This window comes from Oncorhynchus mykiss, chromosome 10 (assembly GCF_057628025.1).
Source record: "Oncorhynchus mykiss isolate SJ-2025 chromosome 10, ASM5762802v1, whole genome shotgun sequence".
Lineage (NCBI taxonomy): Eukaryota > Metazoa > Chordata > Actinopteri > Salmoniformes > Salmonidae > Oncorhynchus > Oncorhynchus mykiss.
This window is the reverse complement of record NC_143031.1, coordinates 20,897,516-20,952,469: the sequence shown is the minus strand read 5'-3', so window position 1 is coordinate 20,952,469 and position 54,954 is coordinate 20,897,516. Positions and strand designations below refer to the sequence as shown.

The 54,954-nt window shown below is 41.9% G+C and overlaps 1 protein-coding gene across 3 annotated transcripts; it reads left to right on the top strand.

The window, feature by feature from the left end:
- The first annotated feature begins 271 nt into the window (after window positions 1–271).
- On the top strand, window positions 272–52,475 carry LOC110533479 (protein FAM168A). Of its 3 annotated transcripts, XM_090186116.1 has the most exons (9): window positions 488–676; window positions 20,631–20,722; window positions 35,049–35,126; window positions 39,767–39,892; window positions 41,557–41,601; window positions 46,057–46,199; window positions 46,429–46,606; window positions 47,224–47,367; window positions 47,659–52,475. In XM_090186116.1, the coding sequence occupies exons 2-8, from the start codon at window positions 20,653–20,655 to the stop codon at window positions 47,340–47,342; spliced, it is 759 nt and encodes a 252-aa protein (XP_090042242.1). In that variant the 5' UTR covers window positions 488–676; window positions 20,631–20,652; the 3' UTR covers window positions 47,343–47,367; window positions 47,659–52,475. The 3 variants fall into 3 exon arrangements, with proteins under 3 accessions (XP_021473407.2, XP_021473406.2, XP_090042242.1); XM_021617731.3 differs by lacking the exon at window positions 41,557–41,601 and having other exon boundaries at window positions 428–676; XM_021617732.3 differs by lacking the exons at window positions 39,767–39,892; window positions 41,557–41,601 and having other exon boundaries at window positions 272–676.
- The last annotated feature ends 2,479 nt before the right edge of the window (window positions 52,476–54,954 follow it).

Genomic DNA, 54,954 nt, shown 5'->3' with positions numbered 1-54,954 from the left:
CTATTATATACATACATCATGATTGACATGGCAATAGCAAAAACACAACAGAAATAAGAAGGCAGGGAAGCCTAGTACGTTTTACAAAGCAAAACTGTTCTATTCTATTCTGTCATTTGCCATAAATCTCCCATTTGATTTTCATTTTTTCTTATATGAAAACCTCCCTGCTGTCATGATAATTCTATAAGGGATTCAAGCGGTCCTCTGTGAAAATGTATATTTTCCACTGCTGCACACACATTTAAACAGGACCAATATACAGAGATGTGAGAACACTGAAATCAGAAAGTTTAATCAAGGATCATGTCATCATTTTTCTTAATAAATGTAGCCTATATTTCCAACTCCAGTGCACTTGATGATAGATGGATCGATGCGTGAGGTCGTGAGACTTCTGAATTGGTCCCTGTTTGACAGTCACGCAGGAGAAAAAGGTCCTCCCCTTGTGTTTGCAAGGTTTTACTGCCCCCCTCCGTTACCCCTCGTTCACTCTCGATATTCCCATCCCCCCACTTTGTGTGGATGTCGATGTTACCAACGCCGCTTATGAGAAACCACCGAAGCAAACCTTGGAGAAAACCGCCAGCATTGAACAAGGGAAATCAGTGACTCCGGACTCAGCATATAATTAAAGACGAGGTGCTCCACGATAATAAATTCCCTTGGACATTTGGTGAGTCTGATATCATAACGTGTTCATAGTCTTGGAGACAGACGTGTCCTGCCTGATAATGTAAATATATATATATATATATATTTGCTATGCATATATAAAAAATGTAATGGACATGAATGTTGTAAAATATTACAAATGGGTAAGACTAGGCTACACGTTCCAAGCCATAGGTCGCTGTGGTCCATTGGCAAATAAAACCAGACATAAGTGTGTAACAATGTAATCGCCGGAGCAACGGCCTTGGATCTCAAGGATGCATTATAAAATGTGACATGGGCTGAGAGCGAGTGCAGAGGAAACGCAGTCGACCCCTTGTCCTGGCTATACATTTTTTCTACTCATGTAGCAGCAGATCGGATTTTGGTAAAGATATGTGCGGCTCAAAATGGTGTCGGGAGTTTGACTGTGTGACCATTTTAAAAGGCCAAGTGAATTTCTGAGCGCAGCAATTATTTCAGGAGTCCACACGATAGAGAGGGCACATAGGGAAAACTATTCATTTTTACTTTTTCATATCAGCTGGACGCAAGCATTTTTTTCAGTGTGATATAGAACAAGACCTGACAGTATTGTATGCGTACAATAGCTGCTGGGAAATGTTTTTGTTATGACTCACAATTGGCGGTGGTTATGATGCGTTTGGGAAGTAGGCTGATACGATGGCAATAGCCAGAAGCTATGAAGTTACAATAGGAGGTGGACTAATTGCGCAAGGTAACAAATATGGTCACATCTAAGCTGTTTAATAATATAAGCATGCACAATACAAATTATACTGTAAACACTACAATATAACAAAAATAATAAGAACGCTTCATCATGAAAATATTGTACCTGTTTTTCATTTCATTTTGAAGGAACCGATCACTAGCCAATCGCCTATTGCATGTCCAAACATTTTACATTTTGGAAAATGTAGTTGACAATTGCTGCTGCTTTAGAAAGTATGGACGTTCAATAGGCAAAACGTTGTGGAACCTTGCAGATAGAAATGTCATGAATATATAAAGCTGACATGATTCCAGGTAAACACTGGACTGTGATGTCGGGGCGCCGAATCTGCTGCTCACCATCTGTGTGAGTGTCGCTATGTGCTCTGCTGGGCTCCAGGGGGCAGTGAGACAAAACACACCCCAGAGATGTGGAGGCGCTCCATTATCTGTGGAGATGCACTTGTTCCAGTGTTAATGTTTTAATGTGTCTAAATGGGTAATTTCTTTGTTATTGATACATTGTCTCTCATGGGGCGGCAGGTAGCCTAGTGATTAGAGCGTTGGGCCAGGAACAGAAAGGTTACTAGATCGAATCCCCAAGCTGACAAGGTAAAAAATCTGTCTTCCTGCCCCCACTGTTCCTAGGTCGTCATTGTAAATAATAATTTGTTCTTAACTGACTTGCCTAGTTAAATAAATAAATGATTTAAATGACTAGCTAGGCCGTGTTTAAACTCAGAATGTTGTTTCTTTATCGGATGTTGTTTCTTTATTCTTTATCACCAGTGGTGGTCAGTGCAGTTTAACATCAATAGGTTTAGGCTACTACATGATACAAAAATGTTCCCTATACACATCATGAGGTTGCTACAACCTAGCCTATGAATTCAACGTAGGTGCACACAGGTCGAGAGAATCATTTTAGGTCACAGACAGTGACATTTCGACAGACAGTGACACATTCAATATCGCCTTGCACACTCCTGCCTGCATCTCGCTGACCTAGGGTGTAATTATTAGTCCAACAGTTGCAAACAACTGTTTCTTTTCGACAAATTCAGATATGTTTATCCCCGTTTCGTTCAGCTTGCTTCCGTTTAAGAAACGTTTTTCAACAGAATCGGCGGAATGAATGCACCTCTGATGACACGCAAGCAGTTCGATTTCATAGCCACATACAAACAGCTTGTTGTATTCCTTCTCGCATCTACGCGCCCTCTTCTCACCTTTTCCCTTTGTTTATGGACATCAATGTACAACACCAGCTGTCTGTGATCAAGCAGAAAAACCTTTCCAAGCCAAACCTTCATATCATCCCCACAGCTAGCTCACCATATTAGCGAAAGTAAAGTCAACGTCACCCGCTACAGTCATGCAGTACAGTGTAGTAAGCAGTTTAGCAGTTATACCGGCAGTTCCCAGTGGCAATAAATGAGTAAAACCAAAAGCTTACCTTGACTCGGAAGAGTTCCAGTGTTGGATAGTCATAGCCAGCTAGCTAATATAGCATCCCTCTGTTTGAGCAGGCTAAACTAGCTAGCTGCATTTGCTAGCTAAGTAAGTGAAAGTGAAAAATGTTTACAAAATATCTCTCTCGCTCTCTCTGTTTTACTACTACTTTGAGTCAACTACTCACCACATTTTATGCACTGCAGTGTTTGCTAGTTGTAGCTTATGCTTTCAGTAATAGATTCAATCTCTGATCTTTTGATTGGGCGGACAACATGTCAGTTCATGCTGCAAGAGCTCTGATATGTTGGAGGATGTCCTCCGGAAGTTGTCATGATTGCTGTGTAAGTCTATGGAAGGGGTGAGAACCATGAGTTTCCTATATCTTGTTTTGAAGTCAATGTACCTAGAGGAAGAAAGAAGTTAGCTGTCCTCCGGCGACACAATGGTGCTACCCTACAGATTGCTGTTGAGGCTACTGTAGACCTTGATTGCAAAAAAGTGAGTTTTAATCAATTGTTTGGTGAGGTGAATATATTCTGTATAATTTTATCTAAAAAGGATAACTTTTTACATGTTTTACTATTTTTATGAAATTCACTGAGGAGGATGGTCCTCCACTTCCTTCTCTGAGGTGCCTCCACTGATACGTACAAAGTATAGTGTAATGGACAATTTGGGATGGGATGGACAATTTTGCATATTTTTTTTTAACTGAACGTTTTTGTTGTTTTTCTGTTAAACGATTCACAATGCAGAATAATGGTCCAGTTATGTATGTATGACTGCTAGGGCCTGGCAATGAAATTAGTGGCTTGCGAAAGTATTCACCCCCTTGGCATTTTTCCTATTTTGTTTCCTTACAACCTGGAATTAAAATAGATTTTTTTTGGGGGGGTTGTATCATTTCATTTACACAATATGCCCACTGCTTTGAAGATGCAAAATCTTGTTTATTGTGAAACAAACAAGAAATAAGCCCCAAAAAACAGAACTTGAGCACGCATAACTATTCACACCCCCCCCCCCCCCCCCCCCCCAAAGTCAATACTTTGTAGAGTCACCTTTTGCAGCAATTACAGCTGCAAGTCTCTTGGGGTACGTCTCTATAAGCTTGGCACATCTAGCCACTGGGAATTTTGCCCATTCTTCAAGGCAAAACTACTCCAGCTCCTTCAAGTTGGATGGGTTCCTGCTGGTGTACAGCAATCTTTAAGTCATACCACAGATTCTCAATTGGATTGAGGTCTGGGCTTTGACTAGGCCATTCCAAGACATGTAAATGTTTCCCCTTAAACCGCTCGAGTGTTGCTTTAGCAGTATGCTTAAAGCTCCTTCAGGGTTATCTTTGGTCTCTGTTGCCTCTGATTAATGCCCTCTTTGCCTGGCCTGTGAGTTTTTGTGGGCGGCCCTCTCTTGGCAGGTTTGTTGTGGTGCCATATTCTTTCCATTTTTTAATAATGGATTTAAATGGTGCTCTGTGGGATGTTCAAAGTTTCAGATATTTTTTTATAACCCAACTCTGATCTGTACTTCTCCACAATTTTGTCCCTGACCTGTTTGCAGAGCTCCTTGGTCTTCATGGTACCCCTTGATTAGTGGTGTTGCAGACTCTGGGGCCTTTCAGAACAGGTGTATATATACTGAGATCATGTGACAGATCATGTGACACTTAGATTGCACACAGGTGGACTTTATTTAACTAATTATGTGACTTATGAAGGTAGTTGGTTGCACCAGATCGTATTTAGGGAATTCATAGCAAAGAGGCTGAATACATATGCACGTACCATTTTTCCTTTTTATAATTGTTTTTGTTGTTGACATTTTTGAAACAAGTTATTTCACTTAACCAATTTGGACTATTTTGTGTATGTCCATTACAAGAAATCCAAATAAAAATCAATTTAAATGACAGGTTGAAATGCATTAAAATAGGAAAATCGCCAAGGGGGGTGAATTCAAGACACTGTATATCTACCGCAGTCATATACCCTTGAAAGCGCCTCAGCTACGGCATGTTTGTTTAATGCTGACACAAAGCCTTGTCTGGAGATAGTTTCGAAGAGCAACAAATGGGTATTTGACTTGTCTGTAAAGGAATGCTGCTTCTGAAGCTGGACTAACGTCCATCACTAGGTGACCAGAACTGTCAATCAAATAATATCGAGCTGCTGTGCGCAGCCTGCCTGCTGCCTGCGCGCAGACCACTCTCTCCAAAAAAGTACACTAAAGTTAAATACTGTGACTTACCAGGACATTTAGTAGAAAGAAAATACATCTTCCACTACGAATCGACTTCTACGATTCACCATTTTTTTACAGATGAGACTGATTAGTGTCCATACTTCCGTGAACACAACCACTTGCATCTTTCATAGCGAGCGAGGGACGGAGAGGGAAGAGGGGAACAGTATAGGCAGGTCAACAACCTGGCAGACGGAGTCAGAACCGTGCACTAGGCCATCTATCGGCAATCAAAAGCTGACTGTAGTACTGCTGTATTTCACACACTGAAGACTGAACATACACTCGCATCATTAGCGAAGAGAAAAAGCAGGTGAGCCAGCTGCACTGTGATTTTAGTTTTGTGGGAAAAACAAACAAACACTTTTTCCGTTAGGGATTTTTCTTAACGTTAAGGATCCCAATTTCGTTTAAACGTTCACGCCCATAGTTTGTAGTGAAAGCCGCAGTGCTGTGAAGTTGTATCCACTAATGATTAAGGTCAGTATTGGGAGAGGAGAAGATCCTAGATCTGTAACTAGGGGAAACTTGTGTGAAGGGGAGGTGTCAGGTCAGTGGGAGGATCGGACCAAGATGTAGGAAGCTGATTGGCGCGTTGCTCTGTCCTTATGGGCAGTCATGTCTGATGGAATCTGAACTGGCCCTGGACCGCCCTCATTCTCTCGGTCAGAGGCAGGCGATGCTACAACAAATCTCTACACACATATACTGGCGAACACGCACATCCCAAACACACTTGCAGTAACAACTCATTCCCACATTCCCTCTGACACACTTTCTCTCTCACACACACACATATAACAGGGTTTTTGATACAAAAATGTGGCGTCGGACATTTGACCGGTAGCATTTAAAATTTACCTGACATTTGAGAAATTTACTGGACGCATATGCTTTGGTTGTGTAAAGGTGTCCACTCACAGTGCTCAGAATGACAGACATCACATTTAGATTATGGTCATTCATTTTAACAGAACATGCAACGGGGTGCGTCCTTTCGGAATTCCGATGCACACTTTGAAGATGTTAGAATAACTGTCCACATTTGCTTTTCCTCAGCCAACAAAACGAGTAACGGACAGAAAAATCACTAGTCTATGTCAATCTATTATACCCCATAATAGTAAAGTTGACCTATACTATTGGTCAGCGTGTCATTCTGTGCAAAAAAATAAATAGCCTATTCCAAACTAACTTTTGGAGAGTTGTGGGATGATAGATCCCAAATTCATACAACCAGTACATCAAAATAACTTTAAAAGGCATTGAGGTTGATGCAACAGATCAAAATGTTTAGCTTAAAATGTTGATAAACTATTGTTTCTTCACATTATAAGGGCAGCAATGTACACACGATAGTAGGCTACGCGCGAATGTTTGTGGAAAAATACCTTGATGAAAATATCAGTTAGAAATGTTTAACAACTAGCATGGGTTGCTAATATGACTAGGATTGTGCCTTTGGCTACTGGACAATGAAAGAAAGTTCATTTGAAAACCAATAGAACATGAGAGAAATGGGCTACTTGTTTCAATGGCATATAGTCTTTATAAAATATTTGCCTCCATGTTTATAGAAACTGATTTTGGCTCGGCTACTTTGAAGCAAGGTAAAATGTTCAGGTTTCACACAATTAAGTTTATGTTTTCAAAATGCATACTAGCTCCAATTCACATTGCAAAGTGGTTTGTCACTGAAGCCTGCCTACCATTGCCTAAGCACTTGAATGGCGAATGGGAAGCATGCTTCAATTACCAGTTGAAAAATACAAATAGTAGCTCTTTTTAATCATGACCATCAAAACTGTTTTTAACACACGATTGCATTTAGAATTGTTGTACAATGATTGAGCTTATAAAAGCGCATGTTTGACTCCACTCAAACTAGGCTCTGTATCTGTAAGAAGAATTAGGCAAATTAACCTATAGACCAATAAGCATGACCTGTGAAATGTATTTGCATTGGCTGGTATTTCCATCAATGAATAGGCAAAAAAGCATTATTTTGCAATGGGATTTTTTTCTTCTCCTGGACAATTGGCCGGTGAAAATTGTTTTTACCGACTTAAAAAATAAATGCGTCCAAAAGCCGGCTATTACCTAACAGAAACCCTGACACACACACACACACACACACCCAGTGAGGCATGCAGGCTCACAGTGAAAATAGTGGTCATTTAATCTCTTGGCTGACTGCTGGCTGACAAATAATGTTCTATCTCAGGGAGGAGAGGAGTGCGATCTTGAAATGGTTTCTGTTCTCAAAATTGAGGAGAGAGAGAGAGAGAAAAGTCCTTGGCGGGCTCTATGCAAGCTCTAGTCAAAAGTAGTGCACTATGTAGTCTAAAGTAGTGCACTATATAGTCAAAAGTAGTGCACTAAATAGTCAAAAGTAGTGCACTAAATAGGGAATAGGATGCCATTTTGGATGCATCCCATCTCATTCTCCAGTCCTGCAGCTTCTGTAACTGCTCTGTTTTGCTGTAGTAAAGGAGGCACAAAAAACTCATCCCTCCTTTCTCTACCTCCTCTGACGTCATAGGTTCATTCCTTTCCTCTCTTCCTCTAACCTCCATATGTTCTCTTGAGCCCTTCCCTCCCCTTCATTTGTGGGATTTGATGAAGAGCTGAGTAGCTGACAGACACAGGGTTTTTCTATGGGTTAGCTCAGGGCTGGAATGTGTGTACAAAATTATCTTCTGCCATTCCATAGGCCTCCTCTATGTACTGTGGAATGATGGAATGTCGGAGTTGTTTTTTTGGAACATTGTACCTCTGAACCCTCAGAGTGTTTGAGTCTACAATGACTCGTAACAACCTTAGGATGCCTATCGGCTCTTAACCTGTAGGGTCATAGCTTTGTCTCACTTTATCTCAATAGGTACAGCCGGGTATGTAAAAAAAAAAAAAAATACAACAAATCTCCACTCCAGTCCTTTCTCATCGCTTATAGTTGAGGATGAGGATTCAGCACTGGACTTGAAAAAGGAGATCTATGGAATAAGCTTCAAAGATGTTGTTTGCTTTGACTCGATCATAAGTCACTCTCTCTCGTGCTGACATTTTGTTTTCCTTGATCCGAGTGCCTGCGTCTGAGAAGACTATAATAGCCGCCGTGTCATGCCGCCCGTGGGTGGCAAGAATGTAAACACTTGTTTGCCGTCGGGGAGCAAAATGCTAAAAAATGTATCTCCTTCTTGGAGACACTCGGTTCTCGATATACGGGGCCTGGCAACAGACAGCCCTCCACAATCAGGAGTGGTGTAGTCCTGGATGCAATGCATTCCAATGACGCGTGGCTAAGCCACAATGCTCCTGCGAAGCTCCTGAAAAGTTCTGGAGCTTGGCGAGCCAAAGCGTTGTACTATCTAGTCAACTCTCCTCCCTATCTATCAGAGAGTAGCCTGCAGTGGTATGTGCTACTATATAGCTCTTTAACTCTGTATCAGCAGGTTTTTCATTTGAAAAAGGAAGGATAAAATAGGAAGGAAGAGAAAAGGAGAAACGAGGTGATTAAAGGCAATAGATGGTGCTGGGTGATAGGATAAGGAATTAGTGATTCCGGGAAGTTCTTTTGAAGGTAGCCTATCAGAGGTGTGCAAGTCATCACATTGACCTTCTAACCTGGCTGTGCTAAATATCAAGGCAATATCATGGATCAGATCTACAGATGTCAGATCTTAACTTGCAGAGAATTTTCCTGATGCGTCAGGAAAATGAACTTTGTGATTGGCTAAAAATTAGCCGTTCTCTTTCTTTCCACTCGGGGGCAGTCGAGTCATTGGGATCAGGACTCAGTATCTTAAAATAATGTTCTCTCTATAGGCTTCGGTCCTATTACTGCAACATTGAAATGTACACATACACATCAACAATCATTCTTTTATATAGCTTAATAACACAAGATAGTTATTGGTCTCCACTAGGCTATGACATACAAGTGTCTAGTGTGGGGCCTCCCGAGTGGTGCAGCGGTCTAAGGCTTAAGGTGTCACTACAGGCCCGGGTTCAATCCCAGACTGTGCCACAGCCAGCCTTGACCGGGAGACCCATGAGGCGGCGCACAATTGACCCAGCGTCGTCCGGGTCAGGGGAAGATTTGGCCGGCTGGGATGTCCTTGTCCCATCGCACTCATACTGTCTTCAGTTGCCAGCTGGATGGTGTTCCCTCCGACACATTGGGGTGGCTGGCTTCTGGGTTAAATGAGCAGTGTGTCAAGAAGCAGTGCGGCTTGGTAGGGTTGTGGTTCAGAGGACACATGGCTCTCGACCGAGTCTGGACGGGAGTTTCAGTGATGGGACAAGACTGTAACTACCAATTGGGGAGAAAAAGGGGTGAAGATAAAACAATGTATATTTTTTTATAATAAGAAGAATCTAGTTTATCTGAAGGTTACGAATTTCTTTTTCCTGGTAAGAAATGACCAGACCAGACACTTTTGGATAACATAAATAGTAAACAAATAAAATAACAGTACACCAACATTAATTTCCATTCATAAAAAGTGTTGGGTAAATTGCCACAGTCGATTGCCATGGAAAATTAGGAAATACTTTATTTCTAATGTACAGAATGCTTGTCAAATAGATAAATCGCCCTTAGTCTGCTCAAAAAGGACTAAATTGTTCCGATGACAATACCAACCAGAGGGCAAACATATCTTTGGTAATTTTTGCACCTTATGGTAAACTGTGACAACAAACCAAAAAGACAACAATTGATTTGACATTAATTTATTGTTAAAGCCTGTCAGCACCATCTTGTAAATGTCCACCAGCACAGGTATTCTTCAAAGAAGACTGACGTCAAACAAAGTCCGTAGGCTGTACAGTTTCAATTTCGGTCATTCAACGTTGATTGAATATCTAACAATATGCACAATTTTATAAAAAGGTATATGGAACTCGAGACATTGGAATAATTTTACAATTTCAATAGCATTAATAAAAATGTATTTTACATTATCGTTTCAATTACATGTGATGGTGAATGCATACAAAAACTATTTACACCAAGTGTGATGTTTAATTTTTCACTCAGAATGAGCAGGTAAGTGTTACAATGGTCAAACAATCAATACCGAAATGTCAATATCAATCATGTTACTAGTATGCAAATCAGATACATTTCACCATGGAATTAAATTGACGTAAAAAGTTTTTTGTTGTTGCATTTTAGCTAACCCTATCCCTTTTCCTAACCATAACCTACTCCTAGCCTGCTATGAAAAGTACATTTTTGACAAACGCTGTAACCCATCTAGACAAAACCGGATTTACACTACATCCTCTTCCGAACCTCTCCTTTCCACATTGAAGGGTATTTTCTTTTTTGGCTGGTCCATTCTCCTCCCCCCTCAGTTGTGCTGCTACAAGCGGTAAATAAAATGACACACACAAAACAATCTTGATTTATACAGTGCCTTGCGAAAGTATTCGGCCCCCTTGAACTTTGCGACCTTTTGCCACATTTCAGGCTTCAAACATAAAGATATAAAACTGTATTTTTTTGTGAAGAATCAACAACAAGTGGGACACAATCATGAAGTGGAACGACATTTATTGGATATTTCAAACTTTTTTAACAAATCAAAAACTGAAAAATTGGGCGTGCAAAATTATTCAGCCCCTTTACTTTCAGTGCAGCAAACTCTCTCCAGAAGTTCAGTGAGGATCTCTGAATGATCCAATGTTGACCTAAATGACTAATGATGATAAATACAATCCACCTGTGTGTAATCAAGTCTCCGTATAAATGCACCTGCACTGTGATAGTCTCAGAGGTCCGTTAAAAGCGCAGAGAGCATCATGAAGAACAAGGAACACACCAGGCAGGTCCGAGATACTGTTGTGAAGAAGTTTAAAGCCGGATTTGGATACAAAAAGACTTCCCAAGCTTTAAACATCCCAAGGAGCACTGTGCAAGCGATAATATTGAAATGGAAGGAGTATCAGACCACTGCAAATCTACCAAGACCTGGCCGTCCCTCTAAACTTTCAGCTCATACAAGGAGAAGACTGATCAGAGATGCAGCCAAGAGGCCCATGATCACTCTGGATGAACTGCAGAGATCTACAGCTGAGGTGGGAGACTCTGTCCATAGGACAACAATCAGTCGTATATTGCACAAATCTGGCCTTCATGGAAGAGTGGCAAGAAGAAAGCCATTTCTTAAAGATATCCATAAAAAGTGTCGTTTAAAGTTTGCCACAAGCCACCTGGGAGACACACCAAACATGTGGAAGAAGGTGCTCTGGTCAGATGAAACCAAAATTGAACTTTTTGGCAACAATGCAAAACGTAATGTTTGGCGTAAAAGCAACACAGCTGAACACACCATCCCCACTGTCAAACATGGTGGTGGCAGTATCAGGGCCTGCTTTTCTTCAGCAGGGACAGGGAAGATGGTTAAAATTGATGGGAAGATGGATGGAGCCAAATACAGGACCATTCTGGAAGAAAACCTGATGGAGTCTGCAAAAGACCTGAGACTGGGACGGAGATTTGTCTTCCAACAAGACAATGATCCAAAACATAAAGCAAAATCTACAATGGAATGGTTCAAAAATAAACATATCCAGGTGTTAGAATGGCCAAGTCAAAGTCCAGACCTGAATCCAATCGAGAATCTGTGGAAAGAACTGAAAACTGCTGTTCACAAATGCTCTCCATCCAACCTCACTGAGCTCGAGCTGTTTTGCAAGGAGGAATGGGAAAAAATTTCAGTCTCTCGATGTGCAAAACTGATAGAGACATACCCCAAGCGACTTACAGCTGTAATCGCAGCAAAAGGTGGCGCTACAAAGTATTAACTTAAGGGGGCTGAATAATTTTGCACGCCCAATATTTCAGTTTTTGATTTGTTAAAAAAGTTTGAAATATCCAATAAATGTCGTTCCACTTCATGATTGTGTCCCACTTGTTGTTGATTCTTCACAAAAAAATACAGTTTTATATCTTTATGTTTTAAGCCTGAAATGTGGCAAAAGGTCGCAAAGTTCAAGGGGGCCGAATACTTTCGCAAGGCACTGTATATGGCACAAAAATCTTACTGGGATGATACACTGGCTGTATTACAGAGGTGCTTATAAGCCTTGTCATAAAAACAGAATGACATTTAGACATACACACAGAGAGAGCAATGTGTGGGAGGATGCTGTGGGGAACTGACCTGTAGATCTAGCTAATGTTAGCTAGCTACATGGTTGACACTGCAGCTAGCTAGCTAGCTTAGACAGTTTATTTAGCTGTAACCTAATGTGATAGCTAGTTAGCTATTGCCACACACATCTAATTCATCTAGTCACTCTTTATACCAATGACAAGGTGGCTAGTTAGGCAACCAAAAAGAGATCATATGGGGAGCTTAAAACAGGAGATTAAACTTTTTCTGTCAGATTCTGGGATAGCCAAAGCTAGCTAACTAGATAGCTAGTTAGCTAGCTACACCATATATACAAAAGTATGTGGACATCCCTTCAAATTAGTGGATTTGGCTATTTCAGCCACACTCGTTGCTGACAGGTGTATAAAATCGAGCACACAGCCATGCAATCTCCATAGACAAACAGTGGCAGTAGAATGGCCTTACTGAAGAGCTCATTGACTTTTAACATGGCACCGTCATAGGATGCCATCTTTCCAGCAAGTCAGTTTTCTGCCCTGCTAGAGCTGCCCCGTTCAACTCTAAGTGCTGTTATTGTGAAGTGGAAACGTCTAGGAGCAAGAATGGCTCAGTCCCGAAGATCACCATGTGCAATGCCAAGCGTTGGCTGAAGTGGTGTAAAGCCGCCATTGGAATCTGGAGCAGTGGAAACATGTTCTCTGGAGTAATGAATCGCACATCACCATCTGGTAGTCTAACGAACAAATCTGGGTTTGGAGGATGCCAGGAGAACGCTACCTGCCCGAATGCATAGGGGAAACTGTAAAGTTTGGTGGAGGAGGAATAATGGTCCGGGTCTGTTTTTCATGGGTCGTGCTAGTCGTGGGTCGTGCAAGATTTCCCATAGTTCCAGTGAAGGAGAAGGCCCTTTCCTGTTTCAGCATGACAATGCCCCCATGTAGAAAGCGAGGTCCATACAGAAATGCTTTGTCGAGAACTGATTGGCTCAAACATTAAGAATGAAAGAAATTCCACAAATGAACTTTTAACAAGGCACACCTGTTAATTGAAATGCATTCCTTGTGACTACCTCGTGAATCTGGTTGCCAAGAGTGTGCAAAGCTGTCATCAAGGCATAGGGTGGCTACTATGAATCTCAAAAATAATCTAAATAATAAAATAAAATATATTTTGATGTGTTTAACACTTTTTGGGTTACTAAATGATTTTCATATGTGTTACTTCATAGTTTTGATGTCTTTGTTATTATTCAACAATGTAGAAAATAGTAAAAAATAAAGAAAAACCCTGGAATGAGTAGGGTCCAAACGTTTGACTGGTACTGTATATCTTAGAAATACTTATCTTACTCCAGAAATACCTCTTACCGCATCTGACTAAGAACCCAAGAACAAAAATAAGAAGAAGTGCGCTTCACTGCAAGTGCCGTGGTGGAGGTAATACTGGGTTTGACGGACAACTTTGAGAGCCAATAAACTTAACCCTTTGACACTTGTGAACATACGGGTGTTGTCATTCTACAGCGGACCCTGCAGCGTGCACTCAAACCGGTGTGATTAGAACACTTATTTAGAACGTCAAGTTACGATTGACGCAACAGTCAGCATTTGAGCTGGCCACAGTTTTTTCACAAACATTTTGCACAAACACAGTTTTATCGTGTTACACCTAAGATAAGATGTTACAAGATGAGTTGGGTCTGTTTGCAGTATGCATGCTGAAGGGGGTGTGTCGTCTACTATCATTCACTTCTGGAAGTACTGGAAAGACGAGTGAACCATCCCATCACCTCATTTTGATATAACATCTTTGGTCTGACAGACGTTTACTTTACAACCAGAATGCATTGTATGATGTCAACAAACATGGTGCAAAATGTAGCTGATAATTAGCTTAGCATTAGCTCATCATAATCAGTACAACCTTCAAAAAAGTATTTTACAGACATCATATGAAAGAATCGGGAATGCGTGATTTGTCATTATTTTACATGAAAAAGCATGACCCTCCTCAATTTTCCTCCTGGTAACAATTGTGTACATTTTGACCACTCCCTAACAGAACGCTGAGATGGAAATAGATTGTGTAGAATAGGGAATCGTGTCGGTGGTATCCATTACATTTATATCTGCAACATTCTGACATTTTTCACCTCACTGAATAGGCTACACAGGTGTGAGGTTGAGGTTCATGTCTTGCCAACCTCTAAACATGTCACCAAATGAATGTGATGAATGCAAAATTATGCAAAGTGGATACAACACCGTAAGGCCTTACCAGTATTTATATAATACAGTGTACTAGCTTGATATAATTCAACATTTTACCTTTTTTTCTCTGCAGTATATGCAAAAAGGAGTTGGTACTGAGAAAACTGGATAAATTGTTGTTTTATTTCTGCACTTTCCATGTCACAGGTTTGGGTGGAATGCGGAGGTCTTGACTTGTTCTCTATTTGTGTACTTTTTCCCTATGATATTATTGTCTTTCCCAACCTTTATGCACAATATATTGCTTTATGTGTTGTCTCCACTCTATACTATTACTATATTACAGTGAATGCTTGCGTCGTAAACATTTGTAGGGTTGAATGAGAGGTTTGTGTTGGTGCCTCAGACAGGCCGTGTTAACACCTACTGAAGGATCCATGATTAGCCAGACAGTGACAGGAGTGCTTCAATCTATCCACTAAAGCACAGAAAGGGAGAGGAGGATTTGCTTACTCACTGTCCTCCTACTCCACTCTCTCCTCTCTGCATTTTACCGTGTCTACCAGTCCGTGGTTTACAATCCCCTCCCATATCTGCTGCTCAGTGACAGTCATATCAGAGTATAGGCCTTGTGTTAAAGGCTAAATTATAAAACCCTACTTGGACATATCAAACATGTGTTTTGGGTGAAAACATACGATTGATTTCAAATGTACACTCTCCTCTATATCTCTAACTGCTACAGAGTATAGGCCTTATGTTATACAGTGAATTATAATACTATATATGTAGAAAGCATACAGGGTTGAGGAGTAACTGATTACATGGAATATGAGTTTAAAAAAATGAACTGTAATCAGTTACGTTACCAACTACAATATTGTGATCAGATTACAGATACTTTTGAAAAAATAGGTGATTGCTTTTGGATTACTTTTAAATTCAGAAAGGATGTTTGCAAAAAAATACATTATGACACCTTTCTGTTTTTTCAATGACATTCAATTCATCATTAAAAAAAGGGCACAAGTTTAAGTTTGTTCCACCTGAGTGAGTCTGACCACATATCAGAGACCACTATTACGTTACTGATTTACAATTTTGGACAGGTAACTAGTAACTGTAACCGATTACATTTAGAATGTAACCTACCCAACCCTGAAAGCATACATGTTTTGCATGAAAACATACAAGTGATTTCAAGTGTCTCAGTGCTATTTTTTGTGTGTATATTTAGACAGCCCTTCGCTGGCATTCTGCTGTCATGAATCCTCTGAGCCCACAGAGTCTTGATGCTTTGTTTGTAGCAGAGCAGCAGGTTTTTCTCCCAACAACCCACCAGTTTATTTTGGGAAGGCTGAGGTAGGTAGGTAGGTACCGGTCTTACTGCAGTGAGTGGGTAGCAGCTCGGAAACCCTGCAGTCCTGTACTTACTTGGGTAGCGAGGTGTATGCTAAATGTACAGTATAAGGACAATTTATGTGTAGTACACTGTATATGGCACATATATGTGCAACACAGCCAATATGTTTGTAGAATATAGCCAATATATGTGTGGTATATGGCCAATATATTTGTAATTGGCCAATATATATGTGCAGTATTGTATATGGCCAATGTAGTATATACACTGAGTGTACAAATCATTAAGAACATGATTTGACAGACTGACCAGGTGAAAGCTATGATCCCTTATTGATGTCACATAAATCAGTATAGATGAAGGGGAGGAGACTGGAAAAGAAACATTTTTAAGCCTTGAGACAATTGAGACATGAATTGTGTATGTGTGCCACAAAATATTTATGTGTCTTTATGTGTGTATGGTGGTGCTAAAAGCACTGGTGTTTCCCGTGTGTGTCAAGAATGGTCGACCACCCAATGGACATCTATTTTATTTTATTTAACTAGGCAAGTCAGTTAAGAACAAATTCTTATTTACAATGATGGCCTACCAGGGAACAGTGGGTTAACTGCCATGTTCAGGGGCAGAACAACATATTTTTACCTTGTCAGCTCGGGGAATTGATCCAGCAACCTTTCGGTTACTGGTCCAACGCTCTAACCACTAGGCTACCTGCCGCCATCATGTGATCGTGTCTTTTTATTCTGTCGTTTGTCAGTCATCTTCTTGTATCTGACGCTCTCTTCGTTTATTTTTTGTTTATCACTCTTATACTCCACACACACACAACCCATCCATCTGTCCATTCCTTGTACTCTTCTTTTCTTTAAGCTCTATCTCTCCATCTGCAGGCTATTCCAGTGTTCCCTCAATCACATTTCTGGAGTCTAATATATCTACAGCAGAACAACAATTATCAAATGCCTTAATGCACTCGCCATACTTCTGATCACTTTCTTGCCTCATCAGTCAATACAAAATTCACTGTGAACTGTTTTGTTCCCAGAATATTAAAACATTGTTTTCATCAGAAGAGAAATGTGTGCAAATGTGTGTACTGTCTCCAGCAATCAATCAATAAATGAATACATAGAGTAATATATAATAAATAAATAAGTAAATACAAGTGCACAAAATTCGAAATCACTCCATCACCGCAAATGTATGTACAATATAAGGAAAGGTCTAGGTGATGGGGACTGTCTAATATTTATGATTTCTCACAACATTGCATGCACAGATGCAGACAATGAAGTTGGGTTACTTCTAAGTAAGTTCGGGTTACTCCTAAGTTGTCATCTCCAACATTGTGACCTTCCATTTTAGAGGTTTGCTTTGGTGTGGATTCAGGCCTATCCATTCAAATCAGTTGTGTTCCTCCATTGTATTCACCTTTCTGTATTTCTATTGTGCATTGTTTTTCTGTTTGGTGATGGAAAATCTACAAACGTGTCAGCAAACCAGCCTATGTAATAAACTCAGCAAAAAAAGAAACGTCTCTCACTGTCAACTGCTTTTAATTTCAGCAAATTTTACATGTGTAAATATTTGTATGAACATAACAAGGTTCAACAACTGAGACATAAACTGAACAAGTTCCACAGACATGTGACTAACAGAAATGGAATAATGTGTCCCTGAACAAAGGGGGGGGGGGGGGGGGGTCAAAATCAAAAGTCAGTATCTGGTGTGACCACCACCTGCATTAAGTACCGCAGTGCATCTCCTCCTCCTCATGGACTGCACCATATTTGCCAGTTCTTGCTGTGAGATGTTACCCCACTCTTCCACCAAGGCACCTGCAATTCCCGGACATTTCTAGGGGGAATGGCCCTAGCCCTCACTCTCCGATCCAACAGGTCCCAGACGTGAGACCCTTCGCTGGCTATGGCAGAACACTGACATTCCTGTCTTGCAGGAAATCATGCACAGAATGAGTGGCATTGTGATGCTGGAGGGTCATGTCAGGATGAGCCTACAGGAAGGTTACCACATAAGAGAGGAGGATGTCTTCCCTGTAATGCATAGCGTTGAGATTGCCTGCAATGACAACAAGCTCAGTCCGATGATGCTGTGACACACCGCCCCAGACCATGACGGATCCTCCACCTCCAAATCGCTCCAGAGTACAGTCCTCGGTGTAACGCTCATTCCTTCGATGATAAACGCGAATTCGGCCATCACCCCTGGTGAGACAAAACCGCGACTTGTCAGTGAAGAGCACTTTTTGCCAGTCCTGTCTGGTCCAGCGACGGTGGGTTTGTGCCCATAGGCGACGTTGTTGCCGGTGATGTCTGGTGAGGACCTGCCTTTGCGGACGGTCTGAGCACTGATGGAGAGATTGTGCGTCCCTGGTGTAAGTTGGGCAGTTGTCATCCTGTATCTGTCCCACAGGTGTGATGTTCGGATGTACCAATCCTGTGCAGGTGTTGATACACGTGGTCTGCCACTGCGAGGATGATCAGCTGTCTGTCCTGTCTCCCTGTAGCGCTGTCTTAAGCGTCTCACATTATGGACATTATAATTTATTGGCCACATCTGCAGGCACGTTCACGCAGATGAGCAGGGACCCTGGGCATCTTTCTTTTGGTTTTTTTCAGAGTCAGTAGACAGGTGCATGCTCATTAATTGTTTATGGTTCATTGAACAAGCATGGGAAACAGTGTTTTATTTATTATTATTTTTTATTTTTCTTCTTCTGTCTTGCCACTCTACCATAAAGGCCTGATTGGTGTAGTGCTGCAGAGATGGTTGTCCTTCTGGAAAGTTCTCACATCTCCACATAGGAACTCTGGAGCTCTGTCAGAGTGACCATCGGGTTCTTGGTCACCTCCCTGCCCAAGGCCCTTCTCCCCCTATTGCTCGGTTTGGCTGGGCGGCCAGCTCGAGGAAGAGTTTTGGTGGTTCCAAACTTCTTCCATTTAAGAATGATGGAGGCCACTGTGTTCTTGGGGTCCTTCAATGCTGCAGACATGTTTTGGTACCCATCCCCAGATCTGTGCTTCGACACAATCCTACAGAGAATACTTTTAACCTCAGGCTTGGTTTTTGCTCTGACATGCATTGTCAACTGTGGGACCGTTATATAGCCAGGTGTGTGCCTTTTAGCTACAGGGGCACTATTGAGTAGCTTGGATGAAAGGTGCCCGAAGTAAATGGCCTGCTCCTCAGTCTCATTTGCTAATATATGCGTATCATTATTAGTATTGGATAGAAAACACTGAAGTTTCTGAAACTGTTTGAATGATGTCTGTGAGTATAACATAACTCATATGGCAGGCAAGAACCTGAGAAGAAATCCAAACAGCAAGTGAGAAATCTGAGGTTGGTATATTTTCAAACCATTCCCTATTGAAATCCCATTGCGATATGAAGATTCACTTCCTACTGCTTCCACTAGATGTCAACCGTCTATAGAAGGCAACTACGTTTGAAAAATGCATTTACTGTTTTGCAAAAGGTCTCAGTCCTGTGTCTTGTGTGTACTGTTTCGAAAATCGACAACATTGTTTGAAAATGTTTTGTATGTCATAAACTGTAATACACCCTGCTGATATGTCCTCCGGTTGGCTACTCCTCCTTCTCCTCTCTTTTTTTCAATTCAAAACCTCTGTTTTAATGTATCATTTTGACCACTGAGCTGAAAGGACTGGATAGGCGGGCAACATGGCGGGAAACGCCTGTGTGTATGTTTTCATCTAGTTTAGTTTATTATTATAACCCCTTTCCCCCCCCAATTTTGTGATATCCATGGTAGTTACGATCTTGTCTCATCACTGCAACTCCCTATGGGACCCCCGGTCACGGCTGGTTGGATCAAACCCCAGACTTTAGTGGCACCGTGATGCAGTGTCTAAGACCGCTGTGCCACTCGAGAGGCCACTTTCATCTAGTTTGACTGATCAATGGTCACACAGCTGATGAGGAAACCAGGCTCGTGTTATGGTTCATTAGGGAAAATAGACTGAAACAGGGAGGGCCTGTCTGATCTTGTCCAATATGAAACGTGCATTTTTGTGAAAGAGATTGGTGGTGGAAACAGTTTGATAAAAAGGTAGAGGTGGAGAGAAGTTGTGGATAGGAGAAAAAAGGATGGAGAACAAAAGTGCTCAGGCCGAAGAATTTCCTTGTATGTCACGTTTGTACTTTGTGTGTTCTTACTGTTTACCCATGTTCCAAAGAGTCAAAACTACCGTAATGCTCATCATACCATAAACCTTTTATTTTCTGATTTTTGGGAGTAAATATTTGTATTGTGTGCTTGGCATTTTCTCATGGATGACTTTTAACCAGTGAAAATAAATTGCTGCCTTCTCACAGACATTGGAAAAAACGTATTACAAGATCATACCTGCTACAATGTTATGAGTTACTGTAGTTTTTGTGGAGTACAGTTTAGTTTTGCAGACGTCAAATGTCTTCAAGCTGGCTCTGGAACACTTTCAAGATGGGGACCTCTGAGCTAATGCATATCCTCAATTAATAACTATTGAAAGCCATGTTTTTCATTTCACTTTGTGTTCATGTCTCTCTCTCTTTTGCTCTCTCTCACTCACTCTCTCTCTCAATTCTTTTCAATTCAATTTGCTTTATTGGCATGACGTAACTGGTCTGTGAACTCAGCCCCATGACCATCTGGATGAGGGACTCTTTTCTTTGCTCAGTTCTTGGCATTGCAGGGCTTGGTAATGATATGAGAGGGGGTCACTGTATTGTAGATGTTTCCCAAACTTAATTGCGAATTAATTTTTATTTTTGTCTCTCTGTCTCTTTCTCTCTGTATGTCTGTTCTCCCTGCAGTAAGAGTAGACTGTCTTCTGACATGAATCCTGTGTATAGTCCTGTCCAGCCCGGGACACCGTACGGGAACCCCAAGAACATGGCATACGCAGGTGAGTGCCAAGACAACAACAACAAAAGCAACCAGCAATACAGTGGTCAGGTACTCCCTTAACATTTCTTGGCCCATTCGGCAAGGCCTATGTATAGCTTTAGATGCATTCTATCATGTTCTTACACTGATTAGTCATAGAGATATGTAATTTACTAGAGGGGATGATGCTCTATTTAATTAAATGCGTTAGATCACCTACATATTTCCTCCACATCCTTTCCCTGCTCTCCTTGTCTCACATCTGCAATAAACTGAAATGACTTGGCAATAAACGGAAATGACTTGGCAATAACTAAAATTACTTTGATTCTCTTTTGTGCTTTAGTTCATTTCAGTTGCTTTGCAGTTTCATTTCTGTCATCATTTCTGACTGTGTTTATGATGGAGATGAATTATTTTGTTTGTTTTACAAGGGCAGTGCAGCATTTGAGGTGTCCCCGCTGAAATAAACCATTTTTTTCACAAAAGTAGTGCACTGGGCCTTAACTAGTATTAGCGGACAATATAAAAGCTGGTCATCTAGGTTTGTATCTGTAGACTTACCATCACCATGAAGAAAACCATGCAAAATACAGTAATTGAGTACATTGAAACTAAAGGTTGACCGATTAATCGGAATGGCCGATTAATTAGGGCCGATTTCAAGTTTTCATAACAATCGGAAATCTGTATTTTTGGACACCGATTTGTCCGATAAAAAAATAATTTAAAATAAATAAATAAATATATATATATATTTTTATACCTTTATTTAACTAGGCAAGTCAGTTAAAGAACACATTTCAATGACGGCCTAGGAACAGTTGGTTAACTGCCTTGTTCAGGGGCAGAACGACAGATTTTTACCTCTGTCAGCTCGGGGATTCAATCTTGCAACCTTATAGTTAACTAGTCCAACGCTCTAACCACCTGCCTTTCATTTCACTCCACGAGGAGCCTGCCTGTTACGCGAATGTGGTAAGAAGCCACGGTAAGTTGCTAGCTAGCATTAAACTTATCTTATAAAAAACAATCAATCAATGAATCATAATCACTAGTTAACTGCACATGCTTGATGATATTATTAGTTTATCTTCTTACGCCTGCAATCCCGTTAACGGGAGCGATATGGCAACAGCCAGTCAAAGTGTAAGGTGCCAATATCAAAACATCAAAAATCTCATAATTAAAATTCCTCAATTGTCTCATACAATTTTAAAGCTATGCTCGTTGTTAATCCCACCACAGTGTCCGATTTCAAATATGCTTCACAGCAAAAGCACCACAAACGATGGTTAGGTCACCACATAGCCACAGAAAAACACAGCCATTTTTCTTCCAGCCAAAGAGAGGAGTTTCAAAAAGCACAAAGCACAAATAGAGATAAAATGTATCACTAACCTTTGATCTTCATCAGATGACACTAATAGGACTTCATGTTACACAATATATGTATGTTTTGTTTGATAAAGTTCATATTTATCCAAATATGAGTTTACATTGGCGCATTACATTCACTAGTTCCAAAAACATCCAGTGATTTTGCATAGCCACATCATTCAACAGAAATACTCATCATAAATGTAGATGATAATACACATAGAATTATAGATATACCTCTCCTTAATGCAACCGCTGTGTCTGATTTCAAAAAAACTTTACGGAAAAAGAAACCCATGCAATAATCTGAGACGGCGCTCAGAAGTAAAAAATCACAATAGCTGCAACGATGGCGTCAACATAAACAAGAAATTACATGATAAATATTCCCTTACCTTTGATGATCTACATCAGAAAGCACTCCAGGAATCCCAGGTCCACAATAAATGTTTGTTTTGTTCGATAATATCCGTTATTTATGTCCAAATACCTTCTTTTGTTAGCGCGTTTGGTACACATATCCAAACGCTCATTCTGGTCAGCGTTACATCGGACAAAAACTTCAAAAAGTTATATTACAGGTTGAAGAAACATTTCAAACTAAGTACATAATCAATCATTAGGATGTTTTTAACATATAGCTTCAATAAAGTTCCAACCGGAGTAATCCTTGTCTTCATGAGCAATGGAATGCAAGTGGGTACCATGAGGAATAAGCGTGATCAGAAATTGGCTGCTTGATGGACACCTGATACATTCTGCTCTCATTCACTCCCACAACACCATAGAAGTCTCATTCAAATGTCTATTATTGGTTGACATCTAGTGGAACCCCTAGGCAGTGCAACATCATTAATATCTCAAGGGGATTTCATTGGGGACTCTGGTGAATATATACAAAGCTCAGATTTCTCACTTCCTGTTTTGATTTCAACTCAGGATTTTGCCTGCCATATGAGTTATGTTATACACAGACATCATTCAAACAGTTTTAGAAAGGTTAGAGTGTTTTCTATCCAATACTAATAATAATATGCATATATTACTAACTAAGACGGAGGAGCAGGCCGTATACTTTGGCAACTTATTCATCCAAGCTACTCAATACTGCCCCCCAGCCATAAGAAGTTATCTAGCGTGTCCTGCGTTGCATAATCGATGTGGTGCGCATTTGCAAAAAAGGACTGTCGTTGCTGTGTACCTAACCGTAAACATCAATGCCTTTCTTAAAATCAATACACGAGTATATATTTTTAAACCTGCATATTTAGTTAATATTGCCTGCTAACATGAATTTATTTTAACTAGGTAAGTTATGTCACTTCTCTTGCAACAGAGTCAGGGTATATGCAGCAGTTTGGGCCGCCTGGCTCGTTGCGAACTGTGTGAAGACTCTTTCTTCCTAACAAAGACAGCCAACTTCACCAAACGGGGGATGATTTAACAAAAGCGCATTAGCGAAAAAAGCACAATTGTTGCACGACTACCTAACCATAAACACCAATGCCTTTCTTAAAATCAATACACAGAAGTATATATTTTTAAACCTGCATATTTAGCTAAAAGAAATCCAGGTTAGCAGGCAATATTAACCAGGTGAAATTGTGTCACTTCTCTTGCGTTCATTGCATGCATGCAGAGTCAGGGTATATGCAACAGTTTGGGCCACCTGGCTCGTTGCGAACTAATTTGCCAGAATTTTACGTAATTATGACATAACATTGAAGGTTGTGCAATGTAACAGGAGTATTTAGACTTAGGGATGCCACCCGATAGATAAAATACAGAACAGTTCCGTATTTCACTGAAATAATTAACGTTTTGTTTTCGAAAGGATAGTTTCCGGATTCGACCATATTAATGACCAAAGTCTCGTATTTCTGTGTGTTGTTATGTTATAATTAAGTCTATGATTTGATATTTGATATAGCAGTCTGACTGAGCGGTGGTAGGCACCAGCAGGCTCGTAAGCATTCATTCAAACAGCACTTTCATGCGTTTTGCCAGCAGCTCTTCGCTGTGCTTCAAGCATTGAGCTGTTTATGACTTCAAGCCTATTAACTCCCGAGATTAGGCTGGTGTAACCGATGTGAAATGGCTAGCTAGTAAGCGGGGTGCGCGCTAATAGCGTTTCAAACATCACTTGCTCTGAGACATGGAGTAGTTGTTCCCCTTACTCTGCAAGGGCTGCGGATTTTGTGGCGCGATGGGTAACGATGCTTCGAGGGTGGCTGTTGTCAATGTGTTCCTGGTTCGAGCCCAGATAGGGGCGAGGAGAGGGACGGAAGCTATACTGTTACACTGGCAATACTAAAGTGCCTATAAGAACATCCAATTGTCAAAGGTATATGAAATACAAATGGTATAGAGGGAAATAGTCCTATAATAACTACAACCTAAAACTTATTACCTGGGAATATTGAAGACTCATGTTAAAAGGAACCACCAGCTTTCATATGTTCTCATGTTCTGAGCAAGGAACTTAAATGTTAGCTTTTTTACATGGCACATATTGCACTTTGTTTTTGCATTATTTAAACCAAATTGAACATGTTTCATTATTTTTGGAGGCTAAGTTGATTTTTATCGATGTATTATATTAAGTTAAAATAAGTGTTCATTCAGTATTGTTGTAATTGTCATTATTACAAAAAAATATATATATTGTCCGATTTAATCAGTATCGGCTTTTTTGGTCCCCCAATAATCTGTATCGGTATCGGCGGTGAAAAATCATAATCAGTCTACCTCTAATTGAGATGTCAAGTGGTTTGTGCTGATGTGGTGTGATGATGTGGTTCATTTGGTGGAGCATGGCACTTGTAATGCTAGGGTTGTGGGTTTGATTCCCACAGGGGACAAGTATGAAAATGTATACACTCACTACGGTAAGATGCTCTGGATAAAATGGAAAAGGAATGAATAGATTATTTCAGCTTTCACATAGAAATAAGTTGCATTTGCCAAGTATTTCAAGAAACTAGAAAACATATTGTATACCAAGCAAGTATTTTTATATTCCACAAGTATTATCAGATGAACTGTTGTACAGATAATTATCAGACTCAAATGCTGGTAAACACTCAAATACATTTTGTTTACATTTTTTTCCCAAAAGTAGTGCACTGGGCCTTTACTAGTCCTGTATTAGGGGACCAATATAGATGATACACCCCCACCCCCAACCTACTTCCCGCGGCTATGAGTGCAGTCATCGCTGGATGAGTCTATGCATTGAATGATCTGTCTGTGTGAAAATGGAGTATTCACATGGCGTGTACAAAGACAGGTGGAAAAAAAAGAAATGCAGGAAGACAAGAAAAGGGAAGAGAGTGTGGAAATAGAAATGTGATTACACTGGTGGTGCTTTCCTCCACTGGCTCGAGGGGGCAGGGCCCGTTACTGCCACTCGGCTAGTGATTCATTGGCCAAGCTGTTACAACAGCGCCGGCTTTGATAACAGGGAGTTTATTTTAAAGGTGCTCTCAGCTCTCAATGGTCTCTCTCTTTCTCTCTTGTCGCTTCTTTGTACCCATAATGCATTGCTGTTCAACCTTAGGCTGCAGCTGATCAGCGAGTTAAGAGAAAGGACAGACACCTGCAGTGGTTGCAGTAGCCTTTTGTGATGGAGTCTGTGTGGCGGGAGGCCGGGGGAAACACACGCAGGAGCATACACACACACATCCTGGGGACAGCTGACCAAGGGAGTGTGGTTGGGGCCCCCTCCATGTCATCTCAGATACTGATAATTAAAAGAGGACTATCGCGCTCTCCCAAAATGTTGTTTGTGGCGTAAAACCTATACATTTAAATAAGCAAAAAAGTGGGATGGGTCCGCACTCCAAAAGATGTTGCATAAAGCTTTGTTTAATTAAAAAATATTTTTTCACTGCATCAGGGATGGCTTACACAGATGTTTCGGCTTTGCAGCTTTCTTCAGTGTGTTGGTACAAATATTTTTAATTTTAAACAGCATTTCTAGGGAACACACGTGAGCTACCGGTGAGCAGCAGGTGCATCTCAGATACTGCTGACAGTAGGAATCCCTCTCTCTGATCCTCCTTCCCTCCTGTCCTCCCTCCTGTCCTCCCTCCGTCTGTTCCTCCCTCCGTCTGTTCCTCCCTCCGTCTCTCCCTCCATTCCTCTGTCCCTCCATCCTCCGTCCACTCTGTTCCTCCCCTCCCTCCGTTCTTCCCTCTGTTATACCCTCCTTTCCTCCATCCCTCCATTCCTCCCTCCGTTCCTCATTCCCTCCATTCCTTTTCCCCTCTATTCCTCCCTCCCTTCGTCCCTCCCTCCATTCCCCCCTTCCTCTGTTCCTCCCTCCATCCCTCCCTCCCTCCCTACATTCTTCCTTCCCTCTGTTCCTCTGTTTTTCCCTCCCTCTTCTCTCTCCCTAATTGTCTCAGGCTGCTTCTCTTTTGCTCACATTTAGTCCACAGTCACACTGTTCCATAAATAGAGGCTAATTAGTAAGGTGTGTGTGTGTGTGTGTGTGTGTGTGTGTGTGTGTGTGGTCGGTCGATCGGTGAGTATGTGTGGTCGGTCGGTCGGCCAGATCTGGCTGTGTGGGTGGTGTGTAGCCTCAGGAAGGAGACACACACACACAATGGCTGCTCTTGCGTGCTTTGTTATTTCCAATAATAGGCTACTTTGTTTTAGTGTGATTGCTATGTGATCAGTACAATTCATTTTTTCTCCTTTAAATGGAATACCAATACCACCTGACTTTAGAGCATAGATAACGCATACATTTATAATATATACAGTAGGCATATCCTAACTGTCACGTTCTGACCTTAGTTCCTTTGTTATGTCTTTGTTTTAGTTTGGTCAGGGCGTGAGTTGGGGTGGGTAGTCTATGTTGTGTTTATGTGTTTGGCCTGGTATGGTTCTCAATCAGAGGTAGGTGTTGTTCGTTGTCTCTGATTGAGAATCATACTTAGGTAGCCTTTTCCCACCTGTGTTTTGTGGGTGATTATTTTTCCGTGTCAGTGTTTGTTCCACACGGGACTGTGTCGGTTTTCATTTATTTCTCTTGTTCCTTTTGTTTTCTGTGTCCAGTGATATTTCATAAAAATATATAATGAACACAAACCACGCTGCGCTTTGGTCCTCCACTCCTTCCACCTACGAAACCCGTTACACTAACCTTCAGTAAATATTTTCTCATTCGCTACATCTTCCCAACCCCTTATTTTCCATTTAGGCTGCCTAACATAAAGTAAATGTTTCTCTTCTATATTATTTTAAGGTGCAATATAAAGAAATTGCTTAGCCATTTCCTGGGTGCTAAAAAAAAAAGTCCTCTCAATGTCAACTGCTTTTACAGTGGGGCAAAAAAGTATTTAGTCAGCCACCAATTGTGCAAGTTCTCCCACTTAAAAAGATGAGAGAGAACTGTAATTTTCATCATAGGTACACTTCAACTATGACAGATAAAATGAGAAAAAAAATCCAGAAAATCACATTGTAGGATTTATAATGAATTTATTTGCAAATTATGGTGGAAAATAAGTTTTTGGTCAGCTACAAACAAGCAAGATTTCTGGCTCTCACAGACCTGTAACTTATTCTATAAGAGGCTCCTCTGTCCTCCACTCGTTACCTGTATTAATGGTACCTGTTTGAACTTGTTATCAGTATAAAAGACACCTGTCCACAACCTCAAACAGTCACACTCCAAACTCCACTATGGCCAAGACCAAAGAGCTGTCAAGGGACACCAGAAACAAAATTGTAGACCTGCACCAGGCTGGTAAGACTGAATCTGCAGTAGGTAAGCAGCTTGGTTTGAAGAAATCAACTGTGGGAGCAATTATTAGGAAATGGAAGACATACAGTGCCTTGCGAAAGTATTCGGCCCCCTTGAACTTTGCGACCTTTTGCCACATTTCAGGCTTCAAACATAAAGATATAAAACTTTATTTTTTTGTGAAGAATCAACAACAAGTGGGACACAATCATGAATTGGAACGACATTTATTGGACATTTCAAACTTTTTTAACAAATCAAAAACTGAAAAATTGGACGTGCAAAATTATTCAGCCCCTTTACTTTCAGTGCAGCAAACTCTCTCCAGAAGTTCAGTGAGGATCTCTGAATGATCCAATGTTGACCTAAATGACTAATGATGATAAATACAATCCACCTGTGTGTAATCAAGTCTCCGTATAAATGCACCTGCACTGTGATAGTCTCAGAGGTCCGTTAAAAGCGCAGAGAGCATCATGAAGAACAAGGAACACACCAGGCAGGTCCGAGATACTGTTGTGAAGAAGTTTAAAGCTGGATTTGGATACAAAAAGATTTCCCAAGCTTTAAACATCCCAAGGAGCACTGTGCAAGCGATAATATTGAAATGAAAGGAGTATCAGACCACTGCAAATCTACCAAGACCTGGCCGTCCCTCTAAACTTTCAGCTCATACAAGGAGAAGACTGATCAGAGATGCAGCCAAGAGGCCCATGATCACTCTGGATGAACTGCAGAGATCTACAGCTGGGGTGGGAGACTCTGTCCATAGGACAACAATCTATATTGTATATTGCACAAATCTGGCCTTTATGGAAGAGTGGCAAGAAGAAAGCCATTTCTTAAAGATATCCATAAAAAGTGTTGTTTAAAGTTTGCCACAAGCCACCTGGGAGACACACCAAACATGTGGAAGAAGGTGCTCTGGTCAGATGAAACCAAAATTGAACTTTTTGGCAACAATGCAAAACGTTATGTTTGGCGTAAAAGCAACACAGCTGAACACACCATCCCCACTGTCAAACATGGTGGTGGCAGCATCATGGTTTGGGCCTGTTTTTCTTCAGCAGGGACAGGGAAGATGGTTAAAATTGATGGGGAGATGGATGGAGCCAAATACAGGACCATTCTGGAAGAAAACCTGATGGAGTCTGCAAAAGACCTGAGACTGGGACGGAGATTTGTCTTCCAACAAGACAATGATCCAAAACATAAAGCAAAATCTACAATGGAATGGTTCAAAAATAAACATATCCAGGTGTTAGAATGGCCAAGTCAAAGTCCAGACCTGAATCCAATCGAGAATCTGTGGAAAGAACTGAAAACTGCTATTCACAAATGCTCTCCATCCAACCTCACTGAGCTCGAGCTGTTTTGCAAGGAGGAATGGGAAAAGATTTCAGTCTCTCGATGTGCAAAACTGATAGAGACATACGCCAAGCGACTTACAGCTGTAATCGCAGCAAAAGGTGGCGCTACAAAGTATTAACTTAAGGGGGCTGAATAATTTTGCACGCCCAATTTTTCCGTTTTTGATTTGTTAAAAAAGTTTGAAATATCCAATAAATGTCGTTCCACTTCTTGATTGTGTCCCACTTGTTGTTGATTCTTCACAAAAAAATACAGTTTTATATCTTTATGTTTGAAGCCTGAAATGTGGCAAAAGGTCGCAAAGTTCAAGGGGGCCGAATACTTTCGCAAGGCACTGTACAAGACCACTGATAATCTCCCTCGATCTGGGGCTCCACGCAAGATCTCACCCCGTGGGGTCAAATTGATCACAAGAACGGTGAGCAAAAATCCCAGAACCACACGGGGGGACCTAGTGAATGACCTGCAGAAAGCTGGGACCAAACTAACAAAGCCTACCATCAGTAACACACTACGCCGCCAGGGACTCAAATCCTGCAATGCCAAATGTGTCCCCCTTCTTAAGCCAGTACATGTCCAGACCCGTCTGAAGTTTGCTAGAGAGCATTTGGATGATCCAGAAGAAGATTGGGAGAATGTCATATGGTCAGATGAAACCAAAATATAACTTTTTGGTAAAAACTCAACTCGTCGTGTTTGGAGGACAAAGAATGCTGAGTTGCATCCAAAGAACACCATACCTACTGTGAAGCATGGGGGTGGAAACATCATGCTTTGGAGCTGTTTTTCTGCAAAGGGACCAGGACGACTGATCCGTGTAAAGGAAAGAATGAATGGGGCCATGTATCGTGAGATTTCGAGTGAAAACCTCCTTCCATCAGCAAGGGCATTGAAGATGAAACGTGGCTGGGCCTTTCAGCATGACAATGATCCGAAACACACCACCCGGGTAACGAAGGAGTGGCTTCGCAAGAAGCATTTCAAGGTCCTGGAGTGGCCTAGCCAGTCTCCAGATCTCAACCCCATAGAAAATCTTTGGAGGGAGTTGAAAGTCCGTGTTTCCCAGCAACAGCCCCAAAACATCACTGTTCTAGAGGAGATCTGCATAGAGGAATGAGCCAAAATACCAGCAACAGTGTGTGAAAACCTTGTGAAGACTTACAGAAAACGTTTGACCTCTGTCATTGCCAACAAAGGGTATATAACAAAGTATTGAGAAACTTTTGTTATTGGCCAAATACTTATTTTTCACCATAATTTGCAAATAGATTCATTAAAAATCCTACAATGTGATTTTCGGGATTTTTTTTCCTCATTTTGTCTGTCCTAGTTGAAGTGTACCTATGATGAACATTACAGGCCTCTCTCATCTTTTTAAGTGGGAGAACTTGCACAATTGGTGGCTGACTAAATACTTTTTTGCCCCACTGTATTTTCAGCAAACTTAACATGTGTAAATATTTGTATGAACATAACAAGATTCAACAACTGAGACATAAACTGAACAAGTTCCACAGACTAACAGAAATGGAAGAATGTGTCCCTGAACACATCAAAATCAAAAGTAACAGTCAGTCTGGTGTGGCCACCACCTGCATTAAGTACTGCAGTGCATCTCCTCCTCATGGACTGCACCAGATTGGCCAGATCTTGCTGTGAGATGTTACCCCACTCTTCCACCAAGGCACCTGCAAAGCCACAGTAGCCTTCAGAAAGTGACTCTCTGGTTACACAGACTGTTGGCCTCCCATCCTATTCTAACCACCTCTCACCAGCTTTGTATTCATGTTACCTGATGAAATTGCTCTACAGTAGGATCTTGTTGCCATCTAATGCACATTCAAATGTCATAAATCAGCACTGCAGAGCTCTGTTGAAGAAGCCTGTCCTCTGCCATGCCCTGATTGTATTACTGCTGATGATATCTGGAAATGTGCATGTACACCCTGATGGCTACTGTTGCTAGCCCCAATTCTGACTTGTGCTCTGATATGTGCTTCACTGATTTCTGCTCTCGTAAAAGCCTGGGTTTTCTGCATGTTAATATCTAGAAGTTTATTACCTAAAATGGATAAATTGAAAGTGTAGATTCACAGCTCCAATCCAGATGTGTTGGTCATTACTGAGACGTGGTTAAGGAAGAGTGTTTTTTCGGCAAGACAGGTCTTTCAAAGGTGCGGGAGTGGCAATCTTTACCAAGGATCACCTTCAGTGTGGGGTTGTCTCCAGCAAGTCTGTCCCTAAACAATTTGATTTGCTGGTTTTATGCACTAAACTTTCAAATAGCTCTTTGTTGACTGTTGCTGTGTGCTATCGTCCTCCATCAGCACCGGCCTGTACCCTACCTGCCCTAAGCTTTCTCCTGGCCCCTTACACTAAGTCTGAATTTGTCCTGCTAGGTGGCCTAAACGGGGACGTACTTAAACCACCTGACCAAGTCCAAAAGCAATGGGACTCCCTAAATCTTTCTCCGATTATTACCAATCCCACAAGGTATGACTCCAAACATCCAGAAAAGGCTACTCTCCTCTGTTATCCTCACAAATAATCCTGATGGATATCAGTCTGGTGTTTTCTGTAATAACCTTGGTGATCACTGTTTCACAGCCTGTGTTCGTAATGGCTGCTCAGTGAAACAACCTTTCCTGATTTGTCATAGACGCTTGCAAAAAAACTTCAATGATCAAGACTTCCTTCATGAACTGACCTCTGTAAAATAGTATAGAATCAGCTTGAGCCCCTCTGTTGAAGAAGCTTGGACCTTCTTTTTTATATTTTCAATGGTATTGTTAACAAACACACCCCCATAAAGAAATGTTGAATTAAAAACAGGTTCAGCCCCTGGTTCGACCGTGATCATGCAGAGTTACTCCACCTCAAGAATTTAATTTGGCGAAAGGCTCAGCACACTCATACTCAGGCTGACTGGGTCTCGTTCAGGCAAATGAGAAATAAGTGTGCTAAGGCTATCCGGAAGGCCAAAGTTAGTTACTTTAAGGAGCAGTTCTCTCTCTGTGGGTCTAACCCCAAGAAGTTCTGGAAAACGGTTAAAGATCTGGAGAATAAACCCTCCTCCTCACAGCTGCCTATGCCCCTTAATGTTGATGATGTGGTTGTTACTGACAAGAAGCACATGGCTAAGCTCTTTAGTCACCACTTCATGAAGTCAGGAATCCTATTTGACTCAGCCATGCCTCCTTGCCCGTCCAATATTTCCTCATCTCCTACTGTTGTAACTTTAATGTGTTACAGAGTTAATGTTTAAGTTTATTCATTGAGCTGTATCTAAAGATATTTCTTTACAGTTATTTGCATATGTAATTGTATTGGGTTGTGTTGAATTATGCTTTTTGACTGCAAGTTCCAGAATGCCTTGCGAGAGGAATGAGAGAGATAACGCGCCAATTATGTGCAGGTGCAGTGATTGTGGCTGACTTTCCGATAGCATCTTACCTGCATTGCTCTGTACCAAAACAAAGTTGTTAAATGTAACGTGAACAAGTATTATTACTAAAAAAGAAGCTTTCGTATCAAACCCGACGTCCAAGTCATTACTTTGAAGTTAGTTAATCTAAAACCTACCGCTTCTAATGCGACTAGCCCCGACGCTTCTCCCTTTTTTCCCCTGCCCCGCTACAAAGTTTCTCCCTGCAGGCGGTCACTGAATCCGAGGTGCTAAAGGAGCTCCTGAAACTTGACCCCAAAAAAACATCTGGGTAATATGGTTTAGACCCTTTCTTCTTCAAGGTTGTTTCCCCTATCGTCACCAAGCCTATCTCTGACCTTTTTTAACCTGTCTCTCCTTTCTGGGGAGGTTCCCATTGCTTGGAAGGCAGCCACGGTTCATCCTTTAATTAAAGGGGAGATCAAGCTGATCCCGTTATAGGCCTACTTGTATTTTGCCCTGTTTATCAAAAGTGTTGGAAAATAATGTAAATAATCAACTGACTGTCTTTCTTGATGTCTTCAGTATTCTCTCTGGTATGGAATCTGGTTTCCACTCAGGTTATGGATGTGTCACTGCGTCCTTAAAGGTCCTCAATGATGTCCCCATTGCCCTTGATTCTAAGCAATGTTGTGCATCTATTTTTATTGACTTGGCCAAAGCTTTTGATATGGTAGACCATTCCATTCTTGTGGGCTGGCTAAGGAGTATTGGTGTCTCCAAGGGGTCTTTGGCCTGGTTTGCTAACTACCTCTCTCAAAGAGTGCAGTGTTTAAATTCAGAACATCTGCTGTCTCAGCCACTACCTGTCACCAAGGGAGTACCCCAAGGCTTGATCCTAGGCCCCACGCTCTTTTCAATTTATATCAACAACATAGCTCAGGCAGTAGGAAGTTCTCTCATCCATTTATATGCAGATGATAGCCTTATACTCAGCTTATACTTCCTCGGATTTTGTGTTAAACACTCTACAACAAAGCTTTCTTAGTGTCCAACAAGATTTCTCTACCCTTAACCTTGTTCTGAACACCTCCAAAACAAAGGTCATGTGGTTTGGTAAGAATAATGCCCCTCTCCCCGCAGGTGTGATTACTACCTCTGAGGATTTAGAGTTTGAGGTAGTCACCTCATGCAAGTATTTGGGAGTATGGTTAGACGGTACACTGTCCTTCTCAGCACATATCAAAACTGCAGGCTAAAGTTAAATCTAGACTTGGTTTCCTCTATTGTAATCACTCCTCTTTTACCCCAGCTGCCAAACTAACCCTGATTCAGATGACCATTTTACCCATGCTAGATTAAGGAGATGTAATTTATAGATCGGCAGGTAAGGGTGCTCTCGAGCGGCTAGATGTTATTTACCATTCGGCCATCAGATTTGCCACCAATGCTCCTTATAGGACACATCACTGCGCTCTATACTCCTCTTTAAACTGGTCATCTCTATATACCCGTCGCAAGACCCACTGGTTGATGCTTATTTATAAAACCCTCTTAGGCCTCACTCCCCCTATCTGAGATATCTACTGCAGCCCTCATCCTCCACATACAACACCCGTTCTGCCAGTCACATTCTGTTAAAGGTTCCAAAGCGCACACATCACTGGGTCGCTCGTCTTTTCAGTTCGCTGCAGCTAGCGACTGGAACGAGCTGCAGCAAACACTCAAAGTGGACAGTTTTATCTCAATCTCTTCATAGCACCTGTATTATTGAGAGATAATAGCTTAAAAGATTATAGTTACCGTTCCTGGATGGCACGTTTCCTCTTCTAAAGCACTTCCTTCCTATTTCCTTTGATATAAGATCACCTATGAGTCACCAAGTACCTCAATACGTCCCATTGAAACTGAACCAGTGTCATTAATTAAGACAAAATTAAATGTTTTGCAACGTAAAACGAAAGCAAGCATTTCTTATATTTAACAAGTTCAGGTAGTCGCTCCCTGTTTCAGTCTGTTGTCTTTCAGTCGGTACCCTAATGAATACAACCCAGGAGACTTCAACCTTATCTTGTCTGAACTGTCAGCAACTCCACGCAATCACTGACATCCAACCTATATGGATGGGCTGCATCCACTGCAGTGTCCTGGCCAATTATTTTATGAATCAGGTGCAGGAGGGTGGGGCTGCGCTGTAAATCACTGACGGGGATGTGGGGAGATGGAGGCTCCATAGAGTAATAACATGTGATTATCCCATCCACACAGGCACTCTGGACCAACACTGTCTCTGTGCTGTCCTACCTTTGACCTTTCATCTTACAACACATACACATCCACTCATATGTTAACTTGCATGTACTTACACACACACACACACAGCCATGCTGCACACACACACACACACACCCCCAGGCGATGATGTTCTGAAAGGCCTCTGTTCTCTGTCCTCAGGCTATCCTGCAGGTTATGCTCAGACTCCTACCTATACACCCAACCTCTACCAGACTGGCAGTCCAGGCTATCCCCCAGGTAAGAACACACACAAGCAAAAATTATGCACGCACAAACAAGCACACACAAACTTGCACGCACGCACGCACACACAAATATGCCACGCAATCACACAGACATGCACACAAGCGCACATGCATTTTGTTCAAACCAGCAGTCCACTCTATCCCCAAGGTAAGAATATATACACGTGATACAACACACACTATATGAATCAGATTGGCGGTGCAATCCACTCAAAGGTAAAAAATACCCACATGTGCGCACACACACACACACTCAAACATATTCTCTCTCTCTGTGTCTTATCCACATGTATGTCATGAGAAGTTTCCCCTAGACTCTGGGTCAGTTTAACATTTTCACCAGTCAAGGTTAAGATTGGGGGAGGGAAAGCTGATCCTAGATCTGTACCTACAGGAAACTTCACCCCAGAGCCTTCACAGTGCCTTGAAAACTCTTATGTAGAGCTGCTAGAGAGGCTTTGTTCATATTGTATCCACACAGTGCTCTAGAACATTCTGTACAGAAATGTGTGTGTGTGTCTGTGTGTAATGTTGTGTTTTGGTGTGAACTTGAGAATGACTTTAAAATTACTGTTAATAAGATGATTCCTAATTTATTTTCTGATTTATTGTGATAAACAATTATTCGTATGGCTGTGGTTACATTGCCCTTTGTTGTTAGAGGATGGCTTGAGATGTCTGTCAGTTAGTGAAAGTGATATAACCTGGGGTTGTTTGGCATTTTATTACCGTAAATACGGTAATACTGTTTGTCGTTGAGATGGCTAGAAGCAGTGTTGGTCTCTCTTGCATCTCCTTGTGCTAGCTAGAATGAAATAATGTAGTTTCAATAGAATGCATCTCTCCACCTCTGTGCACGGAGAGGCAAAGGTTGGGTAGGTACTAGGGTTGGGGTCAATTCCTTTTCAATTCAATAAATATTCAATTCAAATTTTACTCAATGCTTCTCTGTGAGAAAAAATGGAGTCTGGTTTTACTGCATTTCTCCTGGAGCTCCAGAGGGTTTGATCATTAGAGAGTGGAGTGAAGTAGGTCAGTAAGAGCTGTGCCATGTTGTCGCTCTACAGTGCCCTGCAGCACTGCCTTTACTGGGCTGGGCCATTTCGTCGCTCTACAGTGCCCTGCAGCACTGCTGTTACTGGGCTGGGTCATGTTGTCGCTCTACAGTGCCCTGCAGCCCTGCCGTTACTGGGCTGGGTCATGTTGTCGCTCTACAGTGCCCTGCAGCACTGCCATTACTGGGCTGGGTCATGTGTCGCTTTACAGTGCCCTGCAGCCCTGCCGTTACTGGGCTGGGTCATGTTGTCGCTCTACAGTGCCCTGCAGCACTGCCGTTACTGGGCTGGGTCATGTTGCTCTACAGTGCTCTGCAGCACTGCCATTACTGGGCTGGGTCATGTTGTCGCTCTACAGTGCCCTGCAGCACTGCCGTTACTGGGCTGGGTCATGTTGTCGCTCTACAGTGCCCTGCAGCACTGCCGTTACTGGGCTGGGTCATGTTGTCGCTCTACAGTGCCCTGCAGCACTGCCGTTACTGGGCTGGGTCATGTTGCTCTACAGTGCTCTGCAGCACTGCCGTTACTGGGCTGGGTCATGTTGTCGCTCTACAGTGCGCTGCAGCACTGCCGTTACTGGGCTGGGTCATGTCGCTCTACAGTGCCCTGCAGCACTGCCGTTACTGGGCTGGGTCATGTCGCTCTACAGTGCCCTGCAGCCCTGCCGTTACTGGGCTGGGTCATGTCGCTCTACAGTGCCCTGCAGCACTGCCGTTACTGGGCTAGGTCATGTGTCGCTCTACAGTGCCCTGCAGCACTGCCGTTACTGGGCTGGGTCATGTCGCTCTACAGTGCCCTGCAGCACTGCCGTTACTGGGCTGGGTCATGTTGTCGCTCTACAGTGCCCTGCAGCACTGCCGTTACTGGGCTGGGTCATGTTGTCGCTCTACAGTGCCCTGCAGCACTGCCGTTACTGGGCTGGGTCATGTTGTCGCTCTACAGTGCCCTGCAGCCCTGCCGTTACTGGGCTGGGTCATGTTCACTAGGCATGAAACATAAGATAATGCATATGAAATTAAGCCCAAGTTCGACAATGGAATGGATGGAAGGTGTGTGTGTGTTTTTGCTTGTATGTCAGTGTGTTGAATGTGTGTGTGTGTGTGTGTGTGTGTGTGTGTGCACTCTGTTTGTGTGTACAGTACCAGTCAAAATTTTGGACACACCTACTCATTCCAGGGTTTTTCTTTATTTGGACTATTTTCTATATTAGAGAATAATGGTGAAGACATCAAAACTATGAAATAACACACAAATCACAATATATTTGAGATTCTTCAGAGTAGCAACCCTTTGTCTTGATGACAGCTTTGTACACTCTTGGCATTCTCTCAACCAGCTTCATGAGGTAGTCACCTGGAATGCAGTTCAATTAACAGGTGTGCCTTGTTAAAAGTTCATTTGTGGAATTTATTTCCTTAATGGTGAAATAATGTAATGGTGTTAATGGTGGTAATGGTGTTATACAGAAGATAGCCCTATTTGGTAAAAGACCAAGTCCATATTATGGCAAGAACAGCTCCAATAAGCAAATACAAATGACAGTCCATCATTACTTTAAGACATGAAGGTCAGTCAATCCGGAACATTTCAAGAACTTTGAAAGTTTCTTTGAGTGTAGTCGCAAAAACCATCAAGCACTATGATGAAACTGGCTCTCATGAGGACATCCACATGAAGGGAAGACCCAGAGTTATCTCTGCTGCAGAGGATAAGTTCATTGGAGTTACCAGCCTCTGAGGAGGAGACTGCATGAATCAGGCCTTCATGGTCAAATTGCTGCAAAGAAACCACTACTAAAAGACACCGATAAGAAGAAGAGACTTGCTTGGGCCAACCAGCAATGGACATTAGACCGGTGGAAATCTGAGTCCAAATTTGAGATTTTTGGTTCCAACCGCCGTGTCTTTGTGAGACACAGAGTAGGTGAATGGATGATCTCTGCATGTGTGCCACCATGAAGCATGGAAGAGGAAGTGGGATGGTGTGGGGGTCCTTTGCTGGTGACAATGTCTGTGATTTATTTAGAATTCAAGGCACACTTAACCAGCATGGCTACCACAGCATTCTGCAGCGATACGCCATCCCATCTGGTTTGTGCTTAGTGGGACTATCATTTGTTTTTCAACAGGACAATGACCCAAAACAAACCTCCAGGCTGTGTAAGGGCTATTTGAACAAGAAGGAGAGTGATGGAGTATTGCATCAGATGACCTGGCCTCCACAATCACCCGACCTCGACCCAATTAAGATTGTTTGGAATGAGTTGGACCGCAGAGTGAAGGAAAAGCAGCCATCAAGTGCTCAGCATATGTGGAAACTCCTGACTGTTGGAAAAGCATTCCAGGTGACTACCTCATGAAGCTGGTTGAGAGAATGTCATCAAGGCAAAGGGTGGATACTTTGAAGAATCAAAAATCTCAAATATTTTTTAATTTGTTTAACACTTTTTTGGTTAATACATGATTTCATATGTGTTATTTCAGAGTTCAGATGTCTAAACTATTTTTCTACAATGCAGAAAATAGTAAAAAAAAAAAAAAACTTGAATGAGTGTCTGTATACTGTGTCTGTATACTGTATGTACTATTTCTGTTCTCTATGTGTGTGTGTGTGTGTGTACTCTGTTTGTGTGTATGTATACAGTGTCTGGTGAAAGTCTACAAACCCCTTGCCCAGTATTCACATTTTGCTGCCTTTAAATTAAATACAAAAAATGTATAACATTTTATGTACACCACCTACACCATTTTCAAAGTAAAAGTAACATTTTCCAAATTAATAACAAAAATTAAAATGTCTTGATTGCGTAAGTCTTCACCCCCCAGAGTTAATACTTGGTGGACCTTTTGGCAGCCATTACAGATGTGAATCATTTGGAATAAGATTCTACCAACTTTGTACAACTCTTAGTGCAACATATATCCATTGTCTTTGTCAAAATTGCTCAAGTTAAGTACATTTGGTTGGGAGTCATTGATGGACAGCAATATTCATACCTTGTCTCTGATTTTCAAGCACATTTAAGACAGGACTTAGAATTGACCACTTAGGAACACCAATTGGAAAGACATTCTGTTGTGTCTTTGGCATTAACATTTTTAATTGTCCTGCTGAAAAATAAAAGGTTTTCAGAAGACTGAGGCAGGGTTTCCTCCCATTTAAATCTGGTCTTTGCTCCCTTCATATTTCTTTTGATCGTGACCAACTCCCCAGTCTCTGCTGGTGATAAGTATACCCATAACTACCCATAACTACTACACATTGAACATGTGGAGTAGGTTATGTAGATCGGTAGAAACAAAACTCTTAAGTTATTCCCTTTTTAGATTTCATTTTAAGGCAACAAAATATAAAGACTGTGCAAGAGGTGTGTAGACTTTCACTAGCAACCAGGTGTGTACTGTATACTCTGTCTACTCTGTGTGTATTCTCTATGTGCGTGCTTGCGTGAGTGCATTTGCATGCTGTGTGTGTTTTATTACTATCTATCCATGTCTGTCTTCTATATCTGTCTCTGTGTTCTACGTGTGTGAGGGTATGTGTGTGTGTAATCTCTCTGTGTTTGTGTCTGGGACAGTGCTGCTGGTGAAGCAGGGCTGGCCCCAGGCCTCCGGTGCTGCAGTGGGCCCAGAGGGCTCCTATGACCTGGCCATGGACGCAGGCTCAGAGGGCCGCCAGTACCAGGCCTCAGCCGCAGCTTTCAGTAAATATGACCCTATGTACTCTACACACACAGATATGTATTTACACAGACATACTCATACACACGTTTGCACTCATGCACTCTCACACATACATACACAGTATGCACGCAGCAGGGTTTCTGTTAGCCAGTAAATGCTGCCCCCCCCCAAAAAAATGCCACGCTGATAAATAAAATTGTTGCCGACCAAATTGTCCAGGAAAGAAAAAATCCATTGCAAAATTATGCATTTTATTAATTGAAGGAAATACCAGTCGATGTGCTCCAATTTCAAAGGCAAATATACTTCATATGCTAATAAAACCATTAAGCTGCTTGGAAATTAGTGTAGGGTATTTTTAGTCACAAAAGATGCGAGGTCCTCAAAAGAGTCTTCAGCTAAGTGTACTCTGACTAGGTCCTCATTAGAGACTTCAGCTAAGTGTGCCCGACTAGGTCCTCAAAAGAGTCTTCAGCTAAGTGTACTCTGACTAGGTCCTCATTAGAGACTTCAGCTAAGTGTACCCCGACTAGGTCCTCATAAGAGACTTCAGCTAAGTGTACCCGACTAGGTCCTCAAAAGAGACTTCAGCTAAGTGTACTCTGACTAGGTCCTCATTAGAGACTTCAGCTAAGTGTACTCTGACTAGGTCCTCATAAGAGACTTCAGCTAAGTGTACCCGACTAGGTCCTCATTAGAGACTTCAGCTAAGTGTACTCTGACTAGGTCCTCATTAGAGACTTCAGCTAAGTGTACCCGACTAGGTCCTCATAAGAGACTTCAGCTAAGTGTACCCGACTAGGTCCTCATAAGAGACTTCAGCTAAGTGTACCCGACTAGGTCCTCATTAGAGACTTCAGCTAAGTCTACCCCGACTGGACATAATTGGCGAAGATTGTCTTGATTTTCCCCATTTCCGGTGTGCCTGCCGAGAGGGGATACTTTCTCCACAACAGAGTAAAGACTGCCTCAAGATCACTCCTTCTTTAGGACAAAGTAACAAGGCTGATGCACATCAAACTGCTCCAAGGTGATGGACAGTTTTGACTTCCCAACAGCAGCAGGGCACTTCAGGTCAAGGTCCGCCGCAAACACAAGTAAATTAAAGGCAATGATTGTGTTGGTCAGGCCCGGTCCTAGCAGTTCTGCTACCGCCCTGGGCCAGATCAGCATATCCCGCTCCTGTGTTATGTATAGTACAAAGATTTGGAATGGATTAATAAACTAGAGTAATGATGTGTATCATGCGCAATTGGTGCATTTCAGTTAAGCTTATTCAGTAGCACTTGAAAACAAAACATTGTTGCCAGCTATACACATCAGAGAGGTACAATGTTGCAATCACTAGTCAGTCAAATGCCTATAGTAGGAAACAGAGTTGTTCAGAGTTGTTCAATAAGCCACGTACGTATATCACACATGACACGAGTCAAGACTCCACGATAGTTCAAATTACAATAGGCATAACATTTATTAACATCATCTAATAGAACTGTGAAAAGAGAGATATCATTTGAGCTTTGGAAATAAGTGCTTTCATGAATGCATGGTGCAGGCCTCGTTTCACGGGAGCATTGTAAAATAAGCTTTCTCTCAATGAACCAGCCTTATTTTCGTTTATCTACATATTGAATTTGATTGCCCAACATCAGTTTAATAATTTCTTCATTTTGTGGCCGCCTAGAGTGTCCTCTTTCTACTGCTGTGGTGCTGAATCGCAGCGGGAATGGTGAGTGGGGCGAGCTGGCCAGGTCAAATGAACGTCAACATTTTTAGCTAACCCTAACCATTTTCCTAACCTTAACCTAATTCTCCAAGCCTGCTGGGTAAGTTCTCCTAACCTGCTACAAAAAGTTAAGTCTGATGTTAATTGGGAAAAAGCTAGATCCCTTCTAGGGATGACAGGCCAACCCTGGTGTTAGTAGACAACTATGTTCTGTTATTTATTAGGCCTAATTAAAATGTTCATGCCCAGGCTAAATTAAATTAGAGAGGCCTAGATTTTATTTGAAAACAGCTGTGTTTTGTTATTTATTAATTAATGTAAGTATTTTGTTTCTGGCCATTTTGAGGCTGTAATCGAACCCACAAATGCTGATGCTCCAGATACTCAACTAGTCTAAAGTAGGACAGTTTTATTCTTCTTTAATGAGCACAACAGTTTTCAGCTGTGCTAACATAATTGCAAAAGGATTTTCTAATGATCAACTAGCCTTTTAAAATGATAAACTTGGATTAGCTAACACAACGTGCCATTGGAACACAGGAGTGATGGTTGCTGATAATGGGCATCTGTACGCCATAAAAAATCTGCCGTTTTCAGCTACAATGGTCATTTACAACATTAACAATGTCTACACTGTATTTCTGATCAATTTGATGTTATTTTAATGGACCAAAAATGTGCTTTTCTTTAAAAAACAAGGACATTTCAAAGTGACCCCAAACTTTCGAACGGTAGTACACACACACACACACACACACACACATACACGTTGGCATGGCTGGGGAAACATTCAGAGCTGGGCTGGGTTTCGAGCTCTTGGGGAAAAGGTGTTAGGAAAAGGTTTGTAGTAAGACAGGCCGATGGGGGATGTGAGGTAGTGAGTGACATCACAGGGGGAAGTGATATAGGGGGAGGGGCTGTGGGATGGCACCTTGCTTGGCTTAGTGCTCTGCTGTGTCATATAACATGTTTGCTGGCTGCTGCAGCATACATTCTTTTAATATAGTGTAACTACATTTCAGTTGGATAGATAATGTGTGTTTGAGTCATGGAAGTGATTTGGTGATTTTCTAACATGAATGTAATGATCAGTGTCCTCTAAAACCCACCAGAACGTACACTTCTCTGTGTGTGTGCCTGCGTGTGTGTGCTTGAGTGTTTGAGTAAAAAATAAATAATAATAATGTTCACATTCTGTGTGTTGTTAGTCATGGCTAAGTTGTCTGACACAGGGCTTGTTCACGATTACAGCCGACTGTCGACTGACTGATCTACAAATTACCTTGCATCATAAATATCTACTTATTATTATTTGTAGATCAGTCACAATTGACCCAAAATGCATCACGTCGGCTGCAATGTCAAACAAGCCCATGGCCTCTCTTTGGGCATTCATAATACAGCTGGTTCTGCTTCATATATGTCCAAAGCTCTGTGGAAACTATATACAGTTGAAGTTTGGAAGTTTACATACGCTTAGGTTGGAGTCATTAAAACAATTTTTTCAACCACTCCATACATTTCTTGTAAACAAACTATAGTTTTGGCAAGTCGGTTAGGACATCTACTTTGTGCCTGACACAAGTAATTTTTTACAGACAGATTATTTCACTTATGGTTGGGGTCATTGTCCATTTGGAAGACTCATTTGCGACCAAGCTTTACCACCCCCGTGCTTCACGGTTGGGATGGTGTTCTTCGGCTTGCAAGCCTCCCCCTTTTTCCTCCAAACATAACGATGGTCATTATGGTCAAACAGTTCTATTTTAGTTTCATCAGACCAGAGGACATTTCTCCAAAAAGTACGATCTTTGTCCCCATGTGCAGTTGCAAACCGTAGTCTGGCCTTTTTATGGCGGTTTTGGAGCAGTGGCTTTTTCCTTGCTGAGCGGCCTTTCAGGTTATGTCGATATAGGACTCGTTTTTTACTGTGGATATAGATACTTTTGTACCTGTTTCCTCCAGCATCTTCCCAATGTCCTTTGCTGTTGTTCTGGGACTGATTTCCACTTTTTGGCCCAAAATACATTCATCTCTAGGAGACAGAATGCGTCTCCTTCCTGAGCGGTATGACGGTTTCCTGGTCCCATGGTGTTTATACTTGCGTACTATTGTTTGTACAGATGAACGTGGTACCTTCATGCGTTTGGAAATTGCTCCCAAGGATGAACCAGACTTGTGGAGGTCTGCAATTTTTTTTCTGAGGTCTTGGCTGATTTCTTTTGATTTTCCCATGATGTCAAGCAAAGAGGCACTGCGTTTGAAGGTAGGCCTTGAAATACATCCACAGGCACACCTCCAATTGACTCAAATGATGTCAATTATCCGATCAGAAGCTTCTGAAACCATGACATAATTTTCTGTAATTTTCCAAGCTGTTTAATGGCACAGTCAACTTAGTGTATGTAATCTTCTGACCCACTGGAATTGTGATACACTGAATTATAAGTGAAATAATCTGTCTGTAAACAATTGTTGGAAAAATTACATGTCATGCACAAAGTAGATGTCCTAACCAACTTGCCAAAACTATAGTTTGTTAACAACAAATTTGTGGAGTGGTTGAAAAATTAGTTTTAATGACTCCAACCTAAGTGTATGTAAACTTCAGACTTCAACTGTATATACAGTACACTTCAACTATGACAGACAAAATGAGGAAAAAAAATCCAGAAAATCACATTGTAGGATTTTTTATGAATTTATTTGCAAATTATGGTGGAAAATTAAGTATTTGGTCAATAACAAAAGTTTATCTTAATACTTTGTTATATACCCCTTGTTGGCAATGACAGAGGTCAAACGTTTTCTGTAAGTCTTCGCAAGGTTTTCACACACTGTTGCTGGTATTTTGGCCCATTCCTCCATGCAGATCTCCTCTAGAGCAGTGATGTTTTGGGGCTGTTGCTGGGCAACACAGACTTTCAACTCCCTCCAAAGATTTCCTATGGGGTTGAGATCTGGAGACTGGCTAGGCCACTCCAGGACCTTGAAATGCTTCTTACGAAAGCCACTCCTTCATTGCCCGGGCGGTGTGTTTGGGATCATTGTCATGCTGAAAGACCCAGCCACGTTTCATCTTCAATGCCCTTGCTGATGGAAGGAGGTTTTCACTCAAAATCTCACGATACATGGCCCCATTCATTCTTTCCTTTACACGGATCAGTCGTCCTGGTCCCTTTGCAGAAAAACAGCCCCAAAGCATGATGTTTCCACCCCCATGCTTCACAGTAGATATGGTGTTCTTTGGATGCAACTCAGCATTCTTTGTCCTCCAAACACGATGAGTTGAGTTTTTACCAAAAAGTTATATTTTGGTTTCATCTGACTATATGACATTCTCCCAATCTTCTTCTGGATCATCCAAATGCTCTCTAGCAAACTTCAGACGGGCCTGGACATGTACTGGCTTAAGCAGGGGATAACGTCTGGCACTGCAGGATTTGAGTTCCTGGCGGCATAGTGTGTTACTGATGGTAGGCTTTATTACTTTGGTCCCAGCTCTCTGCAGGTCATTCACTAGGTGTGGTTCTGGGATTTTTGCTCACCGTTCTTGTGATCATTTTGACCCCACGGGGTGAGATCTTGCGTGGAGCCCCAGATCGAGGGAGATTATCAGTGGTCTTGTATGTCTTCCATTTCCTAATAATTGCTCCCACAGTTGATTTCTTCAAACCAAGCTGCTTACCTATTGCAGATTTAGTCTTCCCAGCCTGGTGCAGGTCTACAATTTTGTTTCTGGTGTCCTTTGACAGCTCTTTGGTCTTGGCCATAGTGGAGTTTGGAGTGTGACTGTTTGAGGTTGTGGACAGGTGTCTTTTATACTGATAACAAGTTCAAACAGGTGCCATTAATACAGGTAACGAGTGGAGGACAGAGGAGCCTCTTAAAGAAGAAGTTACAGGTCTGTGAGAGCCAGATATCTTGCTTGTTTGTATGTGACCAAATACGTATTTTCCACCATAATTTGCAAATAAATTCATAAAAAATCCTACAATGTGATTTTCTGGATTTTTTTCTCATTTTGTCTGTCATAGTTCAAGTGTACCTATGATGAAAATTACAGGCCACTCTCATCTTTTTAAGTGGGAGTTCTTGCACAATTGGTGGCTGACTAAATACTTTTTTGCCACACTGTATCTTGGAGGCTACATGTATTTTGTAAAGGAGCACTGTCAGTCCTAACTGTTCTCCTCTGCCAATGAGACAATCTGAATGTCAAGACAATTGAAAATGATCTGGAAACTGAAACTAGGTCTCGCTCACCACATGTTCTCTCTCTCTTTCTGTCTCCCTCTCTTTTGCTTTCTCTTTCTCCATCTTTCCCTCTGCCGGCTTGATCTCTCTCTTACTCTCTCTCTTGCTTTTTTCTCCATGACTTTCCCTCTCTTGCTTTCTCTCTTTCTCTCCCTCTCTCTTGCTTTCTCTCTTTCCATCCTTCCCTCTCATCTTATCTAGGATACACTGCTGGGACGCCCTACAAGGTCCCCCCTGGTCAGTCCAATGGGGCGCCCCCTCCCTATTCCCCGTCCCCTAACCCCTACCAGACGGCCATGTACCCCATCAGAAGTGCCTATCCCCAACAGAACCTCTACGCTCAGGTAAGGACCTGCTTTCTACTCACTGGGTTGGCTGTCTGTTTGACAATATCACCTTATAAGATGATTGATGACCATTCTCTACTTTTTTGGGGATTATTAGACAGCTAGCTTGCTGTGTAAAATTAGCTGTGCTAGAAAAGTAAAAGAAGCCAAATTAAACATTTGTCCATATTTAATACTGCCAAAGCATTCCAAAAAACATTTCTCTCTTTTCTTCTCTTTCTCTCAGGGTGCGTACTACACACAGCCGATGTATGCGGCTCAGCCTCACGTCATCCACCACACCACGGTGGTGCAGCCCAACAGCCTCCCCAATGCCCTCTACCCTGCCCCTGTCCAACAGCCCCGCTCCAACGGCCATATGGCCATGGGCATGGTGGCCGGCACAACCATGGCTATGTCTGCTGGTAAGAAGTCAACACTCAACTACTAGGGTTGCAAAATTCCCAGGTTTTCCAGAAATTTATTTATTTTTTATTTTACCTTTATTTAACTAGGCAAGTCAGTTAAGAACAAATTCTTATTTTCAATGACGGCCTAGGAACAGTGGGTTAACTGCCTGTTCAGGGGCAGAACAACAGATTTATACCTTGTCAGCTCGGGGATTTGAATTTGCAACCTTTCGGTAACTAGTCCAACTCTCTAACCACTAGGCTACCCTGCCGCCCCACACATCAGCTGTGTGTAGTACGCACCCTGAGAGAAAGAGAAGAAAAGAGAGAATACTGGTTAGAAGATTTGTGGAATCAGGAGAGAATAGCCAGGAAATCTGGGAATCCTACAACCAAGATTTCTGGAAAAACTTTACCAAAATGCTCAGATAAGGGAATTTTGTGACCCTATCAACAACTCAAACAAATAGTTCACACAACTATTACTTACAGTAATGTTTCTGTTTGGAGTAAAGGCTTTATTTATAACACGTTTATAACAGTATTCGACCGATAATTTCTCAAGAAGTTTGGTCACTGACATGTTTCCATGGTGATGACAACTGTCTGTCTGATTGACCCTCTTTGCCCAGGTACTCTGCTGACCACGCCTCAGCACGCCACTCAGCACATTGGTGGACATCCGGTCACCGTGCCAACCTACCGGCCCCAGGGGACACCTGGGTACAGCTATGTGCCTCCTCACTGGTAGACCCTCCTCACTGGGCCCCACTCATGTAAGTTACTCGTCCTAGATCAGTTTTAACCTAACACAATGTTATTCCAGTCTATGGTTAGGAGAGTTAAGGTCCAATCTATTGACAGTGCTTTGATACATAAGTGCTTAGATTTGTTATTATTATAAAACAATATATGTAACTAACTGTAATTCTGAGTTATTGTCACTTAGAAAATGAATTGATAGTACAAATGTGATATTTTCTTTGTAAATTACATATAGAATACATATTTCTTCTCCCTCCCCTCTCCATCTCTCTACTCCCCCTCTCTCTCTCACTCTTTCTCAGGAGTCAAACATTGCTCACAACTCAAGTCTTACATTGGTGCAGGAGGTCTGGCATACAAGCACCAAGTCTGTCAGCAAGAAAAAAACTAAAGTGCAAGGGTCACTATGCATTATTATGTGATTTGGAAAAGCTGCTTTTTCATGTTTTTATTCTTTTTTACCAGCCTCAGATTTTTTTTATTCGTTTTTTTGATTTTGACTCTCTTATAATCCAGACACACACTGACCAGCAGTATAGTACATTTATAGTACATTTGTGCTAAACAATTGTGTGTGTGTGTGTGTGTGTGTGTGTATTTTTCTGTTCTGAACACTGGTTACGACACAAAGCCAGTCCCTTCAGCCGTGAGAATGAACACCTCTCTGTATGCTGCCAAATGCTCTCATGTTTCAAAAAACATTGGGGGGAAAGCGCCGTACGAGTGTCGCGCCTTGTTTCTTTTGTGTTGCGCCTAGATTATTTTCCACTTTTCTTGATTTGCATTCCCATTTCGGTTTACGTTCAAACACAACCATCTTCCAGCACAAGATAACAAGGGTCGTCTTCCAGCTTGTAGCAACAGTGCAGTAACTTGGCTTCGTAAGATTATTCCCACTGTATATCAGTCATGTGGTAGAAGAAAGACTAATACCGTAAGTACCGTAATAGTTACACACCATGTAGAATACATTTTCAGTAAGTTCAGTGGACATAATTAGCTTTTACGTCTACTAGAGTATTGTAAGCAATTGAAATATCTATACATGAATATATATTATATATAGGAATACTGACGTGTGAGCGAGCGCCTGTGCGCGTTTGTGGTTCTTTTGGACAAGTAAAAGCTCGGCAAACTTAAAAACACACTCACATTTAGTTTTTTCAGTTGGTATGAGTAGTGGCACATGTACACAATACATATACAGATTTATAGGACATCACACACACAGACGCAAAAGTGTAGACATCATAGGATGCGATGGATAGATTGCTGGATATGGTCTCCCTATTGCAGGCTATGTTGTGAATTGAATCCAACTCTAATCTAGTGTCAACTGAAGTGCATGGAGTTTGAAGGACGAGGCAAATTGTCAGTTGGACCAGGGATAACTAAGTTGAAGGATTCAAGGGATTTACGGTCAATAGAAGAGAGGGGAGAAAGGAATACAAGGGGAGTAGTAAGTGGAAAAGGGAAGAAAAGCATCTAAATTGTGCTGTGGTCAAGCATCTATGCCCATAGCCTTGTGCTGCATGCCTCCCATTGATCTCACAGGCTGGAGATAAGTGTTATTCGCAATAAAGATCCCATGTGATGTCATGTTTACATGTTTAATAGATATCTAGGCCCTTAACTGCACCATTTACCTGGGTCGTGTTCAGCAAGGCACGGCAGAGCAAAACGTTTTGCATTGGAAAACGAAAATTGGTGTTCTTATTGGACAGATTCAGGTTGTACCGCCCTGTTTTAGTCCTTTTCAAAACGTTTTCTCGGGAATTTAACATGGCCCTGATCAGTGTCACTAGTTCTTCAGGTGACCAGTAGAGGGCAGTAGTGAGGGGTGCAGGGCAGACAGCGGAGTTAAGGCTTCTTCCACACGCTTCAGTTTGGGTAGCCGAACCGAACGAGTGGGCTCGCATACCTTACCTTCGCTTGAAAAAAGAGAAAAAATACGCAATAGTACTGTTTGTCAGTTTTGGGACTATGTAGCCAAAATAGTCCAAATTAATCTAGAAATCTGTCATTCATTTTGATGTTTTTGCAAAGGAGATCTTAGTTGTGCAATTTTACATCTAACTATGATGTTTGGTGGAGTATTTCTCAATTGAAAACATTTGCATGAAAATTAGTTGTCTATCATTGAATGACAGCAAACACTTCATTGAGGAATTCCTACTGTTGACCAATCGCCGATGAAAGGGTGTTAACTTCGGCTTGCCTCGCAAGAAAAAAATTGTGTGCAACGAACAGTCGAAAAAATCCTTGCCGAAGACCAAAACGAATAAAAACTCCACCAAATGTAGTCATAATATATACACATACTGTTCCAGACTGCTTGGTTGGATCAGGGTTTTAGACGGGCCCCCTATTCCCTTCCTATTTAGGGCTCTGGTCAAAAGTAGGGCACTATATAGGGAATTAAGTGCTATTTGGAACAGAAACAAGGTTTTAGAAGCCAGACTGACCTCAACAGAGATGTGTTTCAGTCCAGAGAATTGTGTCATCTGGTCTCAATGTGTATATTACTCCGTAGTCCATGCAATTGATACTAGTTCACCTGTCTTGTGAAATCTTCTAAACAATGGCAGGTGTAACACACATTATTTTGGACTTAGATTAGTGAAAGGAAACATTTACTCGTCATGTTGGCCAACCTGTTAGGGCCTCCCTCCTAGGCCCTCCCTCCCTTCAGAGTAGCCAATAGAACAGGTTCAAGACATTGTTTCCAGGGCATCCAATAGCAGACACAATGGAAGGGAGTTAGGATCGTGAAGGGAATCATGTGTATGAGAGGAATAATTTGTGTTCTAACAGGAAATTGGGAACATTTAAAAAAAGGTTTCAATCATGTCCCTTTAGTCGGGGCCAAAAACCGTATGACAGGGGCACTGAGTTGGGAGAGGTCCGTGTGCGGCATGTGTTGACTCCAAATCAACCCCTAACCTAGCCCTAGCCTCTACTCCTCTCAGGTCTTCTGAGAGGATTGGGATAGGTGAAATCAATATGGCTGACATTTCCACCCAGCCAATTAGAAGGCAAGATTTTACCATAATGCTTACAGTGTATTGATTCAGTCCGCCTACATCCACAGGAGTGACTAGGGTGTAGGGGCTAGGGATCCATTTGGAATTCAGAATAGAGTTGGCAAGGAAGCAGGGTTCAGCTTGGGTAGAGTTTAAAGGTTGTGAGGAGGAGTTCCATACTAGGTTATTATGGTTCAGTACTAGGTTACCGTATCATGACCACATATCAGAGTTATCATGTGAATGTGTCAAAATTGTATTGCACAAACATCTAAAAGTAATAATCTATACTAAATACCAGGTACTTAGCTCATATTTTAAGAGATTTCTTAAGAGTTCATTTAGTTCTGTGCATTTGACTCTTTGGTCTCAATAAACAACTGTAAATTTAAGAGAATATCTGTTGTGAATAATTGCTACTGCTTTTTTCAATCTGTTACAATCAGTTAACTACTATGTAAAATGCTAAATGACATTTTTTTGCCACAGTGTTACATCGCCAATGTAAATAAAACATTTAATTTAAAGGAGAGGCATCCTGCACCCAACATATGACAATTGATAACAGTAGCATTCGCTAGTGAACGAGGTATAGATGTGTAGATGAGTGAGGCATGTATACAGTCCTGTGTGAGTTTTTTCCCAACATGGCACTGGTCAGACTGTGTAGAGCTAACGTTATCCAACCGCTACTCTCCCCTGTCAGTAGCCTATCACAGAGCCAAACAGAACAAGAACATTGAAAACAAGTCTCAAAAGTAAATGTATTGTGCCACATTTTTTGGGAACATTAGAGGGAAGACCATCGAAAAATATAGTTTTGTAGTGCTATTCACTAGAACATGTAATGTGATGCAAGAGCTGAACAATGCATATGACTAGTTGCACAGGCCCAAGTCTGTGAATGCTATGTTGAGTGCTAAATCTTTGGAGGTTCAAAACCTCAATAATAATTCAACCATGTGTACTATGAGTATAACTGCAGTGTTTTAAAAAAAGGCAAAAAAAAATGATAAACTTTTAATTTCTTGTATGTAATTTAAGCGCTTTTTACCATAAGTGTTATTTAAGGTTTTGTTTATTGATTGATGTTTATTATTCTTAAGATAGAAAATCTTTATTGTCAATCTCAAGTGGGTTGCCTTTTGGTGCTTCAGAGGGCATTTCAGAACACAAGTCTGTAGGATAAGTGGAGCAGATGTGCGGAGGGACACAATCTGGCAACCCGGTCAGAAGTGACTGGCATACAGGTCCCTCCTACTCGCTGGCCTTTTCCCCTCAAAGACCCAAGGCATTGAAACCCGAGAGCAATGTTCCGGGAACCAAACTGACACCATAAACAGACGTTCCCAGAACATCCAGGGAACCTAATGTGTTAACTGGGCATTATCTGAAAGTTACCCCAGAGCCAAGTCCTTACACTACAATTTATGTTTATTGAAACATGCTAAAGTGAATGGGTCCACAGTTTGTGGACTGAAGCATGAGAGCTGTAGCCTAGGATTGAAACTTATTTTGTTACGTTTCACTTCATGTTATGTAACAACCATGCAACGTAGCAAACTCAGTTTGAATTCTAGGCTATGGGAACTGCTCCTGAGTGTCTCAATGCCTGGGGTTTGAGAAGCAAGCAGCTCCACCAAGGTTGAACACACAATCTCTTTGGTTTGTCTGTTTTCTTTGGTCACAATAAACTTTGGCCTTGTCAAACCTTTGATTTGAACACTAATTTAGAGCGAGTGAAGTATACCCTTGTGTCTTCCCAAAAAAATAATCAAAGAAATTGTTTAAAAGAGTCAGCACCTTGAGATTAAAATGATTTCCCAACTAATGGCCCCCAGAGCTCTTGCAACGTTCTGTCACATGGTTGCAGCAACACTGGCGGAATGTTTTTGTAACATAAGATTGGGACGTTTGTAAAGCAGAGTCCCACATCAGACTTGTGTATATGAAGTGTAAATCTGTTTTTGTTTTCATGTCATTCTAATGAGGATCAGTCAGTGATTCTGGTGACAGAAGTAAGGCAAGTTTGTAATGATATAATACTTACTGTACGATGTAGAACATTCAATAACTATTAAAATCTTTCCCAAAAAGCCCAGCTTTTACTTGTGTTACATTTGTGTCCTCCGCCAATTCATCTTAAAGGAACATTGTGGCCTCTATAAATTGCAACAAAGCAATCAGTCAAAGGATAAGACGTAGACTACACTTCAGATTTCCAACATCAGCTATGCATCAGTGGAGAAATGTAATTGAAAGGGGGTGACCCTTTCTAAAGACAACCAGTATGCCAGTATGTTTTAAATTGCCCAAATCAGCTGTTTTAAGTAATTTCTCAACCTTGAAGTCATAACACCTTTTGTGTAAGGGTGACAGCCACCTCTTCCACGGAGATTGTTATGGGTGTAAGATGGCACAGTGATGCCATCTGTTGGTAAATGTTCATTACTGCAACTCTTGTGTTTTACCGGGGTGCTTCAGATACCCGGATGGGTTGTGATGTACTGAACAAGACTGGTTACTCGCATCAATGCCTCTGTCTCGTCATTTAACATTCAAACATGGTGTCAGAGTCGGATAACTAACCATGCTTTCCGCAAATTAGAGTCACCTGCTCTGGTTTACAAACAAATGCTTATTTGTGTAAAATTTCGCCCGGAATTGGCCTTAAGCTAGAGTGAGTTTGCTAGTTAGCTTCAGTGTTGTTAGCACCGGTTAGACATGGCAGCGAACATTCCCCCTCCCGCCGTTATGAAGCTCAGCGGGGATTGGAGCACGAACTGGGATACGTTTAGAGGTGAATGGGAGGACTACGCGCTAGCAACGGGACTTCTGGAAAAGGAAGATGAGGTAGTGGCTGCCACTTTGAGGACTATAATGGGAACTGAATGCCGACACGTATACAAACACAACCTGAACCTAACAGCAGCACAGCAAGGTAACGCTATAGCTATTCTTGATGCTCTTGAACATTACTTTACGCCAGCAAAGAACGTCATCTACGAGCGTTATGTTTTCGGTCATTGCAAACAGGAGGACGGGGAGTCCATTGACAGCTTTGTCACTAGGTTAAGGGAAAAGGCAGCTACATGTGACTATGGTGCTTTAAGAGATGAACTGATCAGAGATACGATTGTGCTTGGCATAACGGATGAGGGCACCCGCAGACGTTTGCTGAGAGAACGTGACCTGACGCTGGCCTTGGCAGTGGAGACATGCCGTGCAGCAGAGCTTACTGATATACGGATGAGGTCCATGGAGCTAGAAAGGCAACATACGGACAATGTAAATGCTACATTCAGGCAGCCAGTAAAGAAATTCCCCTTTGCCACAGCTAATGCTAATACTACAGCCAACTCTGCAGTAGACAACCTCAATACATGCCGATATTGTGGCATTTCTCATGGACGAGGAAAAGAACACTGCCCAGCCTATGGAAAAATATGCAAATCCTGTGGTACAGCTAATCACTTCGCAAGGGTCTGCATGAAAAGCAAGAGAAAGGAGGGTAAAGTGCACTCCATGGAAACAAACACAGATGAATGGAACGACAGCACAGAGGATGTACATGCTAGCGAGTGCATAGGGGCAGTGAGGGCAAAAGGACAAAAGTGGTTTGTCACTCTGCTACTTAATAATAAACCACAGCAATGCCAGCTAGATTCAGGGGCCACATGCAACGTTATGAGCCTTAAAGACAAAAGGAGGCTCGCGCCCAGAGACAAACTCACACAGAGTAGCACCAAGCTGAAACTGTATTCAGGCCAGTTCATGACCTCTTTAGGCCTGTTTGTGACAGAGTGTGTTTTACGTGGCCAGAAATACACCCTTGAGTTTGAAATAGTTGAGGCTAGTCAACAGCCATTACTGTCAGGTTCTACATGCGAGCGCCTTGGACTTATTAACTTCACCATCCCAGCTGATCTTAACATTATAGACAAAGTCCAGGCTGGGCCCCTGAGCAAGGAGACACTCCTAAGCAAGTACCATGATGTCTTCAACGCACCGGTCGAGTCAGTTCCTGGGGAAGTCCACTTTGAGTTGGACGCAGCAATCCAGCCTGTCCAGTGTGCACCCCGTAATGTACCAGTGGCCATGAAAGCAGCTACGAAGGCTCAGCTTGACAAATACGAAGCAGATGGCCACATCATATCCGTCACCGAGCCTACGGACTGGATAAGTAATATGGTTATCGTCAAGAAACCAGACAAGCTACGGATATGCATTGATCCTAAACACCTCAACCGGGCTCTGCGACGTTCACATTACATTATGCCCACGTTGGAGGATGTTCTTTACAAGCTCCCAAAGGCCAGAGTCTTCACGCTCGTGGATGCCAGAGATGCCTTTCTGCAATGCAAGCTCGACGAGCCCAGCAGCTACATGACCACCTTTTGGACACCCTGGGGCAGGAAGAGGTGGTTGAAGCTTCCGTTTGGTGTCTCCGTTGCTCCAGAGGTGTATCAGCGGAAACAGCATGAGCTGTTGATGGGACTCAGTGGCGTGGAACCCATAGCAGATGACATTCTTGTAGTGGGCTGTGGGGACAGTGATGAGGAGGCAGAATGTGAC

Coding starts and splice junctions, on each gene's coding strand:
- LOC110533479 (XM_090186116.1), top strand. CDS start 20,653: ATGAATCCTGTGTATAGTCCTGTCCAGCCCGGGACACCGTACGGGAAC. Junction 46,200..46,428: donor AACAGAACCTCTACGCTCAG/GTAAGGACCTGC, acceptor TCTTTCTCTCAG/GGTGCGTACTACACACAGCC. Junction 46,607..47,223: donor AACCATGGCTATGTCTGCTG/GTAAGAAGTCAA, acceptor CTCTTTGCCCAG/GTACTCTGCTGACCACGCCT.